Source organism: Rhinoraja longicauda, chromosome 22 (assembly GCF_053455715.1).
Source record: "Rhinoraja longicauda isolate Sanriku21f chromosome 22, sRhiLon1.1, whole genome shotgun sequence".
Classification (NCBI taxonomy): Eukaryota; Metazoa; Chordata; class Chondrichthyes; order Rajiformes; family Arhynchobatidae; genus Rhinoraja; species Rhinoraja longicauda.
This window is the reverse complement of record NC_135974.1, coordinates 2,278,725-2,350,813: the sequence shown is the minus strand read 5'-3', so window position 1 is coordinate 2,350,813 and position 72,089 is coordinate 2,278,725.

The following is a 72,089-nucleotide window of genomic DNA, read 5'->3' as shown; positions in this document are numbered from 1 at the left end:
GCGGTGAAGATTGAGACTCTAAAAGCACTGAAGCCTTTTGGCAGTCGGTCATTAATTTTCGGAGGGTTGTTGGCATTTTTCTCTTGAATAGTGACCAGTGCTGGGATAAATGCTTCATGAATCCACCCTTGTCGGTTGCAAAATTAATTCCAGTCATTGTGGTTGTTTGGTTTTGTGGAACGCTCTTCCATTCGAATGAGCAGGCTCCCGTGCGAAGTGGAATCTCTAGTCGCTCTCTCTCCATTCTCAGCCTCACCTCTCTGGAGTGGGGCTTGAACTGATATCAGTGTAACTCGGCAATGAAGCACTGAGCCAGGGCTGAGCGTATTTTATCTCTGAGTGCTTCACTGTCACCTTCTCCAAGCTAAAGGTGTTCCATTCCACATTTTCCTTGAGCACCATCTCCTTTGATGTCTTGTTTTAACACCTTACCTTTCCTTATCTCTGTGTCTCCCTCTCCCCTGACTCTCAGTCTGAAGAAGGGACTCGACCCGAAATGTCACCCATACCTTCTCTCCAGAGATGCTGCCTGTCCCGCTGAGTTACTCCAGCATTTTGCGTCTACCTTCGGTGTAAACCAGCATCTGCAGTTCCTTCCTACACACTGAGAGTTCAATGTCAAGCTGCTGTTAGCTTTTAGTTTAGTTTAGTTCAGAGATACTGCGCGGAAACAGGCCCTTCGGCCCACCGAGTCCACGCCGACCAGCGATCTCCGCACACTTACACTATCCTACACACACTAGGGACAATATACAATTGTACCAAGCCAATTAACTTACAAGTCAAGTCAAGTTTATTTGTCACATACACGATGTGCAGTGAAATGAAAGTGGAAACGCCTGCGGATTGTGCAAAAAAAGAATTACAGTTACAGCATATAAATTAAAGTTAATACAGAGAAGACAAAATTTAGTCCCTGGAGTTATAAAAGTTGACAGTCCTGATGGCCTGTGGGAAGAAACTCCGTCTCATCCTCTCCGTTTTCACAGCGTGACAGCGGAGGCGTTTGCCTGATCATAGCAGCTGGAACAGTCCGTTGCTGGGGTGGCAGGCGTCCCTCATAATCTTGCTTGCTCTGGATCTGCACCCCCTGATGTATAGGTCCTGCAGGGGGGCGAGTGTAGTTCCCATGGTACGTTCTGCCGAACGCACTACTCTCTGCAGGGCCTTCCTGTCCCGGGCAGAGCTGTTCCCAAACCAGACTGTAATGTTACCGGACAGGATGCTCTCTACAGCCCCAGAGTAAAAGCACTGAAGGATCCTCAGAGACACTCTGAATTTCCTCAGTTGTCTAAGGTGGTAAAGGCGCTGCTTTGCCTTACCCACCAGTGCGGCAATGTGCGTTGCCCATGTCAGATCCTCTTTGATGTGGACTCCCAGGTATTTTAAACTGCTCGTCTTTGGAGCAGGGGAGGAAACCAGAGCTCCTGGAGAAAACCCACGCAGGTCACAGGGAGAACGTACAAACTCCATGCAGGCAGCACCCGTAGTCAGGATTGAACCCGGGTCTCTGGCGCTGTAAGGCAGCAAATCCTCCTCTGCACCACAGTGCAGTGAAATAACGAGGGAAAGTTACAGCTCTCTGGTTTCCATGCTGACTGAGGCATGACAATAAGGCTGGTAAACAAATGTAGGTCAGCGCAAACCAGGAGATAATGCTGAACGTCCAAAATGAATAAAATTAATTATAATGAAAATATTTTTGATCATCAAGTCATCAAATAACATCCTATTTATTCTAAATTTATTAATAATAATAACCTGGGGAAATCACTAGGTGTTCTCCCTTCCATCTCTATTAGTCTGTAAAATGAGTTTGTGCACTGTAAACATTAATAACCATGAACAAAAATAGAAAAGGCTGCAAACACTCACTAAGTTGGGCAGCATCAGTGAAAAGACAAGCAGTTATCATTTCATGTCCAGGACCTGTCAGTACTGCCATTAGTTTTATTAAGTTAATAACCATCTTGGTTATTATTTTAATCTAATGTTCCAAAGTCAGAATAAATCTCACATAGATTTGTCTTACCCCATTGTCTGATGTGGGAAAAGGCTAGCTGCTCACAGAGCACATTAATATAAGATATGCTCTGGAGCAGGATTCAATAACAATTTTAATAAACCCACTTAAAAATTGCAAACGCCACCAGAGAGGGGAGCTTATGCTTTAGGGGAATTGTTGAGATTTTAGTTAGATCTAAACGAGAGAGAGAGAGAGAGAGAGAGAGAGAGAGAGAGAGAGAGAGAGAGAGAGAGAGAGAGAGAGAGAGAGGAGGAGACAGAGAGAGGGGGAAAGAGATTGGAGAGAGAGAGATAGACAGAAAGAGAGAGACAGACAGACAGAGGAGACAGACAGAGAGAGAGAGAGAGGGGAGATAGATAGATAGATAGATAGAGAGAGAGAGAGAGAGAGAGAGAGAGAGAGAGAGAGAGAGAGAGAGAGAGAGAGAGAGAGAGAGAGAGAGAGAGAGAGAGAGAGAGAGAGAGAGAGGGCAAAAAGAGACAGACAAGAGGAGAGAGAGAGAGAGTGAGAAAGAGAAAGAGGCACCGATAGATAAAGAGATAGAAAGAGGTAAAGAGAGAGAGAACCTCAGAGAGAGAGTTGCACCATTAACTTTCTCCCACTGGAGAGGGGGGGAGAGGTCTACAAGCAAGAGGGGAGGTGTTTCCATGGATTGATGATGTGAAAAAAGTCACTGTGAGGAAACTAAAAACTCAACCTGATTCAGAATTCACGGGTGAAGTTCATTCATTGTTGGAGATGACCTGACAGACAGGAATTTACATTTCTCCTGCAATTCCCTCTCTAGCTGCCCAAGATGTGCTTGGGTATATCTGAACACTCCCAAAAGCGACACGGTGGCGCAGCGGTAGAGTTGCTGCCTTACAGCGAATGCAGCGCCGGAGACTCAGGTTCGATCCTGACTACGGGCGCTGTCTGTACGAAGTTTGTACGTTCTCCCCGTGACCTGAGTGGGTTTTCTCCGAGATCTTCGGTTTCCTCCCACACTCCAAAAACGTACAGATATGTAGGTTAAATTGGCTGGGCAAATGTAAAAATTGTCCCTAGGGTGTAGGATAGTGTTAATGTGCAGGGATCGCTGGGCGGTGCAGACTCGGTGGGCCGAAGGGCCTGTTTCCGCGCTGTATCTCTAAATCTATATCTAAATCTAAGAGATTCATCTCCCTTTGTGCTTCTTGGAGCGTTTAGCATTTCCTTGACTGTAATGCAGACTGTCCTCAAGTCATTTCCATGAACTGTACCAAATTTCTTCCACGTCATGTCATTCTCCCTGGGAAGCACAAAGAAAAAATATTGATTGAGGACCATGCCCATTTCCTGCAGCTTCATACATACATGACCACATTGGTTGGTGAAGGCTCCCAGCTTCTCTCTACTTACCCCATTTTCCTTAATATAAAATCTCTTTGGATTCTCCTTAATCATATCTGCCGGAGATATCTAATGTCCTCTCGCTGCCCTCCATATTTCCCTCTTAACTGTACTCCACAATCCCTCAGATTCTTTCAGGGATATGCTTGATCCCAGCTGCCGATACCTAATCCATGCCTAATTACTCTTGACCGGAGATACAATTTCCCTACCTGCCTTGCCCTTCAATCTACAGTTTATCGTTTATTTAGTTTAGAGATACAGCACGGAAACAGGCCCACCGAATCCGCACCGACTGACCAGTGATCCCCGCATGTCAACACTATCCTCCACACAATAGGGACTATTTACACACTTATACCAAGCCAATTAACCTACAATCCTGTACGTCTTTGGAGTGTGGGAGGGAGAACATACAAACTCCGTACAAACAGCACGTGTGGTCAGAATAGAACCTAGGTCTCTGGCGCTGTAAGGACGCAGTTCTACCACTGCGCTGCCGTGCTGCCCTCTCTCTGGATGATGTATACCATAAACTCTCACTATTAGGATGCACAGTGGCGCAGCGGTAGAGTCGCTGCCTTACAACGAATACAGCGCCGGAGATCCAGGTTCGATCCCGACTACGGGTGCTGTCTGTACGGAGTTTGTACGTTCTCCCCGTGACCTGCGTGGGTTTTCTCCGGGGTCTTCGGTTTCTTCCCACACTCCAAAGATGTGCAGGTTTGTAGGTTAATTGGCTTGGTAAAAAATTTTAAAAATTGTCCCTAGTGGGCGTAGGATAGTGTTAATGTGCGGGGATCGCTGGTCGGCGCGGACCCGGTGGGCCGAAGGGCCTGTTTCCGCGCTGTATCCCTAAACTAAACTATCACACTTTTAAAGGTATCCCACTTTTAGAAGGTCCCTTTGCTTGCAAACAAACTGCCGCAGTCAACTTTCACGAGTTCATGTCTAATACCATCAAAGTTATCCTTTCCCTACGTTGGAACTTTAACTTGCAGACCAGCCCTGTTCATCTGATTGACTATTTTAAAGCCAACAGAACTGTAGGCGCTGGTCCCAAAAAGACTCACCCACTGACACTTTGTTGACTTGCCCTGCCCAATTCCCTAAAAGTAGGTCAAGCTTTGTCCTCTCCTTATAGGACCCTCTACATATTGCCTGAGGAAACTTTCCTGAAGACATTTGACAAATTCTGTCCCGTCTAAGCCCTATTGCAGTCCCAATCTACATTGGGAAAGTTATGACAATCCTTCTAGTCTAGCAGAAGTCGGAAATATGCTGGCATGCTTGTTCCTTTCATTCCTTTTGACTATTTGGGGGCCTAGAGTACATGGGCAGCATGGTGGCGCAGCGGTAGAGTTGTTGCCTTACAGCGCCAGAGACACGGGTTGGACCTTGACTATGGGTGCTGTCTGTATGGAGTTTGTACGTTCTCCCCGTGACCAGCGATGGTTTTCTCCAGGAAGCTCCTGTTTCCTCCCACACTCCAAAGACGTAGAGATTTGTAGGTTAATCTGCTTGGTATGAATGTAAATTATCCCTCGTGTGTGTAAGATAGTGTTGGTGTGCGGAGATCGCCTGTTCCTGCACTGTATCTCTAAACTAAACTAAACTAAACTAATCTACAATAAGAATAAAGGGGAGGCCATTTAAAACTGAGGTGAGAAAAAACTTTTTCACCCAGAGAGTTGTGAATTTGTGGAATTCTCGGCCACAGAGGGCAGTGGAGGCCAATTCATTGGATGAATTTAAAAGAGAGTTAGATAGAGCTCTAGGGGCTAGCGGAATCATGGGATATGGGGAGAAGGCAGGCACGGGTTACTGATTGTGGATGATCAGCCATGATCACAATGAATGGCGGTGCTGGCTCGAAGGGCCAAATGGCCTCCACCTGCTCCTATTTTCTATGTTTCTATGTTTAATCCCACCAATGGACAGAAAATGCTTGAGTAACTCAGCAGGACAGGCAGTATCTCTGAAGGGAAGGAATGGGTGAGGTTTCAGGTGGAGACCCTTCTTCAGACTTCTTCCACTACAATCCCACCAAGTTCATCACCCCCTTTCTACACCTCACCTCTACAGCCTCACCAGATGGTCATTCAGTTATGCCATCTCAAAATACCACTGTGATATTTTCCTTAATCAATAAAACAACTCCCCCTCCTCTTGTACCACCTGCACAATCTACGCCTCATTTTTACCCCCACTACTTTGGTAGCGAGCATATTGACTGGTTGCAACAATCACAATCAATCACAATCATACTTTACTAGCCAAGTATGTTTTGCAACATAGGAGGAATGTCATTTGCCGTACAGTCATACCAATAAAAAGCAACAGAACACGCAAAGTACATTTTAACATGAACATCCACCACAGTGACTCCTCCACATTCCTCACTGTGATGGAAGGCGAAAAAAAGTTCAATCTCCCTTCTTTGTCCTCCAGCAGTCGGGGGCCTCTAACCTTCCGTTGGCGGAACGATATTGACTCCCTTAGCCGGCGGCGGGGCGATCAAGCTCCTGCATTGGGGGGGAATCTCAGCTCCCCCGCGCCGGGCGATCTACCCCGTGTCGGGGCTTGTCGAACGTCGTGCGGCTTGGAGCTTCCCGACTTCGGTCTCAACCCGAGACTGCGAGCTCCTCGATGGTGAAGTCCTCAGGCCACAGTTGGAGCGTTAATCCCAGGCAAGGGGTCGCACGCTCCGATGGTGAGTCCACGGCCCCACGGTGGGGCTCAAAGTCAGTCCTGAGCAAGGCCGCCAGCTCCACGATGTTAGGCCGCAGAGCGACCGGAGATACGATCTGGAAAACAATCGCATCTCCGGCAAGGTAAGAGATTGAAAAAAGGTTTCCTCCGACCCCCTCCCCCACCCCCACATAAAACAAACCAGAGAACATTAACACAGACTTAAAATACTTACCAAAGATAACAAAAAAAATTGAAAAGGACAGACAGGCTGTAGGCGAGGCAGCCAGCGTGTGGCGCCCCCTGGTGGCACTGCAGACCGATACAGCAACTTGAATGCCCATGAATAAAGGAGATTGCAAAAACTGGTGGACACTGTGTGCTCCATCACAGGGACTAAACCTTCCACCATTGAAGGCATCGGCAGCAGGTGCTACCTGAAAGAAGCATCCAGAAGCAACAAGGGCCCACACCACCCTGGCCATGCTCCCATTGCACTCCTGCCACCGGGAAGTACGGGAGTCTCACAACCATCACCTCCAGGTTCAAGAACCGCTTCTTCCCAGCAACCTATTCAACGCTGCATACACCAACTAAACCTTGAACCATCAACTGTCTTGGTTGCATTAGGGACTTTGGGCTTTTGTTTTATTTCACACAAATATATATTTTTTATTTATTGGATTTTTTTATTATGTTATCCATTGAGTACAGTAAACCCTTGTTATAATGGCCCATGAAGTTGGGAAGGGGGGTGAAAAATGGTGTCCGTTATTACTATCTCCGACATCTCCCTCCCGTTTCTGGACCTCACCATCTCCATCACAGGAGACAGACAAGTGACGGACATTTACTATAAATCCACGGACTCGCACAGCTATCTGGACTACACTTCTTCCCACCCGGTCCCCTGCAAAAAGTCTATCCCCATCTCCCAATTCCTCCGTCTACGCCGCATCTGCGCCCAGGATGAGGTGTTTCACACTAGGGCTTCCGAGATGTCCTCGTTCTTCAGAAAACGGGGCTTCCCCTCCTCCATTATTTGGGCGGCACGGTAGCGCAGCGGTAGAGTTGCTGCTTTACAGCGAATGCAGCGCCGGAGACTCAGGTTCGATCCTGACTACGGGTGCTGCACTGTAAGGAGTTTGTACGTTCTCCCCGTGACCTGCGTGGGTTTTCTCCGAGATCTTCGGTTTCCCCCCACACTCCAAAGACGTACAGGTATGTAGGTTAATTGGCTGGGTAAATGTAAAAATTGTCCCTAGTGGGTGTAGGATAGTGTTAATGTACGGGGATCGCTGGGCGGCACGGACTTGGAGGGCCGAAAAGGCCTGTTTCCGGCTGTATATATATGATATGATATGATATGATATTATAGATGAGGCTCTCACTAGGGTCTCTTCTACATCCCGCAGCTCTGCTCTTGCTCCCCCTCCCCCCACTTGCAACAAGGACAGAATCCCCCTCGTTCTCACCTTCCACCCCACCAGCCAGCGTATCCAACAAATCATCCTCCAACATTTCCGTCATCTACAACGGGACCCCACCACTGGCCATATCTTCCCATCCCCTACCCTCTCTGCGTTCCGCAGAGACCGTTCCCTCCATAACTCCCTGGTCCACTCGTCCCTTCCTACCCAAACCACCCCAACCCCGGGCACTTTCCCCTGCAACCGCACGAGATGCAACACCTGTCCCTTTACCTCCCCCCTCAACTCCATCCAAGGACCCAAACAGTCTTTCCAGGTGAGACAAAGGTTCACCTGCACCTCCTCCAACCTCATCTATTGCATCCGCTGCTCTAGATTTCAACTTATTTACATCGGCGAAACCAAGCGCAGGCTCGGCGATCGCTTCGCTGAACACCTGCGCTCGGTCCGCATTAACCAAACTGATCTCCCGGTGGCCGAGCACTTCAACTCCTCCTCCCATTCCCAGTCTGACCTTTCTGTCATGGGCCTCCTCCAGTGCCATAGTGAGGCCCACCGGTAATTGGAGGAAGAGCACCTCATATTTCGCCTGGGCAGTTTGCAGCCCAGTAGTATGAACATCGACTTCTCCAACTTTAGATAGTTCCTCTGTCCCTCTCTTCCCCTCCCCTTCCCAGATCTCCCTCTATCTTCCTGTCTCCACCTATATCCTTCCTTTGTCCCGCCCCCCTGACATCAGTCTGAAGAAGGGTCTCGACCCGAAACGTCACCCATTCCTTCTCTCCCGAGATGCTGCCTGACCTGCTGAGTTACTCCAGCATTTTGTGAATAAGTCCGTTATTACAGATTGTGCGCTATACCTGAGTAAGGTATTATTATTGTACAGGTGGTAGAAACAAGCAACTGCAGTTGCTGATTAATACGCAGAAGGACACAAAGTGCTGGAGTAATTCAGCAGGCCAGGCAGCATCTCTGGAGAACATGCATGGGTGACATTTCAAGTTGAGACCCTTTCCAGCTTTACCATCTGCACATCTTCAAACTTGTCTCACACCTTCCATTTTTATCCCTGGCCTTTGCTACGAACATCTGCCTATCGACCCCCACCCCCCCACCCCCCCCCCCCCCCCCCGCTCCTCGTCTATATCGACCTATTACCAGCCACACTTTGTCCTGCCTCTCCCCTTTTCCAACTTTCTTCTCCCCTCTACAATCAGTCCGAAGAAGATTTTTGGATCTGAAACGCCACCTACGTATCCATGACTTCCAGAGATGCTGCCTGACCCTCTGAGTTACTCCAGCACGTTGTGCCTCATTACTGCATCGGGCCTGCCGCCCTGCCCATCCAGTCTGTCGTCTTTTACACCTTGGAGATCCAAATGCTTCTTCTGTTAATTCTAAAATCTTCTGGAAATTTCCACTACTTTCTCGGGCAGTGCTTACTAGATTGAAATGGCTCTGTGTATAAAAAAAATTCCTCCTCAGATTCTCACAAAAACTTTTACCCTCATCCCCAAACCCGTGCCCTCCAGTTTTAGACACCTGTGCGAAGAGGAGAACATAATCTTATTATCTACGCTATTTATACCCTTTGTAATTTTGACTTAAAATCATACATCTGCACCTCGCGGAAACTTGCCCTTCAGCCCAACCAAGTATGCATTCTGAGCTTGTCCCATTTGCCTGTTGTGACAGCACCCCCTCCCTGTGGGGCTGCTCTGACCCCTATCACTGGCTGGCAGGCCAGGAGAGGTCAATCCTCAGCATCATTGGTAACAGTCCATTAGCTGATACTGGTTTGTCCACCTAAACCTTGGCAGCAGAGTCCCTATAAAACCCGAGCATACCAGCCAGAGATAAAGAGAGAAAGAGAGAAAGAGAGAAGGAGAGAAAGGGAGAAAGGGAGGCGGCACGGTAGCGCAGCGGTAGAGTTGCTGCTTTACAGCGAATGCAGCGCCGGAGACTCAGGTTCGATCCTGACTACGGGTGCTGCACTGTAAGGAGTTTGTACGTTCTCCCCGTGACCTGCGTGGGTTTTCTCCGAGATCTTCGGTTTCCTCCCACACTCCAAAGACGTACAGGTATGTAGGTTAATTGGCTGGGTTAATGTAAAAATTGTCCCTAGTGGGTGTAGGATAGTGTTAGTGTGCGGGGATCGCTGGGCGGCACCGACTTGGTGGGCCGAAAAGGCCTGTTTCCGGCTGTATATATATGATATGATATATGAGAAGGAGAGAAAGAGAGAGGAGGAGAGAAAGAGAGAGAGAAGAAGAGAAAGGGAGAAGGAGAGAAAGAGAGAAAGAGAGAGAGGAGGAGGAGAGAAGGAAAGAGAGGAGAGAAATAGAGAAAGAGAGAAAGAGAGAGGAGAGGAGAGAAAGAGTGGAGAGAAATAGAGAAAGAGAAAAAGAGAGAGAGGAGAGGAGAGAAAGAGAGAAAGAGAGAAAGAGAGAAAGAGAGAAAGAGAGAAAGAAAGAGAGAAAGAAAGAGAAAAAGAAAGAAAGAGAGAAAGAGAGAAAGCGAGAAAGAGAGAAGGAGAGAAAAGTTTGGCACCTCCCTGCTAGCTGTGTTCCTCTGTTGCTGGTTCAAGGAAGACTGAGTCACTGGGACAAACCTGAGACCACCAGCACTACCGTGTGGTCAAGACTGGGCTTCAGCCAGAGCCGCTACTGAGGCTAAGACTAAGTGGCCGGGGCAAGCCTGAGACGCCAGTGCCTCCTCCTGTCCACGGACTATGAGGGACCGCGCCCACACACGGAGCCAAAGAGTGAGCCGCCAGGATAACCCAGAGACTGTCACCTGCTGCCTCCGCAAGCCCCAAAGCTGAGCCACCAGGGTAAACCTGAGACTGCCAGCGCCTCCTCTCTAGGCAAGGGTGAACTGCAGGAAGAAGCTTGAGATTGCTGTGCCTCCTCCTTTGAAGACCAGGACTGAGCTGCCGGGACAAGCCGGAGATTGCCAGCGCCCCACCAAACATGCACCCTGACCGTGACGGACAGCGCCCCCATGTGGTCCTGGACTGTCCTACCACTGTCAATGAAACATATACGTGAGTTCACCCTCCACTGCAAGTGTCAGCGCGGTCACTGCTCAACCTGGCATAATCCACAATGCTACACTGCATTACACACATCTCTCTCTAAATCATTCATATCTACATATTCCTCTGGCTGGTAGAATCTCATCGTCCTTGGCTCCAGAAAAATCAAACCTAACCTCAGAGGTCTACTCATAACTCAAACGCCCAGCCCAGCAATGTTGTGAGGAACCTCCTCTGTCATGCACTTATGCCATTCCTGAAATACTGCACCAGGATTGTGCACAGGGATCCAACTACAGCATAACCAATGTTGTATAAACTTGCACCATGACCTCCTTGCTCGTATTTTCTATGCAGCTCATGAAATCATGCACCCTCTATTCCTGCTTCGTGACATTAAATAAAGGTGATTGCAAGCTTTCTTGAACTTATACTTTAAAGTTTCTCTGTTCCTTAATACTCTCTAAGGTAAAGCCCTACTATTTGTTGTGTTTGTCCGAGTCTTTGTGTATATCCTGGTCTGAAGAATGGTCTCAACCCGAAACGTCACCTATTCCTTTTCTCCAGAGATGCTGCCTGACCTGCTGAGTTACTCCACTCCCGTTTCTTGTGTCTATCTTTGGTTTAAACCGGCATCTGCAGTTCCTTCCTACAAGTTCCTAGCTTTATTAACTGCCCCACTTGAGTCTAACGTCATGCGTACCAGGATTGAATTTCAGGAGCAATTGCACCCTGTCGTGTAAGACTACGTCCTCACAATAAGCTATGCCACCACATTGCGACTGAATGAATTGTGTCACCTCCTGTGCTCTTCCCATAACTGCAACCCACCTCCACCAGTTCCTTAGATAGACTTTCTGTTTGACCTAGGGTTGCCAACTTTCTCACACACAAATAAGGGACAAAAGGTGATGTCACCGCCCGCGCCCCACGTGACCTCCCCCAGCCAGCGGCCATGTGCTCCCGCTCCACCAATGGCGGCCGCCCGGGACGGGAGGCGGGTTGCTACGCAACCTCCGTTTGGCGAACACACTCGGCCCCGCTCCCCGAACACACTCCATTAGCCTACACTCTCCGGGCCTACAGCGGCCTGTCGGGCCTACAGTGTCCAGGTCTACAGCATCCGGGCCTACAGTGTCTGGGCCTACAGTGCCCTCCGGGCCTAATACGGGACAAGGGCAGTCCATAGAAACATAGAAACATAGAAAATAGGTGCAGCTGGCCCTTTGGCCCTTCGAGCCAGCCATTCATTGTGATCATGGCTGATCGTCTACAATCAGTAACCCGTGCCTGCCTTCTCCCCATATTCATTGATTCCACTTGCCCCTAGAGCTCTATCTAACTCTCTTTTAAATTCATCCAGCGAATTGGCCTCCACTGCCTTCTGTGGCAGAGAATTCCACAAATTCACAATTCTCTGGCTGAAAATGTTTCTTCTCACCTCACTTTTAAATGGCCTCCTCTTTAATCTGAGACTGTGGCCCCTGGTTCTGGACTCCACCAACTTTGGGAACATTTTTCCTGCATCTAGCTTGTCTAGTCCTTTTATAATTTTATATGTCTCTATAAGATCCCCTCTCATCCTTCTAAACTCCAGTGAATACAAGCCTAGTCTTTCCAATCTTTTCTCATAATGCAGTCCCTCCATCCCAGGGATTAATCTCGTGAACCTACGCTGCACTGCCTCAATAGCAAGGACGTCCTTCCTCACATTAGGAGATCAAAACAGTTCAACAACAGAGCTTTATTTGTCATTCGGTACCAAGGTACCGAACGAAACTACATAGCAGTCACACACAAAAAAGAACACAAGACACATGACCCCAACACAAACATCCATCACAGTGACTCCAAACACCCCCTCACTGTGATGGAGGCAACAAAACTTCCACTCTCTTTCCCACGCCCACGGACAGACAGCCCGTCCCCGACCGACCCGCACAGTCCCCGCAAGGGGATGGAAGTCCCCGCAGCCGAGTCGCACCGGGCGCTGAGACGTCTCGCGGCCGAACCGGGCGATGGAAGGCCCCGCGACCGAGCCGTGTGCAGCTAAGTCCCACGGCCGAGCCGCGCCGGGCGATGTTAGGCCCCGCGGCCGAGCCGCACCGGGCACTGTTAAGCCGCACCGGGCACTGTTAAGTCCAGCGGCCGAGCCGCACCAGCGATGTTAGGCCCCGCGGCCGAGCCGCACCGGGCACTGTTAAGCCGCACCGGGCACTGTTAAGTCCAGCGGCCGAGCCGCGCCGGGCGATGTTAAGTCCAGCGGCCGAGCCGCACCGGGCGATGTTTGGTCCCGCGGCCGAGCCGCACCCCGCGCCGTGAGGAAGAGACCTAAAAGAGAAAGGTTTCCCCCACCCCCCCACCCACACCACCACCCCCCCACCCACACCACCACCCCCCCACCCACACCACCACCCCCCACACATACACAACCAAAAAAAAACAAAAAACATCCCAACACCGACACACAACAAAATAAAAGGAAAAAAGACGAACAGACTGCTAGCGAGCCGCAGCCGTTAGGCGCCGCCACTTCCGCTTCTGTACACAATACTCCAGATGTGGTCTCACCAGGGCCCTATACAACTGCAGAAGGACTTCTTTGCTCCTGTACTCAAATCCTCTTGTTATGAAGGGCAACATTAGCTTTCTTCACTGCCTGCTGTACCTGCACGGTTACTTTCAGTGACTGGTGTACAAGGACACCCAGGTCTCGCTGCACTTCCCCATTACCTAACCTGACACCATTGAGATAATAATCTGCCTCCTTTTTTTGCCGCCAAAGTGGATAACCTCACATTTATCTACATCATACTGCATCTGCCACGCATCTGCCCACTCACTCAACCTGTCCAAGTCACCCTGCAACCTCCTAACATCCTCTTCGCAGTTCACACTGCCACCCAGCTTTTTGTCATCAACAAACTTGCTCATGTTACTTCTAATTCCATCATCCAAATCATTAATATATATGGTAAATAGTTGCGGCCCCAACACCGAGCCTTGCGGCACTCCACTCACCACTGCCTGCCATTCTGAAAAGGACTCATATATTCCTACTCTTTGCTTCCTGTTTGCCAACCAATTCGCTATCCATGTCAACACCCTACCCCCAATACCACGTGCTCTAATTTTGCTCACCAACCTCCCTTATTACCTTATCAAAGGATTTAGATTTTAGATTTAGAAATACAGCGCAGAAACAGGCCCATCGGCCCACCGGGTCCGCGCCGCCCAGCGATCCCTGCACACTAACACTATCCTACGCCCACTAGGGGCAATTTTCACATTTGCCCAGCCAATTAACCTACATACCTGTACGTCTTTGGAGTGTGGGAGGAAACCGAAGATCTCATCTGGAGTATTCCTCAAATTAGGAGACCAAAACTGCACACAATACTCCAGATGTGGAGTCAGAGTGAGGCCACATGCAAATTGGAGGAACACCGCCTGATATTTTGCATGGGCAGCTTACAACACATTTTGATTTCTCTAATTGCAAGTAACCCTTGCATTCCCTCCTTCCCCCAGCCCCTCCTCTCCCCTCATCGTCCTACTAGTACCTCTGTCCTCATCCTTGTATACCTTCGTTATCACCTCTTCCCCAGCCAACAATGGGCCATTATGAGCTCCACCTTTCCTTGGTCATCTGTTGCCAGTCCTGTTTTGTTCTGACCTTATCTTACGTCCAGTTCCCTCCCCTCTACTTTCATTCTGTAGAAGGGTCTCGGTCTGAAACGTCACCTATTTCTTTTCTCCAGAGATGCTGTCTGATCCGCTGAGTTACTCCAGCACTTTGTGTCTGTCTTCGGTATGTACCAGCATCTGCAGTTCCTTTCTACACGTACATAGTTGTGTTTATTTTCACCATGTCATCTTCCATAATTTCATTACAGTAGGAGCTCATCCGAGATTTATTTTGATTAATTATACAGTGAAAAGAAATATAAATTATGTAACCACAACTTCAGCTAATTTTGAGTTCTATTTTAAAAATGTTTGGCTTGGTTTCCTTTTCCCAATTGCTGGAGGAATTGAGTGAGGTCAGGGCGCATCTTTGGAGGGAACAAAGCTCTTTGGACTGAAGAAGAGTCCTGACTCGAAATGACATCTGCCCATCCCCTCCGCAGATGCTGTCTGACCCATTGAGTTCCTCCAGTACTTTATAGTTTATAGACAATAGACAATAGACAATAGGTGCAAGAGTAGGCCATTTAGCCCTTCGAGCCAGCACCGCCATTCAATGCGATCATGGCTGATCACTCTCAATCAGTACCCCGTTCCTGCCTTCTCCCCATACCCCCTCACTCCGCTATCCTTAAGAGCTCTATCCAGCTCTCTCTTGAAAGCATCCAACGAACTGGCCTCCACTGCCTTCTGAGGCAGAGAATTCCACACCTTCACCACTCTCTGACTGAAAAAGTTCTTCCTCATCTCCGTTCTAAATGGCCTACCTCTTATTCTTAAATTGTGGCCCCTTGTTCTGGACTCCCCCAACATTGGGAACATGTTTCCTGCCTCTAATGTGTCCAATCCCCTAATTATCTTATATGTTTCAATAAGATCCCCCCTCATCCTTCTAAATTCCAGTGTATACAAGCCTAATCGCTCCAGCCTTTCAACATACGACAGTCCCGCCATTCCGGTAATTAACCTAGTGAACCTACGCTGCACGCCCTCCATAGCAAGAATATCCTTCCTCAAATTTGGAGACCAAAACTGCACACAGTACTCCAGGTGCGGTCTCACCAGGGCCCGGTACAACTGTAGAAGGACCTCTTTGCTCCTATACTCAACTCCTCTTGTTACGAAGGCCAACATTCCATTGGCTTTCTTCACTGCCTGCTGTACCTGCATGCTTCCTTTCATTGACTGATGCACTAGGACACCCAGATCTCGTTGAACTCCCCCTCCTCCTAACTTGACACCATTCAGATAATAATCTGCCTTTCTATTCTTACTTCCAAAGTGAATAACCTCACACTTATCTACATTAAACTGCATCTGTCATGTATCCGCCCACTCACACAACCTGTCCAAGTCACCCTGCAGCCTTATTGCATCTTCCTCACAATTCACACTACCCCCCAGCTTAGTATCATCTGCAAATTTGCTAATGGTACTTTTAATCCCTTCGTCTAAGTCATTAATGTATATCGTAAATAGCTGGGGTCCCAGCACCGAACCTTGCGGTACCCCACTGGTCACTGCCTGCCATTCCGAAAGAGACCCATTTATCCCCACTCTTTGCTTTCTGTCTGTCAACCAATTTTCTATCCATGTCAGTACCCTACCCCCAATACCATGTGCCCTAATTTTGCCCACTAATCACCTATGTGGGACCTTGTCCAAGGCTTTTTGAAAGTCGAGGTACACCACATCCACTGACTCTCCCCTGTCAATTTTCCTAGTTACATCCTCAAAAAATTCCAGTAGATTTGTCAAGCATGATTTCCCCTTCGTAAATCCATGCTGACTCGGAATGATCCCGTTACTGCTATCCAAATGCTCAGCAATTTCGTCTTTTATAATTGACTCCAGCATCTTCCCCACCACTGATGTCAGACTAACTGGTCTATAATTACCCGTTTTCTCTCTCCCTCCTTTCTTAAAAAGTGGGATAACATTTGCTATCCTCCAATCCACAGGAACTGATCCTGAATCTATAGAACATTGAAAAATGATCTCCAATGCTTCCACTATTTCTAGAGCCACCTCCTTAAGTACCCTGGGATGCAGACCATCAGGCCCTGGGGATTTATCACCTTTCAGTCCCATCAGTCTACCCAAAACCATTTCCTGCCTAATGTGGATTTCCTTCAGTTCCTCCATCACCCTAGGTTCTCCGGCCCCTAGAACATTTGGGAGATTGTGTGTATCTTCCTCAGTGAAGACAGATCCAAAGTAACGGTTTAACTCGTCTACCATTTCTTTGTTCCCCATAATAAATTCCCCTGCTTCTGTCTTCAAGGGACCCACATTTGCCTTGACTATTGTTTTCCTCTTCACGTACCTAAAAAAACTAAAAAAGTTTGCCCCAGTGTCCACCATATCTTGATGGATGTGGTACAAGTGCCTGCAATCAGCTTACCCATGCTAATACGTCTTTATTTTGAATTCCTACAGAGTAGCCAAGTGGAGAAAGGGGGAGGAGAAGCACTTGGGAATTAAATTTACCCTTAAGCCGAGGCCGTGATGCACTCTGTGCCTTGCCATCTCTCGCTGGAGTACAGTATTTAATTATAGGATGGAAGAGATGCTTCACAGCTTTGTGTTGGCCTCCCCCTGTTCTTGACATGGAGAAGGGCCAGTTTTAATGAGACCCCAGACAGACGTTGGATCCTACATGGAATTCTGTGGACTGTTTCAAGGCAGCTGAAATATGTTTTCATTCATTTCATGCTGGGAACATTAATATTTGTCATGGAAACAATGGATAATTCAGGTTGCTGTTATCAACCCAAATGGAACCAATTAACAGGGCGGGCAAGAGGTGGGTTGGATGGGAGTTGGGAGTGGACTTGCCTGGAGCAAAGCAACCGCAGACCTGGTTTCTTGCCAATGGTACACAATGTCCCAGGGATACAACCTCACAAGGCTGAGCCAGACAGTCAGCTCATCTATTCCGACTCCTGTCTGGCACACATCCTGTTGTAGGGTAACATGGCATCCAGAAGAGAGCGCTTCAGGGCATGAAGAACACGTGGAAGACTAAGCTAATTGAAAAGAGAGTCATAATCTTGATTTCCATACGTTTGGCATAATTGTCTTATGGCCCCAACCAGTGCAGGTGGCACAGCCTCTCCATCCACCATCACGACCAAACCCGCCCTCAACTCAACCAGCTGCAACCCCGAACACAGGGGACTCGTACACAAGAACAGGCCACCCCACTCGACAGCCTAACCGCCTCCAATACTCTGGTTCTGGGGCGGGGGGGTCATGTGACAGGCCGAGCCACTTTGGTCTCGAACCGTCGCTCGTCGAGCTCAAGCTCTCGCGTGGACCTGGCGTGATCTGGGCCGACCAATCAACGCCGACCAGGGTGGTCTGCTGGCGGTGTGCAGCGGCTGACGACAGAGCTGGTATTCACCGCACAGCCAACACGTGAAAACACACCTTGCCCTCTTGTACTAATTGTTGAGCTGCGTCGTTTAAATATTACTGAGTGTATAAACTGGGTGCTTATATAACAAGTGAACCACTACAACAGCAACATTGCCATGATTTGACATTTCTGGCCAAGCAGTGTCCTTTGAAGGAGATTCACCATTGTCAGGGCATCAGTGGTCAGCATGGTTAAATCTATTTGCATCAAGGCTTGGTGTTGACGAACTACTTGTTGAGTATCGATTAAATCGACTAAAAGCTTCAAAGTCGTCTTGTTGAGTCTCATTAACTGTAACTCGTTTTCACCCAGCCCACAGCTAACAAGGCCTGTTTCATCGTTTCATACGTTCATATCTTTCATTCATTTGTCCTATATCTTTCCCTATCACCATCTATATCTCTCATCTCCTTTCCCCTGACTCCCAGTCTGAGTCCCAGTCTGAAGAAGGGTCTCGACCCGAAACGTCACCTATTCCTTTTCTCCAGAGATGCTGTCTGACCCGCTGAGTTACTCCAGCTTCTTGTGTCTATCTTCGGTGTAAACCAGCATCTGCAGTTCCTTCCTACATAAATTGTGCACATGACGTTATGACATTCACGAAACGGTAGGGAATGAAGAAACATGGCAACAAATGTTGGCTCGAAGTGCCTTCTGGGAGACACCAATGGGAGCAAAGATAGAACAGTTTCAAAACCACCATTTATATCCAAGAAATAATCTCACTGAAGATGGGGTAGATGCAGCAATGATGTTTCCCCTGAATGAGGTGTCCGAAATAGGGCACACAGTCTCAAAATAAAGTGTCAGACATTTTGGATTGAGATGAAGAGAAATGCTTTCAGGTAGAGGGTATGGAAACTTTGGAGCGCTCTCTACTGGCTGTGGAGTATATTCAATATAATGCACGGGGAATTAATGGTTTGTGAAGATGTACAGGAATGTGGTTCTGAAGTGAAAGATCTTATTGATTGGCAGAGCAGGCAGGAGGGTCAAATAGTACACTGATACTTCTGCTTCTTGTAATCCCACTGTCTGAACTACACACTTATTGAAATGAAATGAATGAACTGCACAGCTCAAAATAAAGCTAGAAGGGGTAAACTGCCTGGAATCCTCCCCTTAGCTGGCTCATCTGTTCCTAATGTTCACCTGGCACAGGTGACAGAGAGATCTCCATCCCACCCCGCCTCTGCGATGTTTAGTTTAGTTTAGTTTGAGATACAGCACAGACACAAGCCCTTCAGCCCACCGAGTCCACACCGAGCCAACGATCTCCACACACTAGCACACTCGCGACAATTTTACATTGACACCAAGCCTACAAACCTGCACGTCTTTGGAGTGTGGGAGGGAACCGAAGATCTCGGAGGAAACCCACGCGATCATGGGGAGAACGTACAAACTCCGTACCGGAAGCCAAAAAGCATCATTGTCCATGTTTCCTGCTCTTCCTTCTCATCCACTGGCCCCTTTGGACATGAACATGTGTGAGCACCTTACTCAGTTGGGATGTTTCCTGATACATTTGTGAGGCTCATAATTAGTTGCATTATGAAAGATATATATATATTTTTTAGAGAGATACAGCACGGAAACAGGCCCTTCGGCCCACCGAGTCTGCGCCGCCCAGCGATCCCCGCACACTAACACTATCCTACACACACTAGGGACAATTTTTACATTTACCCAGTCAATTAACCTACATACCTGTATGTCTTTGGAGTGTGGGAGGAAACCGAAGATCTCGGAGAAAACCCACGCAGGTCATGGGGAGAACGTACAAACTCCGTACAGACGGCGCCCGTAGTCAGGATCGAACCTGAGTCTCCGGCGCTGCATTCGCTGTAAGGCAGCAACTCTACCGCTGCGCCACCGTGCCACCGTGCGCCGAAAGAATGCAGAGCGTTCATTAAATAGCACCAATGCAGAGGAGACGGGGTGGAGAGGAAAGAAAATTGAGAAGATGAAATAACAGTTAGCAATTCAGAAGAAACATTTTTTTCTGAAAGGAATAACAATTTATTTTATTCACTTATATTATATATGTAAAATGAAGTGAAGCATGTTAGATAATTTATATTTGATGCGCTTTACCTCCCAACTATTCTGAAAACAATATAATCCAAAGCTGAATGAACTCACGACGAGGGAATGCTCTGGTTGATGGACCATCTTCTTAATACAATCCAAATTGTGTTTATTAATTGGCAGTATAACAATATATTATTCACAGATGAGATATTTGGAAGTGTCTTCATCAGACAAATGCAATTATTTTAGTCATTGACTATTTCTGGACGATGCAGAGCATTTATGTTGACCATTCAGCCTTTGATACTTGAACGACACGTCCTTTCACCCAAGGTAGACACAAAGCACTTGGAGCAGCTCAGCGGGACAGGCAGCATCTTTGGATGGAAGGAATGGGCGACGTTTTGGGTCGAGGCCCTTCCTCTGTCCTATCACCCATTCTATTTTCCATGTGCGATATCCGCAGAGACCGCTTCACTTCTCCGCCTTGTGACCTCAAGATTTACTGCTGGTTTCACACCTCTCCATTCAGCACTCTGTTGATATTCAATGAGCATCAAGTCAGTAACTGTGACAAAGCTGTGTCCTTTCAACAATGGAAACTAGTGTCACGCCTGCTGTGCCAGACAGTGGTGCAGTCTTCTCACTGTCACCGAGAGCTTCCTGGGAAGTAACGGCAGTGAGGAAGTGAGGATAAATGGTCTGTCGAAGGTATTTATTCGCAAAATGCTGGAGTAACTCAGCAGGTCAGGCAGCATCTCAGGAGAGAGGGAATGGGTGACGTTTCGGGTCGAGACCCTTCTTCAGACTGATGTCAGGGGGGCGGGACAAAGGAAGGATATAGGTGGAGACAGGAAGATAGAGGGAGATAGAGGGAGGCCCACCGGAAATTGGAGGAACAGCACCTCATATTTCGCCTGGGCAGCTTGCAGCCCAGTGGTATGAACATCGACCTCCAACTTTAGATAGTTCCTCTGTCCCTCCCTTCCCCTCCTTCTTCCCAGATCTCCCTCTATCTTCCTGTCTCCACCTATATCCATCCTTTGTCCCGCCCCCCTGACATCAGTCTGAAGAAGGGTCTCGACCCGAAACGTAGCCCATTCCTTCTCTCCCAAGATGCTGCCTGACCTGCTGAGTTACTCCAGCATTTTGTGAATAAATACCTTCGATTTGTACCAGCATCTGCAGTTATTTTCTTATACTACATGGATGATCTGTCCTACATTTTCCTTGAGCTGCATCTCTTTTGATGTCTCGTTTTCACATCTCAGCTTTCCTTATCTCTGTATCTCCCTCTCCCCGGACTCTCAGTTTGAAGAAGGGTCTCGACTCGAAACGACATCTATTCCAGAAACGTCTCCAGAGATGCTGCCTGTCCCGCCGAGATACTCCAAGTTAAACCAGCATCTGCAGTTGCTGGTTTACACTGGAGACAGACACAACATGCTGGAGTAACTCAGCGGGACAGGCAGCATCTCTGGAGGGAAGGAATGGGTGTTGTTTTGGGTCGACCCGAAACGTCACCCATTCCTTCCTGCCAGAGATGCTGCCTGTCCCAGTGAGTTACTCCAGCATTTGGTGTCTATGTTAGATATGTGGAGCAAGTCCAGTGAAGAGAAAATGCCAATAGCACTGAAGTGAGGAATATCTACCTAAAGTTTTATATGATAATTGATGTCACCTCTGTAGGTATAATATGCACAATATGTCTGTGCGTGGATAAATGTATTGTACATTCTGGCAGCTTGCACATTAATATGTGTGATCTATCTACCTTACCTGAGAGGTTTAAAGAAGCTATTCTTCGTATCTGTTCATATGTGCTGAATATTTGATGTTGTTGTTCAGGTTGGCAATATCTAACGATATAATTCTCTTCCTGTACCAAAGCTGTTGTTTAGACAGGCTGTTGACAGCAGCCAGCATGCAGTATGTCAACCCTTGGCCTTGACAGTTCTACACACGACTCATTCGCTGAGTTAGATGCTTCCAGTCCTCTGGTGTGCAGTTTGGATGTGGCTGCATACTGATGCTTTCATGGTAATATCAGGAGTTGGTACAATCCCAGCCCCTCCCCTCACACAACAAACCTGCAGGAGGTTTCTGTGCACCTTACTGCCTGTTACTATGTTTTAGCGCTCCCAGTGCCTGCCAACCTTTGCCTGCCGTTCCTTTGCTTATTGTTTGCCAGCAGCCTACAGTGCAAGCGAGCAATATAACAGTGGATGGCATCTGATTGTCGGATCGGGTCGCCAAGTTCTGATTGAATGTCCACCAGCAGGTTATTGGGCGGCACGGTGGCGCAGCGGCACTGAGGTAGAGCTGCTGCCTTACAACTCCAGGGGCCCGGGTTCAATCCCGACTACGGGGGCTGTCTGTACAAAAATTAAACGTTCTCCCCGTGACCCGCGTGGGTTTTCTCCGAGATTTTCGGTTTCCTCCCACACTCCAAAGACGTACAGGTCTGTTGGATAATTGGCTACCAAGCCAATTGGCTACCAAGCCAATTATCCAACAGACCTGTAGGTCTTTGGAGTGTGGGAGGAAACCGAAAATCTCGTGTAAGTGTAAAACTGTCCCCAGTGTGTGTGTGGGGTAGTTAATGTGCGGGGATCGCTGGTCGGCATGGACTCGGTGGGCCAAAGGGTCTGTTTCCACACTGTATCTCTAAACTAAACTAAACTAAACTAAGAAGTTTCTTCAGTGTTTCTTAGTTTCTTCCGTGCTGTATCTCTAAACCAAACTATACTAAGCTGAGAAACTACGCTTCTTAGTTGAGTGTAGTTTCGTTTAGAGATACGGAATAGAGGAAACTAACTTTCTTCTCAGCTAGGCACGTGCCTCCACTTTCAGGTATCTCCAACTGGGTTAATGACACATCCACCCTCATCATGCACCGCCAGTTGAAAACTTAGCAGATTCTATGTCACCAATTCAGATGATCCTTGAAGATATTTAAGAGGGAGTTAGATGTGGCCCTTGTGGCTAAAGGGATCAGGGGGTATGGAGAGAAGGCAGGTACAGGTTACTGAGCTGGATGATCAGCCATGATCATATTGAATGGCGGTGCAGGCTCGAAGGGCCGAATGGCCTACTCCTGCACCTATTTTCTATGTTTCTATGTTTCTATCAATCTCTCTTTATTTCCAAAATTCATTAAAAAAACTGCCCTGGCAGACCCATTGTTTCTGCCTGCTCCTGTCCCACGGAAATGATTTCCACGCACTTCAACTCAATCCTATCCCCCCTGGTCCAATCTCTTCCGACCTATGTCCAAGATACCTCACAGGCCCTTCGTCTCTTTAATGACTTCTGCTTTCCGAGCCCCCACTCCCTCATCACTCTGCACCTCCATCCCCCACCAGGAAGGCCTTAAAGCCCTCCATTTCTTCCTTGACCTCAGAACCATCCAATTTCCCTCTACTAACACTCTACTCCGCCTAGCAGAGCTGTTCCTCACCCTCAACAACTTCTCCTTTGACCCCTCCCTCTTCCTCCAAGTCCAAGGCGTAGCTATGGGCACCCGCATGGGCCCCAGCTATGCATGCCCCTTTGGAAGGTACGTTGAACAATCCCTGTTCCAGGCATACACTGGCCCTATCCCCAAACTCTATCTCTGCTACATTGACAACTGAATCGGTGTACCTCCTGCACCCATGCAGAACTCATGGACTTCATCAGCTTCACCACCAATTTGCATCCTGCACTCTAATATACTTGGACCATCTCCGACACCTCCCTCCCATTTCTGGATCTCACCGTCTCCATTACAGGAAATAGACCATTGACTGACGTCTATTACAAACCCACTGACTCCCACAACTACCTCGACTACACTTCTTCCCACCCTGCTTCCTGCAAAGACTCTATCCACTACTCCCAATTCTTCCGTCTACGCACCATCTGCGCCCAAGATGAGGTGATCCATACTAGAACATCCGAGATGTCCTCATTCTTTAGGGAACGGGGGTTCCCCTACCCCATCATGGATGAGGCCCTCACTCGTGTCTCCTCGGTACCCCGCAGCTCCGCCCTTGCTCCCCCTCCCTCTAGTCGCAGCAGAGACAGAGCCCCCCTAGTCCTCACCTTCCACCCCATCAGGCGTCGCATAAAACACATAATCCTCTGAAATTTCTGCCACCTCCAACGGGATCCCACCACCAGCCACATCTTCTCATCTCCATCTCTTTCCGCCTTCCGCAGAGACCGTTCTCTCCGCAACTCCCTGTTTAACTCATCCCTTCCCACCCAAACCACCCCCCTCCCATCCCCAGGTACCTTCCCCAGCAACCGCAGAAGATGCAACACCTATCCCTATACCTCCCTCCTCAACTCTGTCCAGGGACCCTGGCAGTCCTTTCAGGTGAGGCAGAGGTTCACTTGCACCTCCTCCAACCTCATCTACTGTATCCGTTGTTCAAGATGTGGACTCTTATACAATCATTTCGCTGAACATATTCACTTAGTCAGCTTGAAACCGACCTGATCTCCCGATCGCCAAACACTTTCATTCCCCTTCCCATTCCCACACAATAGATAATAGACAATAGACAATAGGTGCAGGAGGAGGCCATTCGGCCCTTCGAGCCAGCACCGCCATTCAATGTGACCATGGCTGAACAGTCTCAATCAGTACCCCGTTCCTGCATTCTCCCCATACCCCCTGACTCCACTATCCTTAAGAGCTCTATCTAGCTCTCTCTTGAATGCATTCAGAGAATTGGCCTCCACTGCCTTCTGAGGCAGAGAATACCACAGATTCACAACTCTCTGACTGAAAAGTTTTTCCTCATCTCAGTTCTAAATGGCCTACCCCTTATTCTTAAACTGTGGCCCCTGGTTCTGGACTTCCCCACACAGACCTTTCTGTCCTGGGTCTCCTCCATTGTCAGAGTGAGACTAAACACAAATTGGAGGAACAGCATCTCATATTTCGCTTGGGCAGCTTACAGCCCAATGGTATGAATATTGATTTCTCTCACTCCTGGTAGCCTCGGCATTCCCACTCTCTCTACCCCTCCCCCACCCAAGTCACACCAGCTTCTCATTTTCACCCTACAAACTGCTACCAATGGCCTGTTTCCTTTATCATTGTTAGTTTTTTGCATACACCTTTTATTCATTGATCTTGATCTCTCTACATCATCGTCTATATTTCTCATTTCCCTTACCCCTAACCAGTCTGAAGAAGGGTCTTGTCGTGAAACATCACCCATTCCTTCTCTCCAGAGATGCTGCCTGTCCCGATGAGCTACTCCAGCGTTTTGTGTCTATCTTTGGTTTAAACCAGCATCTGCAATTCCTTTATTTTTATTCCATCAACAAATATTTTTTTGAACTATTATCTCCTCTGGGTTGTCTACAACAATGTGTGTGTGAGATTCAGGACAATGCTTGATGTTTGACAACCCAATTGCAGGAGTAAATTGTGGATCACTGTGGTTTTAACCTTCACTATCGACACACAGCTTGTGGTTCTCCTACCACTGCCAGACTACAGCCAAATCAACCGTTTTATGTAGGATATAAACAGTCTAAGAATAAAGGGGCGGCCATTTGAAACTGAGGTGAGAAAAAACGTTTTCACCCAGAGAGTTGTGAATTTGAGGGCAGTGGAGGCCAATTCACTGGATGAATTTAAAAGAGAGTTAGATAGAGCTCTAGCGGCTAGTGGAATCGAGGGATATGGGGAGAATGAATGATGGTGCTGGCTCAAAGGGCCAAATGGCCTTCTCCTGCACCTATTTTTTTAATAAACCAACACCCCCCCCAGCTGAAATTGGAGCAATCTGAGGATTTTTGCCTCTGACGTTTTGATCTTGTCGAGTAAACCTTTCCTTCCCATTTTTAATATTTTGCCCAGTTGATAAATAAAGGTAGATTACTTATAACAGGCATTTTTAACATTTGCACCCAGTTCGGTCACACTATTGATAGGAGACTAATCGCTAATCATTGGGATTGATGGAAACATTTTGAATGTTCCTAATTCTAAAACCCAGATGATTTCATATGCTTTTTAAAGGCAGGAGAATGCAGTCTGCTCCTTGATCTTGGTTCATCATTCAATATGATTTTGTAAACAATTACATCAAACATAGTACAATTATCTCTAAACTAAACTAATTACAACACAGGAACAGGACTTTTGGCCAACAGAGTCTGTGCTGTACACAATGCCAAGGCCAACTCTTATCTGCCTGCACATAATCCATATCCCACTATTCCGAGCATATGCATATGCATGTGCCTATCCAAAAGTCTCTGAAATGCCACTACCACCATATGTGCCTCCACCACTACCCCTGGCAGTGCGTTCCAGGCCTCCACTCTCTGTGTAAAGAACTGAGCCCGCATTTCTCCTTTAAACTTTGTTCCTCTCACCTTAAGGCTTTGTATATTTCCACCCTGAGAAAAAATGTTCTGGCTGTCTATCCTATCTAACCCTCTCATCATTTTATATACTCCTATGAGGTCTCCCCTCAACCGCTGGCATTCCAGACCAAGTCAGTCCGAACTCTCCCAGTAACTAATAGCCCTAACCCAGGCATCATTGTGGTAAACTCATCTGCAGCACGGTGGCGCAGCGGCAGAGTTGCTGCCTTACAGTGAATGCAGCGCCGGAGACCCGGGTTCCATCCCGACTACGGGCGCCGTCTGTACGGAGTTTGTACGTTCTCCCCGTGACCTGCGTGGGTTTTCTCCGAGATCTTCGGTTTCTTCCCACACTCCAAAGACGTACAGGTTTGCAGGTTAATTGGCATGGTAAATGTAAAAACTGTCCCTAGTGGGTGTAGGATAGTGTTAATGTGCGGGGATCGCTGGGCGGCGCGGACCCGGTGGGCTGAAAGGGCCTGTTTCCGCGCTGTATCTCTAAACTAAACCAAACTAAACTAAACTAAACCCTTTCCAGAGCCTCCACATTCGTCCTGTGTTGTAGCGATCAGAACTGCACATAACACTCAAAATGCAGCCAAACCAAAGTCTGAAAAATCTGGATTATGATATCCAGACTCTTGTACCCAGTGCCCTGACCAAGCATGCCAGAGACCTGTCTTTGGGAAGGAACTACAGATGCTGGTTTTATCGAAGATAGACACAAAATGCTGGAGCAACTCAGCGGGACTGGCAGCATCGCTGGAGAGGAGGAATGGGTGACTTTTTGGGTCAAGAAGGGTCTCGACGTGAAACGTCACCCATTCCTTCTCTCCAGAGATGCTGTCTGTCCCGCTGAGTTACTGCAGCATTTTGTGTCTATCTTATATTTCACATACCTTGTTTGCCACTTTCAGGGAGTTATAGACTTGGAAGCCAAGATCCCACTGCACTTTTCATCAATGTAGATAGCGGAAGTGGCGGCGCCTAACGGCTGCGGCTCGCTAGCAGTCTGTTCGTCTTTTTTCCTTTTTTTTTGTTGTGTGTCGGTGTTGGGATGGTTTTTGATTTTGTTTTGGTTGTGTATGTGTGGGGGGTGGTGGTGTAGGGTGGGGGGGGTGGGGGAAACCTTTCTCTTTTAGGTCTCTTCCTCACGGCGCAGGGTGCGGCTCGGCCGCGGGGCCTTCCATCGCCCGGTGCGGCTCGGCCGCTGGACTTAACATCGTCCGGTGCGGCTCGGCCGCTGGACTTAACATCGTCCGGTGCGGCTCGGCCGCGGGACTTAGCTGCGCACGGATCGGTCGCGGGGCCTTCCGTCGCCCGGCTCGGTCACGGGACGTTTCAGTGGGGAAGAGAGTGGAAGTTTTGTTGCCTCCATCACAGTGAGGGGGTGTTTGGAGTCACTGTGATGGACGTTTGTGTTGGGGTCATGTGTCTTGTGTTCTTTTTTGTGTATGACTGCTATGTAATTACGTTCGGTACCTTGGTACCGAATGACAAATAAAGCTCTGTTGAACTGTTGAACTGTTGTTGAATACTTTTAAAGGTCTTGCCATTATTTGTATATTTTACCATTTGACCTCCGAAAGTGCAACACCTCACTCTTGCTCGGATTTAACTCCATCAGCTATTTATTTCTCCACCCATTTCTATTGTTGATCGATCTGCTTTGACAGCCTTCCCCACAGTCCGTGACCCCAGCAATTTTGGTGTCATCTGCAAACTTACTAACCAACCCGTCTACATTTACATCCAAATTATTTATCTATCTCTATTGCTTCATAAAGTCATAAGGTCATAAGGAATAGGAGTACAATTAGGCCATTCAGCCCATCAGGTCTATTCCACAATTCAATCATGGCTGATCTATCTCTCCCTCCTAACCCCATTCTCCTGTCTTCTCCCCATCACCTCTAACACCTGTACCAATCAAGGATCGATCTATCTCTGCCTTATAGTTAATAATGAAGTAGATTTTCAAAGTCTACAGAGAGACTTGGGCCTTTTGGAAGGGTGGGCTGAAAGATGGCAGATGGAGTTTAATGCTGATAAGTGTGAGGTGCTGCATTTTGGTAGGACAAATCAAAATAGGACGTAGAGGGTAAATGGTAAGGAATTGAGGAATGCAGTGGAACAGAGGGATCTGGGAATAACTGTGCATTGTTCCCTGAAGGTGGAATCTCATGTGGATAGGGTGGTGAAGAAGGCGTTTGGTATGCTTGCCTTTATAAATCAGAGCATCGAATACAGAAGTTGGGATATAATGTTGAAATTGTACAGAGCATTGGTGAGGCCGAATCTGGAGTATGGTGTGCAGTTCTGGTCGCCAAATTATAGGAAGGATGTCGACAAAATGGAGAGGGTACAGAGGAGATTTACTAGAATGTTGCCTGGGTTTCAGCACTTAAGCTACAGAGAGAGATTGAACAGGTTGGGTCTTTATTCTTTGGAGCGTAGAAGGTTGAGGGGGGACTTGATAGAGGTTTTTAAAATTTTAAGAGGGACGGACAGAGTTGACGTGGGTAGGCTTTTCCCTTTGAGAGTGGGGAAGATTCCAACAAGGGGACATAACTTCAGAATTAAGGGACAAAAGTTTAGGGGTAACATGAGGGGGAACTTCTTTACTCAGAGGGTGGTGGCTGTATGGAATGGGCTTCCGGTGGAAGTGGTGGAGGCAGGCTTGATTTTATTATTTAAGAGTAAATTGGATAGGTATATGGATGGGAGGGGATTGGCGGGTTATGGTCTGAGAGCAGGTAGATGAGACTAGGTCAGGGAGAATGGTCGGCGTGGACTGGTAGGGCCGAACGGGCCTGTTTCCGTGCTGTAATTGTTATATGGTTATATGGTTATAGCCTCCTTTTGCTCTGGTATTTTGTTTCATACAATACAATAAAATACAATACAATACAATACAATACAATACAATACAATACAATACAATACAATACAATACAATACAGTACAATACAATACAATACAATACAATACAATACAATACAATACAATACAATACAATACAATACAATACAATACAATACAATACAATACAATACAATACAATATAATACAGTACAGTACAATACAATACAGTACAATACAATACAATACAGTACAATACAATACAATACAGTACTATACAATACAATATATCTTTATTGTCATTGTACAGGCGTACAACGAGATTGTTAAAGCAACTTCCATACGATGCAATAAATTAATTAGCTAATCTTTAAACAACCCAGAGAAACAAAAGTAGAAACAGTTAAAACAGAATAAAGTGCAAGTAGATCTGTGCCGGTTCACTGTGCGATGTGACCATCCGGCTCAGCAGGACCGGTTCATAGCAGCTATGGCCCTGGGGATGAAGCTGTTCCTGAGTCTGGAGGTGCGGGCGTAGAAGCCCTTGTATCGTCTGCCCGATGGTAGAAGTTCGAACATAACCCCTGCATAGGTTATTGCAGGGGTTATGAATGCTGGTGGCTTTCCTGAGGCATCGTGTGTTGTAGATGCCCTCCAAGGCTGGTAGCTGTGTCCCGATAATCTTCTGAGCTCTGTAGACTACCCGCTGAAGAGCTCTCCTCTCTGCCTCCGTGCAGCTGAGATACCACACAGCAATGCCATGTGTTAGGATGCTCTCTATGGTGCAGCGGTAGAATGTCGTCAGCAGCTGTTGGGGCAGACCAGTCCCGATACGTCACTTAACCATGTTCTCCAGAGATGCTACCCGACACGCTGAGTTACTCCAGCGCTTTGTGAAGCAGCATCTGCATTTCTTTGTTTCAATGTATGAATCTTTAGCTTGTGAACGAAACTCATTATCCTCTAGGAGAATAGACCTCTTTTCATTTCCGTTTAGCTTAGTTTAGTTTAGAGATACAGCGTGGAAACAGGCCCTTCGGTCCATCGAGTCTGCGCCGACCGGCGATCCACGCACACTAGCACTATCCTATGCTAAATTAAGGACCAGTTACAGTTTTACCGAAGCTGATTAACATACAAACCTGTACGTCTTTGTACTGTGGGAGGAAACCCACGTAGGTCACAGGGAGAACATACAAACTCTGTACAGCCAGCAACTGTGGTCAGGATCGAACCTGGTTCTCTGGCATTGTAGGGCAGCAACTCTACCTCTGCGCCACCGTGCCGCCCTTCTGTTGTGAATGATCAAATTCTTACTATGAGCCAAAGAGCTTCTGGTACTAGACACCCCAGGCAGGAGAAACGCCAACACATGATTTAGCCTCCTTTTTTGTGTTTCAATGAGATTACCCCACAACTTTCAAGTTGATCACTCTGATCAGCCTAGTTTCCTTTCTATCCCCAGTCATATGGTCAGAAGCTCATAAGGAATAGGAGTGGAATTAGGCCATTCAGCCCATCTACTCCACCATTCAATCACGGCTGATCTATCTTTCCCTCCTAACCCCATTCTCCTGCCTTCTCCCCATAACCTCTAACACCCTTGAGTAGAAGTTCAGATTAGTATTCTGAAAGCAATCTCATCAGGGGTCTATTTTATCACAGTTTGTTGTCTGTACTTTTGTACTCAAATCCTCTAGCAATAAAGCCAAAATGCCCAAAAGCCTTGCTACTTGCTTGCTGTTCCTGCAGAACCATGCCCAGGGAAAGATCCACAGAACTCTGAGCACCACTGCCTTCCAATCCCTTACTATATAGAGTCACAAAGTCATACAGCATGGAAACAGGCCCAACCTGTCCACACTGGCCAACATGTCCCAGCTTCACAAGTCCCACCTGCCCGCGTTTGCCCCATATTCCCTCCAAATCTGTTCTGTCCAAGTACCTGTCTAACTGTTTTTTAAATGTTGGAGTCATCCCAGCCTCAATTACCTCCTCTGGCAGCTTGTTCAATACACCCACCACCCTTTGTGTGAAAAAGTTTAATCTTTTCCCCTTCACCTTAAATCTATGTCCTCTGGTCCTCGATTCACCTACTCTGGGCAAGAGACTGTGCGTGTACCTGATCTATTCCTCTATTCTGTTTCTGTTTTTGAATATTAAAGTGTAAGACCTCTCAGTTTCCCACATTATTTTCCACTCACATCGTCTCCCTACATATCTTTGATAATATTTCCCCCGTTCTGATGAAGGGTCTGATAAAGATCTGAAACATTTTCTTTCTCTTCGCCTCTCGTTGCCACAAATGGCGCGTGACCAACTGAGCACTTCCAGCATTTCTGATTTTGCATTATGTCCCCTTGTATGGTATGTTGGCATTCATAGCGAGGGGATTTGAGTATAGGAGCAGGGAGGTTCTGCTGCAGTTGTACAGGGCATTGGTGAGACCACACCTGGAGTATTGAGGAAAGACATTCTAGCCTTAGAGGGAGTACAGAGAAGGTTCACCAGATTGATTCCTGGGATGGCAGGACTTTCATATGAAGAAAGACTGGATAGACTCGGCTTGTACTCGCTGGAATTTAGAAGATTGAGGGGGGATCTTATAGAAACGTACAAAATTCTTAAGGGGTTGGACAGGCTGGATGCAGGAAGATTGTTCCCGATGTTGGGGAAGTCCAGAACAAGGGGTCACAGTTTAAGGATAAGGGGAAAGTCTTTTAGACCGAGATGAGAACGTTTTTTTTCACACAGAGAGTGGTGAATCTGTGGAATTCTCTGCCACAGAAGGTAGTTGAGGCCAGTTCATTGGCTATATTTAAGAGGGAGTTAGATATGGCCCTTGTGGCTAAAGGGATCAGGGGGTATGGAGAGAAGGCAGGTACGGGATACTGAGTTGGATGATCAGCCATGATCATATTGAATGGCGGTGCGTACAGGCTCGAAGGGTCGAATGGCCTACTCCTGCACCTATTTTCTATGTTTCTATGTCCCTTTGCGTTCCTGTCCATAACCCGTGCTGCGACCCAACTTTGTACCATTAGCAAAAACTTAGCAATGTCAAACGTGGTCATCTCATCCAACCACAAATGTAGACAGTGAATCGTAAATGCTGGCACTGCACCCACCCACACCATGGTACACCACAACCCAGACATCCCACGCAGAAAGGTCCCATATGTTCCCACTCTCACCAATTCTTAATCCATGCTGGTAAATTGCTCCCATTTCCATGCGTTCTATTTTTGCTTCATACCGTTCTGGTTAGCATCTAAATGAAGGTGATAAGGTCATGTGACAGGAGCAGCATTTGGCCCATCAAGTCTACTCCACCATTCAATCATGGCTGATCTATTTCCCTTAACCCCGTTCTCCTGCCTTCTCCCCATAACCCCTGACACCGAGGGACTTCTGACGTTGATATAATATACGATTTCCCCCTCTCCAGTTTGCTGGTTATAATCTCCAAAATCTTCAACAGGTTTGTCTGACGTGATTTTGCTTTGATAAATGCATATTAATACTAGTCAGTGTTATTTGTCATATTTTAAATGCCTGTTAGCTATTTCCTTAATGTCAGCTACTGGTATTGATATCAGACTAACTGGTCTTTCGTTCTGTTTACTCTGTCCATCCATTCTTTCTTGCATGGTGGAGTTGGTTCTGCTTACTTCCAATCTGGGTGTTATTTTCTGGAATCATGGAAGATTAGAAGATGACAACCGGTGGTCTTCTCATGTTGCAGCTTCATAAACCTTTGGTTAGGCCACAATTGTAATATTGTGTGCAGTTTTGGCTGACCCATTTTTAGGAAGGATGTGGAAGCATTTAGATTTTTTATTTAGATTTAGATTTAGAGATACAGCGCGGAAACAGGCCCTTCGGCCCACCGAGTCCGCGCCGCCCAGCGATCCCCGCACATTAACACTATCCTACACACACTAGGGACAATTTTTTTTTTACAGTTTACCCAGTCAATGAACCTACATATCTGTACGTCTTTGGAGTGTGGGAGGAAACCGAAGATCTCGGAGAAAACCCATGCAGGTCACGGGGAGAAAGTACAAACTCCGTACAGATGGCGCCCGTAGTCAGGATCGAACCTGAGTCTCAGGCGCTGCATTCGCTGTAAGGCAGCAACTCTACCGCTGCGCCACCGTGTCGCCCGAGTGTACAGAAGATGTTAACTGAATTAGGGCATATTTGCTAGAAGGAGAGTATTGTCAAACATGGATAGTTTCCTCTGGAGCATCAGAGGCTGAGGGGAGAACTGACAGGAGTTTAGAAAATTCTGAGAGCCAGAGTGTATACATTCAGAATCTTTATCCCAGGATAGAAATGTTAAAGATCAGAGGGTTTACTATAGTTTAGTTTAGTTTAGTTTAGTTTAGTTTAGTTTAGTTTAGTTTAGTTTAGTTTAGTTTAGTTTAGTTTAGTTTAGTTTAGTTTAGTTTAGTTTAGTTTAGTTTAGTTTAGTTTAATTTAGTTTAGAATACAGAATATAGAATACAGAGCTTTATTTGTCATTCGGTACCGAGGTACCGAACGAAATCACGTTACCAGCAGTCACAAAAAAAGAAAGAAAAAAAAGAACACAAGACACACGACCCCAACACAAACATCCATCACAGTGACTCCAAACACCCCCTCACTGTGATGGAGGCAACAAAACTTCTGCTCTCTTCCCCTTTAGTTTCGTTTAGTTTCGTTTAGTTTCGTTTAGTTTCGTTTAGTTTCGTTTAGTTTCGTTTAGTTTCGTTTAGTTTCGTTTCGTTTAGAGATACAGCGCAGAAACAGGTCCTTCGGCCCACCGAGTCCGCACCGACCAGCGATCCCTGTGCACTAACTTACCTACATGCACGAGGGACAATTTACATTTACAACAAGCCAATTTACCTACAAACCTGTACATCTTTGGAATGTGGGAGAAAACCAAAGATCTTGGAGGAAACCCATGTGGTCACGGGGGGAACGTACAAACTCCGTACAGACAGCACCCGTAGTCAGGATCGAACCCGGTTCTTTGGCGCTGTAAGGCAGTAGCTCTACTGCTGTGCCACCATGCCACCCTTGTAAAATCTCTTGGGATTATCCTTTATATTATCTGTCAGAGCTATCTCCTGTCCCCATTTTGCCCTTTTAATTTCCTTTTAGTCGGGTTCGAACCGGGGTCTCTGGTGCTGCAAGCAATGTTAAGGGTCTGTCTCACTTAGGCGATTTTAAGGCGCCTGCCGGTGACTAGGCTGTCGCCGACAGTTCGCCGGGGTGTCGCGGGCATGATCGTGAGGAGTCTTCCAAAGATCGTAGTGGATCTCGGCCGAGAAATCAAACGGTTTGAAATCTCTCGGCGATAGCTGGCTTGTCGCCAGGTATCGTTGCTTATTGTGGGCGCTGTCGCATGCTGTCCCCAGGTTTGCTAGGTTCTCTTAGATGCATTTGGAAGCACATAATATTAAAATAAGTAAAGTCATTTCAAAATACCATAAAATGCTTGTATTTAACCAATTTATTTACCGTCAGGACATTTGACAGGTAGATTGGAGGCAACAGTTTGACGGTCAGGTAGCGTGGGAATTTTCGCGATGTTTTTGGCCTCAGCCATTACATTTAAAGTGGGCTCCCAACCCAGATATGCAACCCAGAAACCAGATATGCATCTCCTATACATTTTAAAAGAATGCCCACACACTTTTCACAAAAACCCACTTAACCACTTAAGATTTTATTTTATTTTAATACAGCTATTAGTAAACTGGAAGTAAATCCAGTTTATTCCTTGTTACAGTGAAGCTTGGTTTTTAAGTAACCCATACAAGATGTTATATTTCAAAACTCTCAAGTACTTACCGACTTGTCAGTGATTTCAGCGAAAACCAGGACGCCGGAGAAGCATTGACAGCGTGGGAATTTCGTGATGTTTCCGAAGACGGTGTAATCTCGACCTGAATCGTCATTGTCGTGGTCATTGTCGTCGGGTAAAAGAAAAGTTCGGCGATCTGCTACGATTTTGACCGTCGCCGGCAGTCGCCAAAAAGATCGCCTAAGTGGGACAGGCCCTAAAGGCAGCAACTCTACCGCTGTGCCACCTTGTAGAGATGTGAGATAAAAGTTGGAAAGTTTAAAGTTGATGAGCAGGGAAAGTGATTTACACTGAGAATGAAAGGTGCCTGGATAATGGTGATTATGGGACTTTCACATAGGCACATGAACATGTAGGGAATGGAGTGGTATGAATCACATACGGACAGAAGGGGTTAATTTAATTTGGCATCATGATAGACACAGACAACACAGACTTTTCCTACATCTTGTTGAGTCCCATTGGCTGTAACTCATTTTCACCTAGACCACAGCTAACAATGGCAGTGCAGCGTAGGTTCACGAGATTGATTCCTGGGATGGCGGGACTGTCATATGAGGAAAGATTGAAAAGACTAGGCTTGTATTCACTGGAGTTTAGAAGGATGAGAGGGGATCTTATAGAGATGTATAAAATTATAAAAGGACTAGATGCAGGAAAAATGTTCCCAATCTTGGGGGAGTCCAGAACCAGGGGCCACAGTCTTAGAATAAAGGGGAGGCCATTTAAAACTGAGGTGAGAAGGAACTTTTTCACCCAGACAGTTGTGAATTTGTTGAATTCTCTGCCACAGAGGGCAGTGGAGGCCAAATCACTGGATGAATTTAAGAGAGAGTTAGATAGAGCTCTGGGGGCTAGTGGAATCAAGGGATATGGGGAGAAGTTGAGCACAGGCTACTGATTGTGCATGATCAGCCATGATCACAATGAATGGCGGTGCTGGCTCGAAGGGGCGAATTATTAGATTTAGAGATAAAGCGCGGAAACAGGCCCTTCGGCCCACCGGGTCCGCGCCGCCCAGCGATCCCCGCACATTAACACTATTGTACACCCTAGGGACAATTTTTACATTTGCTCAGCCAATTAACCTACAAACCTGTACGTTTTTGGAGTGTGGGAGGAAACTGAAGATCTCGGAGAAAACCCACGCAGGTCACGGGGAGAACGTACAAACTCCATACAGACGGCGCCCGTAGTCAGGATCGAACCTGAGTCTCCGGCGCTGCATTCACTGTAAGGCGGCAACTCTACTGCTGCGCCACCGTGCCGCCCCAAATGGCCTCCTCCTGCGCCTATTATCTGTTTCTATGTTTCTAATGGCCTAATTCATTTATGATCGTTGTTTTTTGCATATCTTTCATTCGTTTATTCTATATCTCTCTACATCACCATTTATATATCTCTCATATCGCTTTCCCCTGACTCTCAGTGTGAAGAACGGTCTCGACCCGAAATGTCACCCATTCCCTTTCTCCAGAGAGGCTGTCTGACCCGTTGAGTTACTCCAGCTCTTTCTGCCTATCTTCTGTTCATTTCTATGTTCTACGCTGCTTCCAGACCCACTTCCTCAAAGCTTTTCACTGGTTTCTCTTTCAGAAACAAAGGCCGGCACAGTGGAGCAGCTGGTAGAGCTTACAGCGCCAGAGACCTGGGTTCGATCCTCTCTCTAGGCGCTGTCTGTGTGGAGTTTGCACGTTTTCCCTGTGAATGCGTGGCTTTCCTGTGGATGCTTTGGTTTTTCTCTCACGTCCCAAAGACATGCGGGTTTGTAGATTAATTGTCTGCTGTGAATTGCCCTGAGTGTGTAGCGAGTGTAATTGAAAGTGGGATAAGGTACAACTAGTGTGGTTGGTGTGGACTCGGTGGGCTGATGGGCCTGTGTCCAAGCTGTATCTGGTGGTTGGTGTGGACTCGGTGGGCCAATGGGCCTGTGTCCATGCTGTATCTGGTGGTTGGCACAGACTCGGTGGGTCAATGGGTCTGTGTCCATGCTGTATCTGGTGGTTGGCACAGACTCGGTGGGCCGATGGGCCAGTGCCCATGCTGTATCTGGTGGTTGGCACAGACTCGGTGGGCCAATGGGTCTGTGTCCATGCTGTATCTGGTGGTTGGCACAGACTCGGTGGGCCGATGGGCCTGTTTCCATGATGTATCTGGTGGTTGGCACAGACTCGGTGGGCCGATGGGCCAGTGCCCATGCTGTATCTGGTGGTTGGCGTGTACTCGGTGGGCCGATGGACCGATGGGTCTGTGTCCATGCTGTATCTGGTGGTTGGCGTGGACTCGGTGGGCCGATGGGCCTGTGTCCATGCTGTACCTAGTGGTTGGCACAGACTCGGTGGGCCGATGGGCCTGTGTCCATGATGTATCTGGTAGTTGGCACAGACTCGGTGGGCCGATGGGCCTGTTTCCATGATGTATCTGGTGGTTGGCACGGGCTCGGTGGGCCGATGGGCCTGTTTCCAAGCTGTATCTGGTGGTTGGCGTGGACTTGGTGGGCCGATGGGCCTGTTTCCATGCTGTATCTGGTGGTTGGCGTGGACTCGGTGGGCCGATGGGCCTGTTTCCAAGCTGTATCTCTCAACAAAAATAATTGGGTCCTTTTGATTTGCCACCTTGTAATCCCTTTATTTCTCAATAATGTTATTTTTACTCACTAGTTTAGTTTGGACATAGAGTGCAGAAACAGGCCCTTCGGCCCACCAAGTCCGCACCGACCAACGATCCTCGCACACTAACACTTTCCGACACACACTAGGAACAAGTTTACATATATACCAAACCAATTAACCTACAAACCCGTAGGTCTTTGGAGTGTGGGAGGAAACCGAAGATCTCGGAGAAAACCCACGCAGGTGACGGGGAGAACGTGCAAACTCCGTGCGGACAGCGCCCGTAGTCGGGATCGAACCTGAGTCGCTGGCCCTGTGAGGCAGCAACTTTACTGTCGCGCCACTGTGCACGTAAACTTCTTTCTGATTATTATTCTCTCCATCCCTGCCTTCCTCCACCTTTTTCAGGGGGCATTGTGTGTCATTTCTCGTGAAGGCTGATGAAAGATATTTGTTTGAACTTTCCTCGATTGCATTATTCTCCGCTCAGTCAATTTTTCTCGTCTCAGTCTGCAAAGGACACAGATATACCCTTTGCTAACCTTTTGTTTTGTGGTAATCCGAAAGAATCCCTTTGTTTCTGTTTTTCTGTTTCTCAGAAAGTTACAGTCACTTTCTGCAACCTTTCTTGTTTCTTGAACGGGAGTTTACCCAGTCTGCACTTACTGCTCTTAATTTCCCCTACTAGCCAAACTACTTATCCTGTTAGGTTTTACACAATTATTTAAACATTAGTTATTGCTTGTCGATTGTCATACTTTTAACACAAGTTTTCAATCGGCTGCAGGCAATTGATGTCTCATGTCATTATAGTTTGTTTTGTTCAGACTTACAAGGCCCTGGTTTCAGACTGAACTGATTCGCTTCCAATCTATAATTAGAAATCTGATGATTTACTCTCCCTTTAAAGACCCATAACTGTCAGATTATTAATTAATCCTTTTTAGGTGCAAAATACCATATCTGAAATAGCCTGTTCCCTCATTGTTCAGACTGATGTAGGAAACCATTCACAAATTCACCCTATGTGCAACCCACCACTGATTTGGTTCATCCGTACTTTATAATCCTCCGTAATTTCATTGATTATATCTCCCTTTAATTTCCTGGTTTTACACGCTATATTGCCACCACTCTGTCAACAACTCTCACCAAATCTTTCTGCATTTTGCTTGCCATCAGCACAGCCAAATAGAATCACCTTGCGCGTGACGCATTAGTCTTGCAAGAGCCCACTAAATGTCAGTCGAAATGTGTTTTTCCTGATAATTATGGGCTGATTTATTTTCTCTCAGCCAAGTTCTTTCCACGCCTCGCTTTGCCCGTGACTTTGGCACACCATCGATGGTGTCCCATGAAAGCTAAATGCCATACACCATAAAATGACCTTGCACGCTTTTATTTATTAATCCTTGTGTTACTCGGGTTGATGGCTTATCAACTTCGCTTGCAATGTGCCAAGTCCTGTCGTCACATCGCAGAAAAAGGGCTCTCTAGGGTATCATTTGGTAAGAATGCATTTTATATGTGATCAGCCAATCTCGTTACATATGGCGAACTGCCATGATTTTCCTGATGGCCTTTGGCTTAATATAAGATCCATGTTAATGGTGAAAGTTGTACTTCAGTTGGATAATTATTTACTTATCTCTGAGTGAAAACTATACTTTCTGATCAATAGATATAACGTATTGCTAATATTGTAAACGCACAGTTTAATTTGGAATTGATGGGTGTGATTCTGTGAGAAATGGATAGGAGCTCATAACTTATCGGGGGGGGGGGGGCAGGGTGTGGCAGCGGTAGAGTTGCCGCCTTACAGCACTTGCAGCAACAGAGACCCGGGTTCGATCCCGACTACACGGAGATCAGTGCGAGCCTGAAACACGGGGCGGCACTGTGGCACAGCGGTAGAGCGACTGCCTTACAGCGCCGGAGACCCGGGTTCGATCCCGATTGCGGGTACTGTCTGTACGGAGTTTGTACGTTCTCCCCGAGACCGCGTGGGTTTTCTCTGAGATCTTCGGTTTCCTCCCACGCTCCAAAGATGTGCAGGTTTGTAGGTTAATTGGCTTGGTATAAGTGTAAATTGTTCTGAGTGTGCGTAGGATAGTATTAAATGTGTGGGAACCGCTGGTCGGCACGGACTCGCTGGGCCGAAGGGCCTTTTTCCACGATGTATCTCTAAAATAAAGTAAACTAAGCTGAAGTTTATTAGTTTTCTTCAATGTCGTTAAGATGACAGCACAAGTAGATAGGAGTGGTTAAGAAGGCATATGGTATGATTGCCTTCACTGCATTAAATATAAGAGTCAGGAAATCATGTCACAGCTCTATAGAACTTTGGGTAAACACCATTTGGAGTATTGCTTGCAGTTCTGGTCGTCCCATTACAGAAAAGATGTGGAGGATTTGGAGAGGGTGAAGAGAAGGTTTACCAGAATTAGACTGTTTCAGCTACAGGGAGAGGTTAAATTATGAGAGGCCTCTTTTTTCCCATGGTGGAAATGTCCAGTGCTGAAGGCCATAACAAAAAGGTGAGAGGGGGAAGGTGGAATGGAGATGCGTGGGTCATGTCTTTTACACGGAGTGTCAGGAACACATTGCCAGGGTTGGTGGTGGAGGCAGAAATGATAGCGGTGTTTAAGAGGCTTGTAGACAGGGGCATGGAAGTTCAAGGAATGGAGCGATATGCATCATGGACAGGCAGATGAGATCAGATTAACTTGGTATCATGCTCAGCATGAACACTGTGGGCCGAAGGGCCCATTACTGTGCTGCACTGTTGTATGTTCCATATTTGATGCCTCTTCAGACCAGTTATATATATAGTAAAACTCTCGTTTGTTTGTTTGTTTGTGACTGAACTTCAGCCAAAACTGTACCAGATAGCACAACATTTTTAGGCCCACCTTATTCACCATCGTCGCTTTAATGGTACAAATGGTCGTTTTATTGAAATTGGTGTTATATTTTTTAAGTTATTCACATTTTATAGGTTTTAAAAACCAGCACATGCGCAGTTGGGGCTGGTCCTCATCTAAGATGGCCACCAGACCAGCGCCTACACTTATGTAAGATGGTCGCCGGGTGACTGAGTGTGCGCAGTTGGGGGGAAGGTCGTCATTTTCGTCATTCCATTTCCCGCCAGATGCTCGTTTGGTTCCAAGTGGGGGGAGCGTCACCGCCACCGCTCCAAACCCGGGCATCTCCATCATGGCCGCCACTCCGCCCTGGGGTTCACGCTCCGCCATCACTGCTGCCGCCGCTCCCGCTGACCCTCTAAACCCTGGGCGTCTCCATCGCTGCCGCCGCTCCGCCCCGGGGTTCCCGGTCTGCCATCACCGCCGCCGCCGCTCCCACTACCGCTCTCAGCCACGGGCGTCTCCTTCACCGCTCAGCCCCGGAGCCGCCGCCGAGCAGTTAAATGTCAGACTAATTAGACCAGGCGGACCCGCTGGGCCCAAACCCGTCCCGCATTTGTGCAGCGCCCGACCCTCCTCCTCTCCCCCCTCTCCTCTTCCCCCCTCTCCTCTCCCCCCCTCTCCTCTCCCCCCCTCCTCTTCCCCCCTCTCCTCTCCCCCCCTCCTCTCCCCCCTCTCCTCTCACCCCCACTCCTCTCCCCCCTCTCCTCTCCCCCACCTCTCCTCATCCCCCCCCCTCTCCTCACCCCCCTCCTCCAAAATGATTTCCAACTCATGAGAGACGCCCCGCTGTCATTCAATTCCAGGTACATCTACCACAAGATCAACGAGTCGTCATCAGAGTCGATGCTGGTCGGCAGGTGAGAAATAAGGATATCACGAGACCAACTTTAACTGAATTCTGTTCTCGAGATCAATTTGCAAGAACACTGTACTACGCTGATGTATCCCGATTTTAAACAAGGAACAATAAAAAATGGCAAAGAAGGAAGGTTGGGAAGATAGTGGAAGATCTTCCAGGTATTTTTGAAGCCAACGTTCTGGGACGAGTGTATACCGTTTCTCCAAGATGTGGTGACCTCTACTATGTGAGACTGCTTCTCCATCACGTAAAAGGGCCAGTATCCTTCGATTCATCGAGGACACTTGACGGACATATTCTTCCTTCCTTCAAAGACGTCTGCATAGAAAGAGATTTGTTGCAAACTGACGACCATTGGCAACAGACGATGGAAGATGCTGAGCGGACAAGACTCCCCGAAGCAATGAGAGATTTGTTTGTTTGCTGACAATTGCTGAGATCAACACTTCTCGACATTTATGGGATCGCTTCAAGAATTCAATGTCTGAAGATTACCTTCAAAGAGAATGGAGAACAATCGATGATCCAAATATCATGATTGATGAGAGGCATCATGATCAGGCTCTGTTGTATATTCAAGACAAGCTTGTGAATTACAACAAGACACTGGGATACTTTCATGTGCCACTACCAAGACATGGAAGGATGAACCTTGATGGTGACAATCCAGAATTGCTGCGTGAATTGTAGTTCAATAGCCCTGAACAACAGTGATTTGTTGAAGAGAAGGAGCCTCTACTGAATGCTGAGCAAAGAGCAGTGTATGACCATGTGTGCAGCTGCTTGGAAAGGAATGTTCCTTCAATGTTTTTCATTGATACACCAGCAGGAATGGGCAAAACAATTCTCACCAATTTGATCCTTTCCAAAGTGCGAGGTCAAGTTGATGTTGCTTTTGCTGTAGCATCCTCTGGTATAGCAGCTACATTGATGCCTGGTGGAAGAACTGCACATTCTCGATTCAAGATACCCATCGAAGTGACCGACAATACAATGTGCAACATTGAGAAGAACTCCAACATGGTTCATTTGATCAGGAGTGTGAGACTGATTGTTTGGGATGAGTGCCCGATGATTAGGAAGGAGAGATTTGAAGCGGTGGACAGAACTCTTCGAGATCTATGCAAAAAGAACGATGTGCCTTTTGGCGGCATTCTTACCATTTGTTGTGGCGATTTTCGACAACTCCTTCCTGTTGTGAAAAGGGGAAATGATGCTGATGTTGAAAATTCCTGCATCAAGAAATCCTATTAATGTTCAAATTGTTATATTTCGTTATTCACATTTTAAACTTTAATAAACCCCTTTTCCACTTGCTGTGCCCGTCAGCCGCCCATGCGCAGTAATACCTCCATGTTCCACGTCACCATGGAAACCCGACGGGCGGGAATGGCGGCACCGCCGGAGAGCCCCTAAGAATGGGGGGGGGAATAAGGGGGGATGGAGTGGGTGACTGGGGGGTTGGAGGGGAAGGGGGGAGTGGGTGGGGAAGAAGGGGGGTTGAGAGGATGGAGTGAGGGAGGGGAGGGGACGGTGCTAGACCAATGCAGAAAAAGCACACCATTTAAAAGAAAAATCCCGATTTTCATTGAGATGTTTTTAAAAAAAAGCCATTTATTTTAAAGAAAAATGCGCCATTTCCCAACGTCACAATGGCAACCCCATGAGTTATTGACCCAACGGGTCCACTTGGTCTAGTATATCAACTGAAAATGGCCTCAGAATGAATGGTAGACAAAAAGACATTGCGGAACTTGCATTCCAATGACTCCACCAGCGCTGAAGTGCATCAGAGACAAAGAAATATTCTCTGTCATTGTAATGAAAAGTTTATACTGAAACCGAGCATTGATCTGGGGTAGCTGTAATACTAATCAGAAGATTGATTTTGCTAAATGGGATTTATTTACTCAGACTGGAGCAGACTCGAATGTTATTGTTAAACATATTCATCTCATCCCTAGGCAACAAGATTGAAGTATCTGGCCCCACTTTAGAGATGAGAACATGATGTTTACAGACCTTTCAGTACAACCTTAACAGAGTGCCGCACTAAAAGAGGCCCCAGCCTTAAGCAATAATTGGACCCAAGATTTCAGAAACCTATAGGAAAGAAGACACCAGACACTGGTTTAACTCGAAGGTAGACACAAAATGCTGGAGTAACTCGATGGGTCAGGCAGCATCTCGGAGTGATTCTCTCCCGAGATGCTGGCTGACTCGTTGAGTTACTCCAGCATTTTGCGTCTACTTTCGGAAACCTATTCGGGTTTCTCAGATGCATATGTATACACTATTCCACGAGGACGAGAACATTGTCACAGCACCAACACACCAATATTCAACCCTCTAACAATATCACCAAGTACACCAGGGACAGGCCTCTCTCTCCACTATATCCATGCCGTACATGATCAATGTTAATCTAATCTCCACTGCCTGCACATTATTCATATCCTTCATTCCTTTGATGTTCATGTGCCTATCTAAAAGCCTCTTAAATGCCACGATCATATCTGCCTGCATCACCACCCCTGGCTAGGTTTAGTTTAGTTTAGTTTAGATACAGTGCAAAAACAGGCCGTTCGGCCCACTTAGTCCACACCGACCAGCGATCCCCACACATTAACACTACTCTGCACAGACTAGGGACAATTTCTATTTACATTTATACCAAGCCTATTAACCTACAAACCTGTACGTCTTTGGAGTGTGGGAGGAAACTAAAGATCTCGGAGAAAACCCTCCAGGTCACGGGGAGAACGTACAAACTCCGTACAGACAGCACCCGCAATCGGGATCGAACCCGGGTCTCCGGTGCGGTAAGGCAGACACTCTACTGCTGCGCCACCGTGCCGCCCCGTGTTTCAGGCTCGCACTGATCTCTGTGTAAAAACACTCATCTCGTTTAAATTTTGCCCCTCTCACCTTTACGTTGTGCCCTCAAGGCTTTGACATTTCCATCATGGAGAAAAGGTTCCGACTGTCTACCCTATTTATGCCTCTCATAATGTTAAATACTTCCATCAGGTCTCCCCTCAGCCTCCAATGCTCCAACAGTCCAACTCTGTCCAATTTCTCCTTATAGCTAATCTGGGCAGCATTCTGGTGCACCCTTCCCAAAGACTTCACATCTATCCTGTAATTGACCAGAACTGCACAAACTGCTCCCAATGCACTCCAAGTTAAGTCCTAAAAGCTGCATCATGACTTCCTGACTCTCATATTCAATGCCCCTAGCAATGAAGGCAAGTATATCTTCTTTACCCATTATTTTCAGGCACTGTCACCTTTCGTGAGCTCTGAACTTGGACTCCAAGGTCCCTCTGTGCGTAACTCTTTAGTGTCTTGCCATGAACTGCATACTTTCCTCTTACACTCGACGTCCCAAAGTGCAATACCTCACGTTTGTTTGCATTAATCTCCATCTGCCATTTCTCCGACCATTTCTTTAGCTGATCTAAATCCCGCTCTACACTTTGAGAGCTTTCCTCACTGTCTGCAACTCTACCAATTTTGTGCAAGCCCACTAACTAATAGACTGATGTCTATTACAAACCCACTGACTCCAACAACTACCTTGACTACACTTCTTCCTACCCTGTTTCCTGCAAAGACCCTATCCCCTACTCCCAATTCCTCCGTCTACACCGCATCTCTGCCCAAGATGAGGTGTTCCATACCAGGACATCCAAGATGCTCCGCCCTTACTCCCCCTCCCCCTGGTCGCAACAGAGACAGAGTCCCCCTAATCTTTACCTTCCACCCCCTGAGTATACAACACATAATCCTCTGACATTTTTGCCACTTCCAAAGGGATCCCACCATTAGTCACATCTTCCCATCTCCACCCTCTCTGCATTCCACAGAGACCATTCCATCCACAGCTCCCTGCTTAACTCATCCCTTCCCACCCAAACTACCCCCTCCCCAGGTACCTTCCCCAGCAATGGCAGGAGATGCAACATCTGTCCCTACGAGGCATCTCCCTCCTCGACTCTGTCCAGGGACCCCGACTGTCCTTTCAGGTTAGGCAGAGGCTCACATGCACCTCCTCAACCTCATTGAAACATAGAAACATAGACAATAGGTGCAGGAGGGGGCCTTTTGACCCTTCGAGCCAGCACCGCCATTCATTGTGATCACAGCTGATCATCCACAATCAGTGACCCGTGCTTGCCTTCTCCCCATATCTCGATTCCACTAGCCCCTAGAGCTCTATCTAACTCTAGAGATCTATCTAATGATCTAATCTTCTCCCCATGACCTCTGACACCTGTACTAATCAATAATCTAGCTAGCCTTAAAAATATCCACTGACTTGGCCGCCACAGCCTTCTGTGGCAAAGAATTCCACAGATTCACCACCCGCTGACTAAAGAAATTTCTCCTCATCTCCTTCCTAAAAGAACATCCTTTAATTCTGAGGCTCTGACTTCTAGTCCTAGATTCCTTGATCGTTATCCAACGATCGGTCCAATAACACTTGATCGTTATTCCTTGATCGGTCCAATAACACTGCTGCGCTGGTCAAGAAGGCACAGCAACGACTGTTCTACCTGAGAACACTGAAGAAGTCTGGTCTACCCCAACAGCTGCTGACGACCTTCTACCGCTGCACCATAGAGAGCATCCTAACACATGGCATCCCTGTGTGGTACCTCAGCTGCACGGAGGCAGAAAGGAAAGCTCTTCAGCGGGTAGTCCATAGAGCTCAGAGGACCGTCGGAACACAGCTACCAGACTTGGAGGGTATCTACAACACACGATGCCTCAGAAAAGCCACCAGCATCCACAAAGACTCTTCACACCCCTGCCACAGTCTGTTCGAACTCCTTCCATCGGGCAGACGATACAAGGCCTTCTACGCCCGCACCTCCAGACTCAGGAACAGCTTCATCCCCAGGGCCATAGCTGCCATGAACCGGTCCTGCTGAGCCGGATGGTCACATCGCACAGTGAACCGGCACAGATCTACTTGCACTTTATTCTGTTTTAAAACTGTTCTAATTTGTTTCGTTGGGTTGCTGTTGTTTAAACTAACTAAATTATTGCATCGTATGGGAGGCGCATTCCCAATCTCGTTGTACCCCTGTACAATGACAATAAAGATATATTGTATTGTATTGTATATTGTATCAGCTATCTCTTCCAAGTACCCTGTGTGCACGGTTATGAAAAGTGCTGCTTCTGCTACCATTTTTCAAACATTTCCTGCATCTTCACCACTGTTGTTCATTTTGTTGTTCTAAGATCATGATGTTCTAACATAATTCCTGATTAGACCAATTCTGGATAACAATCTCAGACCACTTATCGATGCTCCTTTTACCTTCTCCAATAGTTTTTCTCCTGTGTTTTGACACTCTGAGCTAAATAATAACCCAGGGATAACCATTAAGAACGTCTTGTTTATAAATCATTTTCTCTTTCCCTAAAGCTGGTGGCCTGACATTACAATGAAAAAAAACCTCAATGAGATGAGTTGCACCAGCAATGTAAAGACATGATCCGCCGAGATGGAGAAGGAGAGATTTTATCACAAACAAAAACACAAAACGCTGGAGGAACTCAACTCTGGCAGAGTCTGTGAGACAGAAAGCAGATGAAAGAGTTTAAGATGAGGAAAGAAGTGGAGGAGTGGGATGTAAAGCCGGAGGGAGGGATATTTGATGAAGGGATCAGGTGAGACTGGAAAAAAAGAGACGAAAAGAAATATGAAAAAGGATCAGGGTGACTAGGGTGGTGGGTGAGATGAGGGGGGAGAGGGAAAGGTGAAAGAGAGGAGGCTAGGGGATACTACTTGAAATTGGAGAATTATGTTTTCATACCTTTGAGTTTAAGCTACAAGTGGAACATGAAAGGCTGTTCTTGAATTTAATTGAATTTATTTATTTGTCATTCAAAAACAGGTTTGAAGGAAATGTAGTTACCATGCAGTCACAAGCAACAAAAACACACAACTACATAATTCAACGCAAACATCCATCACAGTGATTCCTCCAGGCACCTCCACACTGTGATGGAAGGTAAGAAGAAAGTCTTATCCCTTTCTCGCTTCTTCACCCGCGGTCAGGCAGTCAAGACTGCTGCGTCATGGCGATCAAGGCTCCCGACTCTGAGGCCAGTCTTCCAGTTTGTGTGTAGCTTCACTAATACCTAGGGACGGCGCCAAGGATAGAAAGGTCGGCATGGGAATGTGACGGGGAGTTAAAATGGTTAGCAACTTCATCACAAGAGCAGTGGCAAATGGAAAGGTCTATTTCATAAGAACATCAGGCGTGAGCACATAAGGACAGGACAGCCCAAGAACAGGCCCTTTTGCCCACAAGATAGACACAAAAAGCTGGAGCAACTCAGCGGGACGGGCAGCATCTCTGGAGAGAAGGAATGGGTGATGTTTTGAGTCGAGACCCTTCTTCAGACCCGAAACGACGCTCATTCCTTCTTTCCAGAGATGCTGCCTGTCCCGCTGAGTTATTCCAGCTTTTTAACCATATAACCATATAACAACTACAGCACGGAAACAGGCCTGTCCGGCCCTACCAGTCCACGCCGACCATTCTCCCTGACCTAGTCTCATCTACCTGCACTCAGACCATAACCCTCTAATCCCCTCCTATCCATATACCTATGCAATTTACTCTTAAATAATAAAATCGAGCCAGCCTCCACCACTTCCACCGGAAGCCCATTCCATACAGCCACAACCCTCTGAGTAAAGAAGTTCCCCCTCATGTTACCCCTAAACTTTTGTCCCTCAATTCTGAAGCTATGTCCCCTTGTTGGAATCTTCCCCACTCTCAAAGGGAAAAGCCTACCCACGTCAACTCTGTCCGTCCCTCTCAAAATTTTAAAAACCTCTATCAAGTCCCCCTCAACCTTCTACGCTCCAAAGAATAAAGACCCAACCTGTTCAACCTCTCTCTGTAGCCTAAGTGCTGAAACCCAGACAACATTCTAGTAAATCTCCTCTGTACCCTCTCCATTTTGTCGACATCCTTCCTATAATTTGGCGACCAGAACTGCACACCATACTCCAGATTCGGCCTCACCAATGCCCTGTACAATTTCAACATTACATCCCAACTTCTATACTTGATGCTCTGATTTATAAAGGCAAGCATACCAAACACCTTCTTCACCACCCTATCCACATGAGATTCCACCTTCAGGGAACAATGCACAGTTATTCCCAGATCCCTCTGTTCCACTGCATTCCTCAATTCCCTACCATTTACCCTGTACGTCCTATTTTGATTTGTCCTACCAAAATGCAGCACCTCACACTTATCAGCATTAAACTCCATCTGCCATCTTTCAGCCCACCCTTCCAAAAGGCCCAAGTCTCTCTGTAGGCTTTGAAAATCTACCTCACTATCAACTACACCACCTATCTTAGTATCATCTGCATATTTACTAATCCAATTTGCCACACCATCATCCAGATCATTAATGTAAATGACAAACAACAGTGGACCCAACACAGATCCTTGGGGTACTCCACTAGACACTGGCCTCCAACCTGACATACAATTGTCAACCATTACCCTCTGGTATCTCCCATTCAGCCATTGTTGAATCCATCTTGCAAACTCGTTATTAATACCCAACGATTTAACCTTCTTAATCAACCTTCCATGTGGAACCTTGTCAAATGCCTTACTGAAGTCCATATAGACAACATCCACAGCCTTGCCCTTATCAATTTCCCTGGTAACCTCTTCAAAAAATTCACGAAGATTAGTCAAACATGACCTTCCAGGCACAAATCCATGTTGACTGTTTCTAATCAGGCCTTGTTTATCCAAATAATTATATATATTGTCCCTAAGTATCTTTTCCATTAATTTTCCCACCACAGACGTCAAACTAATAGGTCTATCTTTTTGTGTCTATCTTCGGTTTAAATTAGCATCTGCAGTTCCTTCCCACACACCAAGCCTCCCGACCAACAATGTTTTGTTTCTCTTTGTTTATGCCTTGTTTCTCTCTTTCTTAGTTCCGACGAAGAGCTCAGAACCTGAAATGTTAATTATTTCTTTCTCCACAGAACAAGACCCAGTGCTGCTGAGAGAATTTCTGGTATTTTCAGTTTTTTAAAATTTAGGTTTCCAACATCTGTATTCCTTCAATTATTTTCAGGATCAATAAGATCTGTTTAGTTTAGTTTAGATTTTTTTTAGATTTAGATTTAGAGATACAGCGCAGAAACAGGCCCTTCGGCCCACCGGGTCCGCGCAACCCAGCGATCCACGCACACTAACACTATCCTACACACACTAGGAACAATTTTTTTTTAACATTTGCCCAGCCAATTTACCTGCAGACCTGTGCGTCTTTGGAGTGTGGGAGGAAACCGAAGATCTTGGAGAAAACCCACGCGATCACGAGGAGAACGTACAAACTCCATACAGACAGCACCCATTGTCAGGATCGAACATGGGTCTCTGACGCTGAAAGCACTGTAAGGCAGCAACTCAACCGCTGCGCCACCGTGCCGCCCTGTCCACCACTGTGTTTTATTGACATTGAAAGCTTGGACAACACCAGAGTGCATCAGTCCTCCAACTCAGACATGAAAGCAGTTGTCTCAGAATTGTGTTTAACCTACAGAGGGTTACTGGCATGCCTGCCCTTGAGAACAGGGCCAACAAGGAATAGCAGGGGTGGATTAGGGCTAAGAGGAGATGAAGCAATGACCAAGAAAGCACATCAACACCATCTACATCCTTAGAAGGCTTAGGAAGTTCGGCATGTCCCCTATGACTCTCACAAACTTCTACAGATGCGCCATAGAAAGCATTTTATCGGGATGCATCACAGCTTGGTTTGGGAACAGCTCCATCTAAGACCGCAAGAAATTGCAGCGAATTGTGGACGCAGCCCAGACCATCACACAAACCAACCTCCCTTCCATTGACTCCATTTACATCTCACGCTGCCTCGGCAAGGCCAGCAGCATAATCAAGGACGAATCGCACCCCGGCCACTCCCTCTTCGCCCCTCTCCCATCGGGCAAAAGGTACAGAAGTGTGAAAACACACATCTCCAGATTCAGGAACAGTTTCTTCCCAGCTGTTATCAGGCAACTGAATCATCCTACCACAACCAGAGAGCAGTGCTGAACTACTATCTACCTCTTTGGTGACCTTCGGACTATCTTTGATCGGACTTTACTGGCTTTACCTTGCACTAAACGTCATTCCCTTATTACTTACACTGTAAATGGCTCGATTGTAAACATGTATTGTCTTTCCGCTGACAGGATAGCACGCAACAAAAAGCTTTTCACTGTACCTCGGTACACGTGACAATAAACTAAACTGAACCAGATGGAGCAGTGGCACAGATCAGAGCCACTGCTATAAGGGAGATATACTTGCTCTAATTCTCCTTGTTCGTGCTTGTCTGGGTTCTGCTATAGGTTTCTGTGGGAAATGTTTCCTGCCTTTTGCATATCAGACTGCAGCTTGCCTTGGGGACTATTGCAGGAGCTAAAACTCCATTAAAAATCTGTAACTGATCAAACAGTGTTATGCTGATCAAGAACAGCAAGAAAATCCACTGGGACATTTGTCCCCCTGTGCATTTAAAACGTGAATATATTTGTTTGGCATCAATGTGACAATGTGCAGACTGTGGTTACAATACTATTAAAGAAATGAATTTCAATGCTCACACAATAGAAATTCTATTTGCCAACTACACACATAATGTAAGATTATTACTGTATTTTGGATCATGTACCATGAATATATTCCCATTACTGGCTCTGTGAAGTGTGCAGTTGAGGCATTTCAGTGCTCTCAGAGGTTTCACAAATTCTTCCAATTAGAGTCATAGAGTCATAGAGTGATACAGTGTGGAAACAGGCCCTTTGGCCCAACTTGCCCACACTGGCCAACTTGCCCAATGACACTAGTCCCACCTGCCTGCACTCATTCACATTGTTTTCTCCCTTCTTTCCCCAACCTTGGTTGTGTTCTTCATTGAGATTTTTCAATGGGAAAACTGGGGCTTTGGCCCACTGTCTACAGGCAGCATCTACTGAAGCAGATCTGAGCAGAAACCGCCCACAGGCTCAGAGATTGGTGGTGACAAGTTTCATCGCACCAGAAGACTTTCAACGAATAGACATCCAATGTTGCTATTCAGCACTTTTTTTTCGTTTAGTAGGAATGAACTGCAGATGCTGGTTTAAACCGAAGTTGGTCACTAAATGATGGAGTAACTCAGCGGGACAGGCAGCATCTCTGGATAGAAGGAATGGGTGACGTTTCAGGTCGAGACCCTTTTTCAGACATTCGTCACCCACTCTTTCTATCCAGAGATGCTGCCTGTCCCGCTGAGTTACTCCAGCACTTTGTACCAATCTTTTTTTAGTTTTGCTTAGTTTCGAGTCACTGACCAGCGATCCCCCCACATCAACACTATCCTACATACACTAGGGACAATTTACAATTATACCAAGCCAATTTACCTACAAACCTGTACGTCTTTGGAGCGTGGGAGGAAACCGAAGATCTCAAAGAAAACCCACGCGGTCACGGGGAGAACGTACAAACTCCGTACAGACGGCGCCCGTAGTCGGGATCGAACCCGGGTCACTGGTGCTGTAAGTGCTACAAGGCAGCAACTCTACCTCTGCACCACCGTGCTACCCTCAAATTAGAGAATTATTATTCTATCTGCAAGTTGTGCACATGGTTCATAGATAAGCTACCTGCCCTTACTATTTTTCCCTCCACACTCCCTTCCCCCACCCTACTTTAAATATGAACATATCTCTCTGTCTGTTTTTCCCTCATGTGTATCTCCTTTGCACTGGAATGTATTTACATTATTTATGTTAGTCATAGTGTTTATGGGGAGAAGGCAGGAGAATAGAGTAGAGAGGGAAAGATAGATCAGCCATGATTGAATGACGGAGTAGACCTTGTGGGCCAAATGGCCTTATTCTGCTCCTAGAACTTATGAACTAATGATGGGCCAAATGGCCTAATTCTGCTCCTAGAATTTTTTGAGCATGCCATTTTTCACGTCCCAATCTCACTCTCTGTGAAAATGTTTCTCAACAATTTTCTGTTGGATTTATTGGTGACAATTGGTGAACCGTGCGTTGAACTGAGTCATTGTGCGATTAAACCATCTCCAGACATGATGATCAATGTCTGTGGGAACATTATCCGATTAGTAAAAACAGTTCCGATGATGGGGTTCAAATGTGAAGATCCATCACATGGCTCGGAATGAATGCATTACACAGCAGGCTAAGTAAATCAGTTATTCATCCTTCAGAAATGATCAGCTGATCAATATGAGAAAAAGCCAAAGAAATAAATCTTTGCCCTGAATAATACTCAGATGTTACTGGCTCCAGAAAGTTGGGGAAGTTGCTTTCAGGTGGCATTGTATTGAGAATTTGGAGTTGGAGAGGACACACCCCAACATTGAGATGATTTAGAATGGAAACAGGCACTTAATCAATGGTATCCATATACTAAAACTCTTGTTTGTTTGTTTGTTCCTGAACTACAGCCAAAGCGGTACACGATAGCGTAACAATTTTAGGTCCACCTTACTCACCGTCGTCCCTTTGGTGCTAATGGAAGTTTCATTGAAATCGGTGTTATATTTTTTAAGTTATTCACCTTTTAAAGTTTAAATCAATCTCTTAGGGAGGGAGGGGGGGAGGATAAGGGGGGTTGAGGGGGATGGGGATGGAGTGGCGAGGGAAGGGGAGGGGGGAGGGGACGGGGAGGGGAAGGGGGAGGGGAAATGGGGTGGAGGGAGGGGGGGAGGATGGAGGAGGGAGGGAGGGGGAGGGGAAAGGGAGGAGGGGGAAGGAGGGAGGGGAGGGGGAGGGAAAGGGGGAGGGGGGAGGGGGGGAGGGGGGGAGGGGAGGGGTGGGGGGAGGAAGGGAGGCAAATGGGGAGGGGAGGGAGGAGGGGGAGGAGGGGAGGGGAGAGGGAAGGGGGGGGATAGACGGGAGAGGGGAGTGGGGGGAGGAGAGGGTGCTGCACCAATGCAGGAGAGGTTTGGGCCCAACTTGGTCTAGTAACATAAGAAAATAGGAACAGGAGTGATCAGGACCATAAATCCTGCCCCGCCATTCAATATTACCATGACTGATCTGCCCTGGACCCAATGACTTCAATTCCCTAATCTTTCATAACTGTATCTTGTGGAGAAGACTCAATTTTGACATTTATGGAAACTTAGTTTGGGTGAAACAACTGATAATATCAAGAGGTTCCGAACACATCAATTGAATTATAACCACTCCTGTCTGAACAGCAGCTTTAACGTCGTAACATCCTCAATCATTGGACCAGGACATTTTCATATGGAGAGATGTTGCAGGGAATAGGCCCTTTGGCCGAGGCACTCTGCACTGTCCTTCAACCAAGCAATTACACCAATCACACATTAATTCCATTGTTCGCTTCTCCCCACATCCCCATCAATTTCTCCAGATTCCATCGCTCGTTACCACACGGGGAGCAATTTATAGAAGCTAATGAGTCGACCAACCCAGAATCGTTGGGATGTGGGTGAAGACCGGAGCACCCGGAGGAAACCCACGTGCTAACAGGGAGAACGTGCAGACTCCGTACAGATGGCACCCGAGGTCAAGATGGAACTTGGATCTTTGGTACCGTGAGACAGAGAGACCACTGTGCTGGGCTCAACCAAGACACTGTGTTCTGGCTGATATCTAAACATCCGAAAAAATACAAAATCCCAGCAGCACCTTGCAATCTATGTGACTACAGAACATCTTTAATCATTATACATTTCCTGAAACACACACGACAAACGGTGAAAATCAAAAACCCCAGATGCTGTAAACTGAAACACCAAACAGAAAACACTGGAAAACTCAGAAGGTCAGGCAGCATCTGTGGAAGGTTTAGTTTAGTTTAGTTTAGTTTAGAGATACAGTGCGGAAACAGGCCCTTCGGCCCACTGTGTCCGCGCCGACCAGCGATCCCCGCACATTAACACTATCCTACACCCACTCGGGACAATTTTTACATTTACCAAGCCAATTAACCTACAAACCTGCACGTCTTTGGAGTGTGGGAGAAAACCGAAGATCTCGGAGAAAACCCACGCAGGTCACGGGGAGAACGTACAAACTCCGTACAGACAGCACCTGTAGTCGGGATCGAACCCAGCACTGTAAGCGTTGTGAGGCAGCAACTCTACCATTTGACATACAGCCAAGTTATGGTGAAAGTTCCTTGAACAAAAGATTTAATGTGTCAGTTCAATTATTCTGCATCATAACTGGGAAAGAGAGGGAACGACAAAGCCACACTCAGTTTCTGTCTGCATTGAGACGGCTGAGATGATAGCATATTCAGTGCAGTAAGTGGATTACTGGGTTGAGTCAAGTCACACAAAGGCACTCAGCAGCTTTGGCTGGATTCTGCTCTGGGATTTTGAGACACAAATCTGAATCTAAAACTTTCACTAAGACATTCCTAAAAGAAATGATTTTACAACAAAAGAGGTAAAACTATTTTTAAGCTGATATTTATTTAGTCATAGAGTCATAGAGTGATACAGTGTGGAAATAGGCCCTTTTCCCAACTCGCCCACACCGGCCAACATGTCCCAGCTACTCAAGTCCCACCTGCCCGCGTTTAGTCCACATCTCTCCAAACCTGTCCTATCCATGCACCTGTCTAACTGATCCTTAAATGTTGGGATAGTCCCTGCCTCAACTACCTCCTGTGGCAGCTTGTTCCATACACCCACCACCCTTTGTGTGAAAAGGTTACCCCTCAGATTCCGATTAAATCATTTCCCCTTCACCTTAAACCCATGTCCTCTGGTGCTTGATTCCCCTACTCTGGGCAAAAGACTCTGGTCATCGACCCGATCTATTCCTTTCATGATTTTATACACCTCCATAAGATCACCCCTCATCTTCCTGCGCTGCAAAAAATAGTCCCAGCCTGCTCAACCTCTTCCAAGAGCTCACACCCTTTAGTCCTGGCAACATCCTCGTAAATCTTTCCTGTACCCTTTGATTTGAGTGTAAAGCATACTAATTTATACCTCTGTCTCTGTAGACGTCTACAGCCGTACATGCAAAGCTTGCTGATGAAACCATTGCAGAACATTCCATTAATGGCATGTCAGCCTTCATAAAGAGAGGATTTGAGTACAGGAGTAAAGAGGTCTTTCTGCAGTTGTATAGGGCCCTGGTGAGACCACATCTGGAGTATTGTGTGCAGTTTTGGTCTCCTAGTTTGAGGAAGGACGTCCTTGCTATTGAGGCAGTGCAGCATAGGTTCACGAGGTTAATCCCCAGGATGGCGGGACAGTCCATTGAGGAAAGGTTGGAAAGACTGGGCTTATATTCACTGGAGTTTAGAAGGATGAGCGGGGATCTTATAGAGACGTATAAAATTATAAAAGGACTGGACAAGCTAGATGCAGGAAAAATGTTCCCAATGTTGGGGGAGTCCAGAACCAGGGGCCACAGTCTAATAATAAAGGGGAGGCCATTTAAAACTGAGGTGCGAAGAAACATTTTCACCCTGAGAGTTGTGAATTTGTGGAATTCTCTGCGAAAGAAGGCAGTGGAGGCCAATTCACTGGATGAATTTAAAAGAGTTAGATAGAGCTCTAGGGGCTAGCGGAATCAAGGGATATGGGGAGAAGGCAGGCACGGGTTACTGATTGTGGATGATCAGCCATGATCACAATGAATGGTGGTGCTGGCTCAAAGGGCCAAATGACCTCCTCCTGCACCTATTTTCTATGTTTCTATGTTTCTCGATAATAAAACTGGCAAGATCCCAGTTACTTCTACAGTTACCTATTCAAAAGTCTAGTAAATACCTCGATTGCATCTGCCTCAATCACAGCACCTGGCTGTGTGTTCCAGGCACCCACCACCCTTTGTGTGAACAAACTTGCCCTGCACTTTTCCTTTATACTTTGCCCCTCTCACCTGAAAGTTTTGCCCTCTGGAATCATATCATCATATCATATCATATATATACAGCCGGAAACAGGCCTTTTCGGCCCTCCAAGTCCGTGCCGCCCAGCGATCCCCGCACATTAACACTATCCTACACCCACTAGGGACAATTTTTACATTTACCCAGCCAATTAACCTACATACCTGTACGTCCTTGGAATGTGATTTTGTCATTTTGGGAACCAGGTTCTGCCCATCTATCCTGCCCGTGCCTCTCAGAATTTAATATACCTCTATCCATTCTCGCTGTAACCTCCAGCGCTGCAGGGAAAACAATCCATGCCTGTCCTACCACTTCCTATAACTGACACCCACTGATCCAGGGGGCGTCATTCTGGTAAAGATGAAGGGTCTCGACACGAAACGTCACCCATTCCTTCTCCCCTAGAGACGCTACCTGTCCCACTGAGTTACTCCAGCTTTTTGTGTCTATCATTCTGGTAAACCTCCTCTTCACCCTTTCCAAAGCCTTCAAATCCTTCCTGTAATGGTACGAATGCAACTACATGTGGTACTCCATATACGTGTAGGAGGATGAAAAGCCATTGGATATTCTTGAGATATACTAGACCAAGTGGACCCGTTGGGCCCAAACCTCTCCTGCATTGGTGCAGCACCCTGTCCTCTCTCCTCTCTCCTCAACCCCCCCTCCCCTCTCCCTTCTCCCCCACTCCCCCATTCCCCCCTCCCACCCTCCTCCTTGCTCCCCTCCCCTCCCCTCCTTTTAAACTTTAAAATGTGAATAACTTAAAAAATATAAGACCGATTTCAATAAAACCACTTGCAATATCACTAAAGTGACAATGGTGAGTAAGGTGGGCCTAAAATTGTCGAGCTATCGTGTACCGTTTTGGCTGAAGTTCAGTCACAAACAAGATAACAAACGAGAGTTTTAGTATATAGATGTGTACAATATAATGAAAAATGTCTTTGACAATCGGCAGTTGATATATAACACGGGAACATTTTCAGGTATGCTTTTGCTCTATTGCATATTTGCCATTTTTAAAACATGTTTGGTTTGTCTTTACACAGACTAAAGATTGGACAGTAGCCAATGTTGTTTATTTTTTAAGATGAGAAGCAGTGATAGTCCAGGAAGTGTCAGTGGTGCAGAAGACTTTGGAGAGAATTCTTTGGAATAGGATTTACTCACATTTGGAAGTGTATACGTTAGTTTAGTTTAGAGATACAGCACGGAAACAGGCCCTTCGGCCCACTGGGTCCGCGCCGACCAGCGATCCCCGCATATTAACACTATCCTACACCCACTAGGGACAATTTTTACATTTACCAAGTCAATTAACCTACAAACCTGCACGTCTTTGGAGTGTGGGAGGAAACCGAAGATCTCGGAGAAAACCCACGCAGATGGAACCCGGGTCTCCGGCGCTGCATGCACTAAGGCAGCAACTCTACCGCTGTGCCACCGTGATCGCCCTAATTGAATGGGCTAATTAGGGACAGTCAGCTTAGCTTTGTCCATTGTAGTTCATGTCTAACGAATTTGCTTGAGGTTTCTGGGGACATGATGAAGGTGATCCAGAGGGCAGTACTAGACAGCGTAGCTTTAAGGTGAGTGGGTTAAGGGGTTATGCGGGCGGAAATATTTTACAGAGTGGTGGGTACCTGGGTGGTAATGGGGGCAGATGTGATACAGCCATTTAAGAGGCTTTTACATGGTTACAGTGATATGCAGGGATCGGAAGGATATAGATCACATGCAAGTGGGGAGATTAGTTTATTCTGGCATCATGTCAACGTTATTCCATTATCATGTATCTGTACACTTTAAATGGCTCGTTTGTAATCATGCATTGTCTTTCCGCTGACTGGATAGCACTTAACAAAAGCTTTTCACAGTACCTCGGTACACATGACAATAAACTAGACTAAACTGTATATTTGCCACAGATATCATGGGCTGAAGGGGATGTTCCTGTTCAATCATTTTCTATAGAATTTAGAAGACAGACACAAAATGCTGGAGCAACTCAACGGGACAGGTAGCATCTCTGGAGAGAAGGAATGGGTGACGTTTTGGGTCGAGACCCTTCTTCAGACTTTAAAGAAGTCTGTTTGAGAAGTCTGAAGAGGTTCAGAGTCTGAAGAAGGGTCTAGACCCGAAACGTCACCCATTCCTTCTCTCCAGTGATGCTGCCTGACCCGCTGAGTTACTCCAGCATTTTGTGTCTCTCTTCGGTTGAAACCAGCATCTGCAGTTCCTTCCTCCACGGTCATTTTCTATATTTTGTTCAGTACTTTTCTATGTTCTATGTTCTGTAGAACCCTTCATGCCCCTTGCAAGGAATTCTAATGCGCTTTATAGATACTAGAAATGACTTTTGATCAAGAGAGAATCTGGCAGCCAGTTTATGCACAGCATGTTCCTGCACCATCATTAACTGCCTTCTTTTCTATTGAAAGATTCCCAGAGAATTTCTGTTCACCTTTTCACAGCTTCTATTTCTTTAATTAAAAAATCATTTATGTGTTATTATAAATATATATAAGTATATTGTGTCAAAATTCACAAAAATCCATCAATATAAAATCTCAGATTCTAACACAATGTGAGTAAAGTCATGGCAAGTGAGGCAGTAACATTAACTCTTTAGTTTAGAGATACAGCGCGGAAACAGGCCCTTCGGCCCACCGGGTCCGCGCTGACCAGCGATCCCCGCACACTAACTCTATCCTACACCCACTAGGGACAATTTTTACATTCACCAAGCCATTTAATCTACAAACCTGTACGTCTTTGGAGTGTGGGAGGAAACCGAAGATCTTGAAGAAAACCCACGTTGGTCACGGGGAGAACGTACAATCTTTGCAAAGACACCGCCCGTAGTCGGGATTGAACCCGGGTCCTCAGCGCTGCATTCGTTGTAAGGCGGCAACTCTACCACTGCGCCACCATGACCACTTCAGAATCATTTACATGCCTTGCCTTATCACAATTCAAGAATCATCTCATGTCTCATTTGAGTTTTTAACATCTCTCTCAAGGTATTCATTCAAAGGTACTGACTGAATTTGTAAATGCTTCACCATTCCATTTTCCAGAGTCACAACTGCTGGACAGTGTAATAGTCTTGAGAGGTGGACGATGGCAATGGACATCTTGGCCCTTGGATCTTCACCAATCATCAACCATCTTTCAACCCTAACTCACTTTATTCATAGATGAAGGGTCTCGACCCCAAACGTCACCCATTCCTTGTTCATAAAGGGCTTGTCCCACTTAGGCGATTCTTTTGGCGACTGTCAAAGTCGTAGCAAATCGCCAACATTTTCTTTTACCCGACGACAATGACCACGACAATGCTGAGTCAGGTCGATTACACCGTCTTCAGAAACATCGCAAAATTCCCATGCTGTCAATGCTTCTCCGGCGTCCTAATTTTCGCTGAAATCACTGACAAGTCGGTAAGTACTTGAGAGTTTTGAACTATAACATCTTGTATGGGTTACTTAAAAACCAAGCTTCACTGTAACAAGGCATAAACTGGATTTACTTCCAGTTTACTAATAGCTGTATTGAAAAAAATAATTTAAAAAGTGGTTAAGTGGATTTTTGTGAAAAGTGTGTGGGCATTATTTGAAAATGTACGGGAGATGCATATCTGGTTTCTGGGTTGCATATCTGGGTTGGGAGCCTACTTTAAATGTAATGGCTGATGGCCATAAACATCACAAAAATTCCCACGCTTACCTGACCGTCAAACTGTCGCCTCCAATCTACCTGTCAAATGTCCTGACGGTAAATAAATTGGTTAAACACAAGCATTTTATGGTAAATTGAAACATCTTTACTTATTTTAATATCATGTGCTTCTAAATGCATCTGCGAAAACCTAGCAAACCCGGGGACAGCGCAATAAGCAACGATACCTGGCGACAAGCCAGCTGTCGCCGAGAAATTTCACTCCGGATGATTTCTCAGCGACGCGTCGAGATCCACTACGATTCTTGGAAGGCTCCTCACGATCATGCCCGCGACACCCAGCGAACTGTCGGCGACAGCCTAGTCACCGGCAGTCACCTTAATATCACCTGTGGGACAGGCCCTTAAGTCACGCATGTTGATAAGTTCATAATCGATAGGAGCAGAATTTAGTCAGAAGGTAGTTAATCTGTGGAACTCATTGCCACAGAGGGCAGTGGAGGCCAAGTCAGTGGATATTTTAAGGCGGAGATTGACAAGTTCTTGATTAGAACAGGTGTCAAGGGTGATGGGGAGAAGGAAGGAGAATGGCATTATGTGGCAGAGATCAGCCGTGAGAGAATGGCGAAGTGGACTCGATTGGCCGAATGGCCTGATTCTACTCCAATAACTTATTAGATTTTTTTTTTAGATTTAGATTTAGAGATACAGCACGGAAACAGGCCCTTCGGCCCACCGGATCCGCGCCGCCCAGCGATCCCCGCACATTAACACTATCCTTCACACACTAGGGACAATTTTTACATTTGCCCAGCCAATTAACCTACAAACCTGTACGTCTTTGGAGAAATCCCACGCAGGTCACGGGGAGAACGTACAAACTCCGTACAGATGGCGCCCGTAGTCAGGATCGAACCTGAGTCTCCGGCGCTGCATTTGCTGTAAGGCAGCAATTCTACCGCTGCGCCACCGTGCTGCCCATTCGGCCCATCAAGTCTACTCTGCTATTCAAACACGGCTGATCACCCTTTCACTCTTCACCCCACTATTTCCCTCTGAACCCCATCATATGTTAACCCATTCATTCCTGGGGTTCTCCCTACATTACCATCGTACCCCTAGATTCTAGCACTTACCTGCACACTTACAGCAATTTACACTGATGACTTAGCCCATCAAACCTCACATCTTTGGAACGTGAGAGAGAACTGGAGCAAAGGGAGTACGTGCAAACTCAACACTGACAGTGCTAGAAGATTGAACATAGGTTGGTGTAGCTGTGAGGCAGCAGCTATACCTACTGTGCCACTGTGCCACCGTGCCACCCCTGAACTGAGTTTGAAAATAATGTGGCTCAACCTGAGCCAAATAGTTGGAGACGCACATAGGGCCGGTAAATAAATAGAGTTTGCGGTGGGGTCTAAAGATGCAAAGTTTCCCATCCTTAACTGGACAATGCTGAAGCTCTTTGTCCAGTGCCCTCGTATGTGGGTCGAGGTACTGGGGGAGATAGTGCTGAACATCATCAGAATGCAGATGGAATCCAGGGCTAAAGAAGATGTTGTGAATTATAAAATGTAGTTGAGTAAGACGATGAGTCCAACTGGGCTCCTAAAAGGATGGGAAGATCAACTATTACTGGAGATGTACCAGATACAAACTGGTCAAGATGAAAAGAAGAAATGTAGCCTATCGAGCAGAGAATGTTCTATTCCTCTCCTCTGTTTAGTTTAGTTTAGTTTAGAGATACAGCGCGGAAACAGGCCCTTTGGCCCACCGGGTCCATGCCGACCAGTGATCCACACACATTAACACTATCCTACACCCACTAGGGACAATTTTTACATTTACCAAGCATGTTAACCTACAAACCTCTACGTCTTTGGAGTGTGGGAGTAAACCGAAGATTTCGGAGAAAACCCACGCAGGTCACGGGGAGAACGTACAAACCCCGTACAGACAGCACCCGTAGTCGGGATCGAACCCGGGTCTCCGGCGCTGCATTCGCTGTAAGGCGGCAACTCTACCGCTGCGTCACCGTGACCGCCGTGTTCTGTTCTGCTTCGACGCTGCTCCTGATGAAATATTACGGTTTTGTATTCACCCCAACCATCCTCTCCAGCCACTCATTCCTGTATTTCTCCGTCCACAGTCCAAGTTGAAGTGCTGTTCTTTGGCACTGTGGTTTTCTTTAACGCAACAATGCCATTGGTTTTAGTGCACCACTCAATTCAAATTCAGTGAAAAATCAATCGCAAGGACATGAGTTTACTGTGCCTTGCACCAAGTTCACCGGTGTGCCCTGTACGGAATGCAAGGAGGAGCCTGGAGGAGCAAGCTGATTCTCACCACGTAGCTCAACAACACTTCCAGGATAATGGATTATTCTTCACCTACAGGATAATTATTCTTCACCTACTGATGGCACAGGATGCTCACGCTGTTCAGAAGTTCATAAGTGATAGGAGCCCAGAATTAGCCTTATAGAAACATATAAAATTATAAAAGGACTGGACAAGCTAGATGCAGGAAAAATGTTCGGGGAGTTCAGAACCAGGGGCCACAGTCTAAGAATAAAGGGGAGGCCATTTAAAACTGAGGTGAGAAGGAACTTTTTCACCCAGAGAGTTGTGAATTTGTGGAATTCTCTGCCACAGAGGGCAGTGGAGGCCAATTCACTGGATGGATTTAAGAGAGAGTTAGAGAGAGCTCTAGGGGCTAGTGGAAACAAGGGATATGGGGAGAAGGCAGGCACGGGTTACTGATTGTGGATGATCAGCCATGATCACAATGAATGGTGCTGGCTCGAAGGGCCGGATGGCCTCCTCCTGCACCTATTTTCTATGTTTCTATGTTTCCATGTAAGTCTACTCTGCCATTCAATCATGGCTGATCTATCTTCCCCTCTCAACCCCATTCTCTTGCCTTCGCCCCGTAACCACCATCACCCATGCAAATGGAGAATCTATCTATCTCCATTTTGAAGCCGGGTTCAAGTCAAGTCAAGTCAATTTTATTTGTATAGCACATTTAAAAACAACCCATGTTGACCAAAGTGCTGTACATCAGTTCAGGCACTAAGAACGAACATACAATGGCACACAAACATAACAGCACATACATAAACAGTTCACAGCGCCCCCTCAGAGGGCCTCAAACACCAGGGAGTAGAAATAGGTTTTGAGCCTGGACTTAAAGGAGTCGATGGAGGGGGCAGTTCTGATGGGGAGAGGGATGCTGTTCCACAGTCTAGGAGCTGCAACCGCAAAAGCACGGTCACCCCTGAGCTTAAGCCTAGACCACGGGATAGTGAGTAGCCCCAAGTCGGCCGACCTGAGGGACCTGGAGATAGAGTGGTGGGTTAGAAGATTCTTGATATGGGGGGGGAAAGCCCGTTTAGGGCTTTGTATGTGAATAGGAGGAGCTTGATGTTGATTCTGTACCGTACAGGGAGCCAGTGGAGAGAGGCCAGAATCAGGGTGATGTGGTCCCTTTTACGGGTACCCGTCAGGAGTCTCGCTGCGGCATTTTGGACCAATTGCAGGCGGGACAGGGATGATTGGCTGATCCCAGTGTATAGGGAGTTGCAGTAGTCTAGGCGGGAGGAAATGAATGCGTGAATGATTTTTTCAATGTCGTCAAATTGGAGGAATGGTTTGATTTTAGCTATGTTTCGAAGCTGGAAGAAGCTGGCTTTTACCACAGTGTTGACTTGCTTGTCAAACTTTAATGCAGAGTCAAATATCACACCAAGGTTTTTGACATGCGGTTTGACTAGGGAGGATAGGCTTCCAAGGCTGCCTGTTATCGTTTTGATGGAGTTGGGGGGGGGGGGGAGAATAGGATGACCTCAGACTTGCTCTCGTTTAGTTGAAGGACGTTCTGTGCCATCCAACATTTTATGTCCTCAAGGCAGTGCATGAGGCTGATTAAATTTGACCGGTTGTTGGGTTTCAGGGGGAGATAAAGCTGTGTGTCATCCGTATAGCAGTGGAAAGAAATGCCATGCCTTTGAATGATTTGGCCGAGGGGGAGCATGTATAGAGAGAAGAGAATGGTTCAATGCTGTTTGAAGAAGAATTCCTGGACAAGGGATATGGGGAGAAGGCTGCGGAATTTCTCAATGGAACCCACCCCTGACAACCTCTGAACGTTCCACAAATCCTACCACGTTATCCCTACCAGAACCCCTCACACCCACCCAACCGCCTTCCCTGTTGCTCACCTTCCTTACTGCACAGCAGAGACCCAGCAACATCCCAGCCCAATAACCCCACCAGCGTCCGATGAATCCTCAGCTGACATCTCAAGACATGCTTGGTTTGAAACCCCTGGCAACCAGTTCTTCCCCCCAATCTTCACCCCAATCTCCCCGCTGTTTTGAGGCTGTAAATATATTTGGCCACGTCAGGATATCGAAGGCAGCCACATTTCCGATCTGCAAACTCTTCCATTTGTGAAGAGTACACCAGAATTGATCCCTATCATCGTCTCGGGAGGACCTGTGCCTTGCACATTTTTCACACTGCCAGATAGCTGAATGGAATAACTGGAGGCAAGGTTAGTTCCAGGGCACAGGGCTTGGGGTTTGCATTTGTTATATCCAGTAGATTCAGGCATGTCTTGACCTTAATAAGGTGCTGGTCAGGCCACATTTGGAGTATTGTGAGCAGTTTTGGGCCCCGTATCTGAGGAAGGATGTGCTGGCCTTTGAGAGGGACCAGAGGAGGTTTACGATTCCAGGAATGAGTGGGTTAACATATGGTGCGTGTTTGACGGCACTGGGCCTGTACTTGCTGGAGTTTAGAAACTTACAAAATAGTGAAAGGCTTGGATAGAGTGGATGTTGAGAGGGTGTTTCCACTGGCAGGAGAGTCTAGGACTAGAGGTCACAGCCTCAGAATTAAAGGACATTCCTTTTGGAAGGAGATGAGGGGGGATGTCTTTAGACAGACGGTGGTGAATCTGTGGAATTCATTGCCACAGAAGGCTGTGGAGGCCAAGTTAGTGGATATTTTTAAGGCAGAAATAGATAGTTTCTTGATTGGTATGGGTGTCAGAGGTTCTGGGGAGAAGGCAGGAGAAAGGGGTTGGGAGGAAGAGATAGACCAGCCATGATTGAACGGTGGAGTGGACTTGATGGGCCGAATGGCCTAATTCTGCACCTATCACATGACCTTATGACATCCAATTTCCTTTGAAGATTGCAATGGCGGAGGCTGTAAAGAAAGGCCTCCAGAAGGTCAGGCCTGGTGAGTGGAGGATAAAGTCTTGGGCCTCACATTTTTTTTTGCAGCCCCTTCACACCATGCCATTGACTCACTGGTCAGCTTGCTCTGCCCCAGTAATACACAGGCATCGCAGATTTCACAAAACTTATCAGAAAGCCACTCTATGCAAGAGATGTTCTTGGGAATTGAAAGATTACAGGTTAATTTATTGGCACGTTTACCGAGGTACAATGAAAAGCTTTTAGTTGCGTGCTATCCAATCAGCAGAACAACAATACTTCATTACAATCGAGCCATTTACAGTGTATAGATACACGATATTGGAATAACGTTGAGTGCAACGTAAAGCCAGCAAGGTTAGTCCAAGGGTCACCAAAGAGATCAATAGTAGTTCAGCACTGCTCTCTGGTTGTGGTACGATAGAAACATAGACAGAGAAACGTAGAAAATAGGTGCAGGAGGAGGCCATTTGGCCCTTCGAGCCAGCATCGCCATTCATTGTGATCATGGCTGATCATCCACAATCAGTAACCCGTGCCTGCCTTCTCCCCATATCCCTTAAGATTCCGCTAGCCCCTAGAGCTCTAGCTAACTCGAATGATTCAGTTGCCTGAATTTTTTCAATTGCCAGAAACATCTCTTACCCAGAGTAGCTTTCTGAGAAATCCTGCGACTTCTTGTCCTTGTGAAACACGCTTCAAAATGTAGCAAAACTAAGGCAGAAAGAGAATCTCTCTGTAAATGAGACCCCAAGACCCACAGATGATGGGGCTCTGACAGAGAAACAGAAACGCTCAAAACACTCAGCAGGCCAGGCAGCATCTGTGAGAAACAGAGTTAACACCGGATCTGAGACCATTGGTAGTCTCAAAGGATCTTGGACCTGAAATTTTGACTGAACTCTTAGTTTTGTTTAGTTTAGTTTGGAGATACAGTGCAGAAACAGGCCCTTTGGCCCATCGAGTCCACACCAACCGGCGATCACCGCATATTAACACTATCCTACACATACTAGGGACAGTTTTACATTTACACCACGCCAATTAACCTGCAAATCTGTACGCCTTTGGAATGTGGGAGGAAACCGAAGGTCTCAGAGCGGTCACGGGGAGAACGTACAAACTCCGTACAGACAGCTGTTGGTACTAGTTGGTAGACTAGTTGTTGTGTCTAGTTGGTAGACACAAAATGCTGGAGTAATTCAGCAGCTCAATCAGAAAATGCTGCCTGACCCGCTGAGTTACACCGACATTTTGTGTCTACCTTCGATTGAAACCAGCATTTGCAGTCTTTTTTCTTGCACCTCTAAGTTGGGATGGAACCCGGGTCTCTGGCGCTGAAAGCGCTGTAAAGCAGCAACTCAACCGCTGTGCCGCCCACCAAACCTCTTTCCACAGTTACTCCCGACTTGTTGAATGTCTCCAGCATTTTCTGTTTATATGTGAGCCAATCAATCCATCATCTTCTGACCTTTGCAGCTTGGCCTCTCTTCAAGAGATTTGTCGGTGGAGTCAATCTGAGCGTACTCGGTTCAATGTGATGACAGGGTCCTTTGTATCTTTGGAACAGCAAATTATATACTCCCTGTTTTCAGCAGAAATGAATTCTATATTTTGTCAATCAGTATTATCATTTAAATGCCAGCGCAGTTGCAGGCATGTCATTGCTATTTAATTCTACTGTGTTTGATTTCCATTGAGGCCAGTTTGCTCTTGCCTGGAGGCTATTTATTGTAAATGTAATTTTTTTTTTTTAGGTGCGATTAAAATTGTGCCAAGATGAAAACCGCTGTGGATTTTAATAGGTTTCTAGCTGTATCTTGACACTTTGGTATTTTCTCTTTAATCAGGAGCTCGGCAGCCAAGTTCAATTAAGGCCAGTCCACATTGTATGGGGATTTCTAACGTTCAGGACACCATCAAGGTCCCTTCTGCTGCGGTAGTTTGTGAACTGGGGCAACTCAGAACCGTTTCAAATTTGATGCTATTTTAGTCTTCCCACTTTCCAGACGTCTTTCAGCTGTTCTGACCCTGTCAGAAACATGTTTTCTTTAACTCACAGAGCGTGGGGCATGGATCAGTTGGACTGTGTAGGAAGGAACAGCAGACACTTGTTTAAATCGAAGATAGACACAAAAAGCTGGAGTAACTCAGCGGGTCAGACAGCATCTCCGGAGACCCTTCTGGTCGAGACCCTTCTTCAGACTTCAGGGCTGAACGGCCTGTTTCTATGCTGCATTACTCTATGACTCTGCTCCTGTTCTGTGCTTTAAGAGCTGTGTACACATACCCACACACACCTATACACACAAGTGCACTGCACCCATGCATCCAGGCATGCACATAAATACACACACACATCACCCCATGCGCACACATACATACATACAAACATACACACTCCACCCACACATACACACACATCCACACGCAAGCGCCCATGTTCATACCCACGCGATCCACACACACACACATGCACTTGTGTACACGCACAAGTGTGTGTGTGTGTGGGAGTGTATGTGTGACATACATACACTCCCACACACACACACACACACACACACACACACACACACACACACACACACACACACACACACACACACACACACACACACACACACACTCATCCCATGAAGGAAAGAACTACAGACGCTGGTTTAAATCGAAGGTAGACACAAAATGCAGGAGTAACACAGCGGGACAGGCAGCATCTGTGGAGCACCGCTTCTCTCCAGTGATGCTGCCTGACCCGCTGAGTTACTCCAGCATTTTGTGTCTACCCACACACACCCCCACAGACACACGTGCACTTGTGTACGCACACTTACATACCTGCACCCACCCACACACACACATTTATGTTCACACCCACACACATCCTGACAGCCACAGGTGCACTTGCGTACACGCATTCACACTCACACACACTCACACGCACACACACGCTCACATACGCACACACATACACAGCTGAGCCCCAGCACTGACACATTTTCTCATCACTTCCTCCTCCCTCCATTCGCTCCCCACCCCCATTAGCCCCTTGATAACAGACAATAGACAATACTTGCAGGAGGAGGCCATTTGGCCCTTTGCGCCAGCCCCGCCATTCACTGTGATCATGGCTGATCATTCTCAATCAGTACCCCGTTCCTGCCTTCTCCCCATATCCCTTATCATATCATCATATCATATATATACAGCCGGAAACAGGCCTTTTCGGCCCTCCAAGTCCGTGCCGCCCAGTGATCCCCGTACATTAACACTATCCTACACCCACTAGGGACAATTTTTACATTTACCCAGCCAATTAACCTACATACCTGTACGTCTTTGGAGTGTGGGAGGAAACCGAAGATCTCGGAGTAAACCCACGCAGGTCACGGGGAGAACGTACAAACTCCTTACAGTGCAGCACCCGTAGTCAGGATCGAACCTGAGTCTCCGGCGCTGCATTCGCTGTAAAGCAGCAACTCTACCGCTGCGCTACCCTTGACTCTGTTATCTTTTATGAACTCTATCTAACTCTCTCTTAAATGCATCCAGAGAATTGGCCTCCAATGCCTCTGAGACAGAGAAGTGCACAGATTCACAACTCTCTGGGTGAAAAAGTTTTTCCTAATCTCCAATCCAAATGGCCTACCCCTTACTCTTAAACTGTGGCCCCTTGTTCTGGACTCCCCCAACATTGGGAACATGTTTCCTGCCTCTAGCGTGTCCAATCCCTTAATAATCTTATACGTTTCGATAAGATCCCCCCTCGTACTTCTAAATTCCAGTGTATGGAAGCCCAGTCGCTCTAGTCTTTCAACGTATGATAGTCCCGCTATTCCGGGAATTAACCTAGTGAACCTACACTGCATGCCCTCAATAGCAAGAATGTCCTACCTCAATTTAGGAGATCAAAACTGCACACAGTACTCCAGGTGTGGTCTCACTAGGGCCCTGTACAACTGCAGAAGGACCTCTTTGCTCCTATACTCAACTCCTCTTGTTGTGAAAAAGTTGGGGAAGTATTTAACAAGCACTCAGGGGAGTTTCTGATCCCAACTGGGGATGTTTAATCTAGTCCTAAGGAATGAAGCCTGGCAAGTGGTTGGATGTCAATGGGAAAGCATATTTGGAGGTCTTGTCCAAAACTCTGTAAGTTTGAAGGCAATTATAGAAAGGGGTAAGGGTGGTCTGGAAAATAGGGTCCTGAAATGAGAGAAGGCCGATTACAACACAGTTGCCCACAGATAATCTGCATCTGACGTGGGAGTCATTCAAAAGTGGAAGTGCACTGGTTTGCAGCCAACATGACACAATAAGGATGACAGGAAAGAACGACCAGGCCAGAGAAACATGGATGCCAAGGGACATTGGGGCTTTGACTGAGGAAAAAAAGGTTTTGTAGGAACTGTAAAGAATATTAAAAATGGTGGGACACCTTCAGGAGCTCGTGAAGGAGCCCAGCCTCAGGGGCGGCACGGTGGCGCAGCGGTAAAGTTGCTGCCTTACACCACTTTTAGCACCAGAGACCCGGGTTCGATCACGACTACGGGTGCTGCCTGTACGGAGTTTGTACATTCTCCCAGTGACCTGTGTGGGTTTTCTCAGAGATCTTCGGTTTCCTCCCACACTCCAAAGACGTGCAGGTTTGTAGGTTTTGTAGGAAAAAAAACTGCAGATGCTGGTTTAAATCGAAGGTACAAAATGCTGGAATAACTCAGCGGGTCAGGCAGCATCGCGGGAGAGAAGGAATGGGTGACGTTTTGAGTCGAGACCCTTCTTCAGACTGATTCAGACAGGTTTGTAGGTTAATCAGCTTGGTATAAATGTAAATTCTGCCTAGTATGTGTAGGATATGTAGGTATGTAGGTTAATTGACTGGGTAAATGTGTAGGATATGTAGGTATGTAGGTTAATTGACTGGGTAAATGTAAAAAATTGTCCCTAGTGGGTGTAGGATAGTGTTAATGTGCGGGGATCGCTGGTCGGTGTGGACTCGGTGGGCCGAAGGGCCTGTTTCCGTTCTGTATCTCAAAATTAAGCTAGAGTTTAGAGAATGTAATGAGGTAATTGTAAAAGAAATGAGGACAAAGAAAAACATGACAACTGGCAGTTTAATAATTTAATTTTTTTAAAGAAAATCTGGAAATTAAAAGCTGCTGAATTTTGCCTTATCAGCTAGGCAAGGAACTCAACAATGCAGCACATAACGATGTTATTAATTAAAATGCCCTCTAAAGCACGTCAATGAAGTTTCTTAGGTTCCAAACGGCCTCTTTGGGCAGTAGTGAGCATGAAATGGTGAGCTCCCCACAGTATTTACACCCTTGCAGTGAATGCATACAAAAAACCTCTATGAATACATGGCCGGCAAAACTTTTATTTGTGAAAAGCAGGGAAACAACAATTAATTTTGATCGTCAAGTGATCTCCAAGAGGCGTAAATTGTTCTCATTTATGCAACTGCATGTGCGTTTATCTGCAAGAGAAAGTTTAATAAACATTTTTCCAATGAAAAAAAAAGATACTTTAACATGCCTCAGCTAAGCCAATAAATCCCAAGGCTCTTCAAACTTGGTCATTTGCGTGAATACGTGATAGTAATCTGCTGTGACAATTAAAAGTAATGCAACAGATAATCCAGCATATCAAGCTTGATAGACACAAAACGCTGGAGTAACTCAGCGGGACAGGCAGCATCTCTGGAGAGAAGGAATGGGTGAAGTTTCGGGTCGAGGCCCTGCTCCAGAAACGTCACCCATTCCTTCTCTCCAGAGATGCTGCCTGACCCGCTGAGATGCTCCAGCTTTTTGTGTCTATCTTCGGTTTAAACCAGCATCTGCAGTTCCTTCCTGCACATGTCAATCGTGATACCTGCAGAAAATGCTTCAGTAAGTATTCCTGCAATACATTCACAAGTATTCACAGAGTTCCCTCATGCAAACTTTGGAAACCCAATAGACCTTCATCTCTGCATGACAATTTCTCCCAAAACCTACAAAGAAAATACCATTGAAAAATGTAAAGATTTGCAGGTATCCTTTGATTTATGAAGGTCCAATTTACAAGTTTTTGTGAGGAATCAATTGAGTATTGGGTACATGTTCTTGATGTATGGAGCTTTGTGTGTGGCAACAAACGATTCTTAACGTCAGGAGCAACAGTAATTGAAAGTTCAGGAGCCCTCGTGTCAATGAAGTTTGCCGTCCCATTGACTGACCGCTGGTATGAAATTCGCTGCTCCTGATATAGACCGCTGCTTTAAGTATCTGTTGAAGAAATGGTTATTGGAAATACACCTCCATTGGCAGTACAGAATGTTATCCTGGAAATGCAATCTATGTTATGAAGTGTAGGAATAGAAGCAGGGTTAAAAGGTCAGGGCCAATAGTATGTGGTCCTACGCTTGATGGCGAACCAGGAGAAAGAGAGACTACCATGGCAAGACTCGACGGAACCTGAGGGAGTGATTGACCTTCTGCAAATGGTAAAACATTCGAGGCCGTCATGACTGGTTTCAAACATTTGAGAATCACGCACACTGGGCTGTCATGGTGGTGCAGCGGTAGAGTTGCTGCCTTACAGCAAATGCAGCGCCGGAGACCCGGGTTCGATCCTGACTACTGGCGCTTATCTGTACGGAGTTTGTACGTTCTACCCGTGATCTGCGTGGGTTTTCTCCGAGATCTTCGGTTTTCTCCCACATTCCAAAGACGGACGGGTTTGTAGGTTGATTGGCTTGGTAAATGTTTTTAAAAAATTGTCCCTCGTGGGTATAGGATAGTGTTAATGTGCGGGGATCGCTGGTCAGCGCGGACCCGGTGGGCCGAAAGGGCCTGTTTCCACGCTGTATATCTAAACTAAACTAAACACTGATAATATCCATCATGTGGGGTCAGAACCAGACTCAGGTATCATGACAACAGACAAAATGTTCCTCGGAGTTGAAACAGATCATAGAGTAAAGCAGTCACTGCCCCACACACGCAATGAACGTGGACG